The following is a 70,692-nucleotide window of genomic DNA, read 5'->3' as shown; positions in this document are numbered from 1 at the left end:
TATTACTTTTGTCAAAAAAAGAATAGTACTCCAAAAAAATATTATGTCTCACTTAGAACGAAAGGAGTATTTATGTCATCTCCAACTATACTTTTTGGTGTAGAAATCTTCTCCAATCATACACCAAACTCAAACTCATTTTTGGTGTTTTTTTAAAATAATATCAATGCAAATATTATGTGAGACAAAAACTCAATAATGGTGTAAGTTTTGAATTTTGTGCAAATAGTTAAAGTAAATTTTTTTTTGATATGGCATATACTGAAAAATGAGTTTGAGAGTTTGAGTTTGATGTAAATAATTAGAGAGCATCGTAGAGTAATAAAGTTAGCATTATGTTAAAGTAGTGTAGTGGACATTATTATACAAGAAATAGAAAAGTGTGGATCATTATTATCTTTTATGATTTCTTTTAATGCTTTTGTATATAGACCTCTATAAAAAAAAAGTCTCTTGTAGTTGAGGTTGAGGGATATTGAGATTTTTGAGTTGTGTTGAATGACATTCTGACCAAGGCCTTCATTTTGAAGGAGATTTCCATTTTTCTTTATGGAATTACACATTTTCTTTTGCTTTTCACAAAGTGTTAGAAGAATTCCGCAGTTTTTTTCATTTTCATTTCTCTAACATATTATACAAATATATATTTGAACTCATCATAAATTTTAAAAAAAAATTATAAAATAAATAAGTGAAATATATATTAGTAGAATGTATATTTCATTTTTATAGTATTAATTTTATAGTACAATATGAATGTAGTATGTTGGTAGAATATGATATGGACTTACTAAATAGATATAGTATAGAACCAGCATAGGCCAAGCCCCCGCTTGAGGGGGGTTTGCTGGAGCTATCCGACCATTTATATAGAGGAAGTGAGAACTGAACAGGTGAAAAAGGGGCAGAGAGGAGAGAGAGATAGAAGAGGGTGAAAGGGACGGAGGTGAGAGAATACTTTCCTAGGGAGTGGTTAATACTCCATCCGTTCCACTTAAGATTACACGTTTTCTTTTTTGTAAATCCCAACTAAGATAGCATATTTTCTTTTTTGAAAACTTTCTCTCTCCAATTAATACATCCAACCACTTTTTCCCACTCTCATTAAAATATTTTCTCTCTTTGTGTCTCTATTTTAATACTTACACCCACATTTTCTCTCTCCAATTAAACACATTAACCAATAACTCATAAAATCTTGTGTCAGCCAAGGAATGTGTTATCTTAGCCGGGGCTGAGGGAGTAATTTTTTATCCTTTTGTGCTATTGAGTGTCAGACACAGTGCGGGTATTTTTTATTTAATTCATTCTTAACATGTTTTTGGCATGTACTACTATTTGAGTAGGGATTTATTTGTGTAAGAGTATTCTATATTTCAATATCTTCAATTATTATGATAATACACATTTTATATAATAATAGGTTATATTAATTTATTGTATCTATAATTTATACAAAGTTTATACATGAAATACTTATATTTTATTAATATTATTTAGCAATACTGATACATTATCACATAGCTATGTACGTATCTATATTTGTATAAAAAAGATTATTTCTTTTTGGTTTTTTAAAATGTAAACTTTTGAAATGACACAAATTTTAAAGTAAATTTGGTAAAGAAAAAGCGTGTTAGTGGAAAATGAATTTCATTTCACTAGAGAGAAAGAAATTCTTAAAATAAATGGGATGTCGGCACTGCACTGCCTAACTAAATTTCAGCCCCGGCTTTTTAAAATTTCTGGTTCCATCACTCAGTACATGCATTATGCAGTGTCATTGGCGAACGGATGATGTGTGTTAATTCTTTATGATGTCTACAATGTGGAGTGTTTAATTAGTTGAGTTGCCACCACTATCGTGAGATCAATTATTTGAACATAGTTGACATAACTATTTAATTATTTGAAGTAGCCACCACTATCGTTAATTTAATGCACAGTTGACATAGTTCAGTTGCGTATCATTTAAGGATTTATAGTTACGACTCGACTCGACTCTTTGCAACAATTAAATTACAAAATAATATTTCTTCCGTTCCATAGTAATAGAGTCATTTTGGTACGTTCCATAGTAATAGAGTCATTTCCCTTTTTAGTAAAAATCAACCCATTTTTCCACACCTACTTTTCGATCTCTTACTTTTTTCTCTCTTCATTTCTCTACCTTTTTCATTTTCCATTTTATTCTCTCTTACTTAACTCACATAACACAATTTTTCTTAATCTCCGTGCCGAAAAGAAACGTCTCCATTACTATGAAACGGAGGGAGTATATCAAATCACCTAACCGGCTCATATATAATTTAGGGGCACTGACATTGCAACGTGGCTGAGACACGGCCATGTCCATATCACGAGGATGAAGCTATTGGAGCGGTAGTCATCATGACTTGAAGATGTTTCTCAAAGATTTTCATGGATTCCAGAGGTAGGCAAGCCGGAACAACGAATCCATCCTTACAGCCTAGGTACCAAGCCACTTGAATATTACCCGCCCAATAAATTCCTTTAGATACACCACCATACACCGCTGGGCCCCACCCAACGTCCATTTGCTTGAAACCCACATGCGTCAAATTCGACACCATATAAGTGTTAGCCGCCGTCAAATTAGGGCGATCTCGCTTCACCATCAGACCCGCCACCGATCTCAAGTAATCACCAGTCTCTGCTTCACGCTTTGCCTTGGTCACCAACTCCACCGCGTAGTGCAATGGATTCTTTGATAACTCACCTGCAGTCGTTAATGCTACCGGAAATGCTATAACGTTTCCATAGTACCTGATAACACGTTGCTAAGTCACGGGAAAGAATGATAAAATTATTTTATTTTCCGTTTTTAAGTAATCGTCATATTAAATCAATGCCTAGCAAATAATAAAGATAAGACTAAAAAACATATTTTGGATTAATTCATGACTAAAATTAGATGAAGTGGAATAGATATTTAATTTGTATCATTACCCGATTGGAAGAGGTGGGTTCATTTGCTTTCGGTTATCCATTACCACCGAGAATCTAATCTCTTCGTCGGGTTTGAGAGAGAGGGTGATTGTCTGGCAGCGCCACACGCAGCCTGCCACGATATCGAATTTGGAGCAGCGCTGGAGATGTGGTGGCAGGCTGCAGCGGAGGGCTGAGATTTGGGCAGAACTAAAATAGAAGGAGCGTTCCACCATCTGATCAAGCGGGGCATGTGTTCCACCACTTATACCAGTTGCGATATCATATTCACGGTGTGCGAACGATACACGTGGAGTCTCCATGGCGGTGAGAAGATGTCGGTCCCAAACTGGTCGAATTGATGGGGACAATGCTCCACGAGCAAGTTCACCCACAGCGGACATAAATTGGGAAATGCCGATACTGTCGCACATTGTGTGATTGAGACAATTTGAAAATATAAATCCCCCACATTTCAATCGTGTTACCTGTACAATGTTGTTTTGAGCAATATCAAAAGACGTCGTTTTATACATTTTGAGACAATTACAAAAAAAAAACAAAAAAAAAACTTGATTATTTTCAAATCTTATTAGATTGATCAGAATTTCACTTAGCTTCATTATTTGAATGACTATTTAATTTACCTTAAATATTACTATTAGGATAAGATACTAGACTGTCTCGCATGGTGGGAAAAAAATACTGAAATATACAGTAAAGATATAGATTTTCCTATACAACATTTACAATATTTGCTAAAAATTTGATATATATGTTATATTTAAAATTTATATAAAAAATAGTTAATAAGTTAAAATCTCTAACCTTACTTTCATATTTTAGTTCAACTACCCCCAACCCCAAACACACACACGATGCAAATCAAGTCAATTGTATAGGTTTGGTTGTAGTGTAGTTTCTTTTAATCTTTTGGACATTATTTAAATAAGTGAAATTTTATTTTAAATATTTGGCTATAATAGAATTTTTTGGGAATGAAATACAATTATTACGGTATGCCGTACCTTATTTTGGTATACCGTACTCGGTATGCCATACTTTATTTTGGTATACCGTAAAAGTACGGTATTTATTGCGATATGGTATACCGCATAGAAGGTATGGTAACTGTATTGGAAATAATCATACCGAATTTGGTAAGGTATAGGTATGACATTTTCTCATACCGCAATTTACGGTACAGTATGCGGTATGACATTCTCGGTGCGGTATACCGCACCGTGCTAACCCTAATCAAAAAGATAAAAATCATACCTGAATGAACATAAGTGGAATATCACCCAATATTCCATAATTGTTTGGCACATCAAGAGTAATGTCATCCAAGTTGGGGAAGGGTGGATAAAGGCCATCCTCTCCGAAATGTTGTAGCGTCGCATCCGCATCGGCCTCATTGAACACCACCCCTTGCCCAGTGCATTCGACCACGAGCTTCTGGCCAGTGTGTTCCCTCAACCGCCCGGCCAACGGGTAGTAAAAGACCAAGGCCTTGGCAATAGCCTCACGAATAATCTTCACCGGATCTTTCCCTTCCATGGATGGATTCTTTTTGTAGAAATTTATTGTTGTAACATATGTTCTAAGGAAGGTCTGGTCATCTATATCAGATAGATGTTTGAATTCATAGGGTGTGGATTTTGTTGGAGAAAGCAGCTCAGCCGTTTTTTTAATAACACTCAATGCTAATCTTTTGGTTGATGCCATGCCTTTTTTGGTAACAAGATCCTTAATATGCATATTTATAGGACTTTTGGTTCATACTATTGTTCTTTACTAGAGGTCATGTTTATTCTTATCTTGTATGATTATTCTTTTTCAAAAAAAATATAGCATTTGACCATATATCTTGGTCTGTCTTCAAAATGCTAAGATTATAATGTCTTACGATTATCCATCTCACCATCATCAATATGCCTAGGATGATTCAAAATAAAATTTGTTAAGAGAGAAAAAAGTAGAAAAGAAGATGAAGTAAGAGAGATAATGTGTTACCTTTTGCTATTAAAAAAAATGTTTCACTTATAATAAAACAACCTAAAAAGGATTAGACGGAGGGGGCGTATTGTATCTCACCATTGTCTTTATATAATGCATTGAAACTCATGAACCTTATGATGTTATAGCTAACACACTGTACCCTTTTGCAAATTTTGTACTTCTGTTAAACTAAAACTGATTTAATTCTTTTGATGATAATTCAAATTTGGTATTTAGTTTTTATCAAGTGGGTGAATTTGAATTTTGAGTTATTTAGTTTAGTCATTAAAAATTTATATTTGAGTTTCAAATTTGAATCTTTGGAATGATACTTGCGTTTCCTACAATTAAATTATAGTATTGATTTAGTTTCTTTTTGAAAAATTAGTTCTCAATTCCATCTTGGTTTTAATTATGTTAATTCCTAAGATATTTTCTTTTTTCTTTATTGAGTGGTTCATATTAATTGTTTATTCCTATCCACTGGATTCTCGTGGATATGATTTCAATTTTTTAGAAACTCATTCCCTCTAAACATTAGCCCTTCTTTCATTTCGGTTTGTCTAAAAAATTAGTCCACTTTTATTTTAATCTTTTTTTTTATAAGATGAATTCTCCACTAATTAAGAATACTTCGATCACTCCTTTTTTTTTTTTTTCTACTTCCATTTTACCAGTTTCAATAAAAATCCTTGTCATCCCCAACGTCAATATTTATGGGACAAAGTATATAAATACGGCTCTGACAAATTAAATAGGTACTACTAAGTACATCGTCCTTCCCTGAAATGGCACTTTCATGCTAGCTGTCAGTCTATTAATTTGGCTTCTCTTGAGTCACAATCCGGATTGTCACCTTATCACACATTAAATGTAAGAAATGTAAAACATAGTTGGTTGAAAAATTAATGAAACGTGGAACTCATTTTATATCGATTTTATAATAAAATGTGAGTGAAATGAGTTAGTGGAATTTATCATTTATGGTAAAAATAAAGTGATACTCTTAATTGGGGGTGGACAAAAATGGAAATTAGTAACTCTTATTCGGGGATGGAGGGAGTATGTTACTAGAAATTGGACATTACTAACCGGTACTCCCTCCGTCCCAAGGAAGATAACCCCTTCCTTGGCCGGTACGAAATTTTATGTAACTTTATTTTATGTGTTAAATGGAGAGAGTAAAGTATGAGAGAGGGAATCAAGTAGAGATAAAAGTGTTTTCATTTTTGATAATAGATCATTTTAGTTGGGACAAACCAAAAAGGAAAGTGGGTCATATTCAATTGGACTGATAGAATAGTTTATTTCCATTTGAATATGAAGCAAATTGTGACTGTATGTGCAAATGAAACAATGCAATAACACGAATTATGTGGTTCGATCTTATTCAACAACACACCCAAGGAATTAATTACAACTACAATGTGATGAAAATAGGATAAATTAAACAAGATCTACTCAAAAGTTAGAAAATATCAAATTCTTGGGAGTTAACTCTGATTTTCTTCTGATTACTTATTTCTTTTGATTATTTAATATCCAGATTCTATTTTATTTTAGTTATTTGTGTTCTTAACGTTTTCAGTTATCTAGCCAACAATTGAATGATTTGTTGTATTGGTGTGAGATTCAAGTGAACAACAATGCATAACTAGGAATACTAAACACCTTAATGTGACACTCTCTTCGTTCTATAAAATATATCTCACTTTTCTTTCTAGTTTGTCTCATTAAATATGTCATATTTCATTTTTAGAAAAAGTTCTCTCTCACAATAATATAAATATTATATTTTTTCTTTCCACCTAACACATAAAATAAAATTTCCTAAAATCATGTGCCGTTCCACAAGTGTGACATCTTTTGTTGAATGGAGGGAGTAAAATCGAGAGCTTTTAGACAAAGTGAGAACATTAGATCTTATGAACTAGTTAGTTCTAGTATGTGATCTACAACCCACCTAATTTGAGAGAGGGTTTAGGTCATGTATGCAATCGTCCTGGTAAAACTTGAGTCACAAATTTATTTGATACTGTATTTAAATTTATAGAAGAATTATTGAAATCAATATCTTAGATTTCCCTTCTTTATTTGATTCAATCTCATTTTCTACATTTGCTCTCTATGTTTTAAAATTTAATTCATCGTAGGTCGTCGGTATGTCAGATAGTATTGACTATGGAAAGTTTGAAACCCCGAGTTATCGTTACAAATGCAATATTATTTACATGTATGCATGTGTTTCTTTATATCGGTTTCAGCTTAAAGTAAGAGAAAAGGGGAACCGATAAATAAGATGTGTTAGTATATCGTGGGGGTTCATATTGTAAAATATATGAAGGATTATTATTTGTTGAAAACTTTTTATATTTACACTTAATCCAATTATAGAAGCGACCCAAAATAGTCAAACTATTTTTTTTTTACAAACGGAGTATATTTCTCGCATTTTGCATTTCTAGTCATATTTTCATGTTTCACATTTTAGAACATGTTGTGGATATAGACAGATGTGGTGTCACGACTTTATTTAATTGGGGTGGTAACTAGTACGATTGGGATGTTCACCAACATGTCAGAATAGTATTAGTTGTGTACAATTTAATTATAGCTTTTGATTTATTATTTATGTTTTTTATTCATTTTTTATTTACTTTGCTACTCTCTCTATCTCGGATAATTCGAGTCACTTTGATCGGGCACGGATTTTAAGAATTGTAATGAAAAGTGGGTTGAAAAAGTTAGTGGAATGTGGGTCCTACCTTTATATATTAGTTTTATACTCCCTCCATCCCACAAAAGATGTCACACTTGTGGGACGGCACGAGATTTTAGAAGGTTTTATTTTGTGTGTTAAATGGTGAGAGAAAATATAATTTTTATATTCATGTGAGAGTGAACTTCTTCTAAAAATGGAAATGTGACATCTTTTGTGGGACGGAGGGAGTAATAAAATGTGAGTAGGAATGAGTTAGTGGAATATGGGGTCCACTACCAAAAATGGTAAAAGTGAAATGAGACAAATTATGTGGAACGGACGAAATTGAAAACTGGGACGAATTATTCAGGACGGAGGGAGTATTATATTGTGATTTATTTTTCTATTATTGAAAAGTAAAAGCATATTTTTAAAAAAAAATCCCTAAAATGAATTGATATTAACTTTTTTATAAGCCGTTTAAAATTACACTTCATCGTTTTAGCTATTACTAATATCTAGATACTGGTAAGAACAATTGTAAAATTAAAAAAGTGTTGCATGTTCTAATGTTTTATTTAGACAATTTGTTGTGAGGACACCCTCTTCAAATCTCCTCCCAACTAATAGGGTTTATAGCTATAAGGGTATACTCTGGTATCACCATAGATAAAATTTAGATACTCGTACAAACAATAGCAAAATTAAAATAATGTTGCATGTTCTAATGTTTAATTTGGACAATTTGTGACTTCATTTCTCCTCCCACTAATCTCCTCACACTAAATAGAGCCATCGCCCTCAATTGCACGCTTTGTGCCCTCAATTCAATACTAATCAAAATATTGATCAGAATGATAGTTGTACTTGTATCCACACTTCATGATTTTTTACTGTTGTCAAGAAAAAAACAAAAATGTACTCCAATGGGTCCAATTAGAGTCCAATGGGTCAAATCAGAGTCCAATGGGTCCAATTGCCCCACCATATAGCTCAACAATTTTAATAACTATTGGACCGGCATTAATTTCTCGGGTTTACAACAATTGAACTGACCAGTCCGATCCGGTTTTCAAAACCTTGACCCTAACAATTACTAACACAATGTTGAGAACCCAATGCAATGTCAAAAATTTTAAATCTACATTCTTGGACTATATATATTGAGAAGAAAAAACAATTGTAAAGTTGACAATTTAATTAAGCATAACACACGATCATCTTCATTAGTGAAAACAAAGAAAATGACTAAAAAGAAAAAAGCCACAAATATTATCACGCTTAGCGTGTATAAATTCTGCCATAATTCTGGACATAAAAAAGCTCATAAAAAGGCCATTAAGGGACTAAAATTCTAGTGAAATCCTCCGGCAGTCATGGCCTTAGTCGCCACCACTTCAGGAGACGGCGACGGAAGCATCGTCAGTGCCAAGACCCCGCTGATGGCGGCGGCCACAGCCCCGACCACGAACGCTGGCAGGTTCCCGCCTCCGAAGAGGTCGTCCCACGGCCCACTTGTGACAGAAACCAACATCTGCAGGAAAGGAAAATTCCAAAAGTGTTGAGAATCAATCCACACTAACTTTCTGATAATGTGCTCAATCTTGATAAGATGGCATGTGATTTCATCAATTCTTTTTGTTTCTTTTGCAATCATACAGAAGTCAACTAGACAAACAGATTTTTGGCAGAAGTGGAGGATTTTTGTTGATGCATTATTGGGATAAAGTGGTGTTAAATTATTACCTGTGGGATGACTATTGCAAGGTTAAGAACTCCAAGTGATAAGCCTGCAAATATGATAAAAATATAGTTTAGAATATAGGAATAGTATATTTTTGTAGAGCATGACATTAATTTCTTGGATTATTTACCTTGTCCTGAACCAGAATTACTGGAAAATATAGATGCCAGAGCAAATGGGATGCTGTAAGTTACCTAAACAAGAACAGTAAGATAAGTTATTTGAGAGAAAAAAAAGAAGAAAAAGGCATCTTTAAAGATTATGATTAGTAGAAGTCAAGAGTCTCTACCAACCTAAGCATCCAGAGCAAAATCCAAACTTTTTTTTACATCTCCATTCCTAAACATCATGGAATGAAAACTTGCCAACTCACACATTCATCATCCAACATTCATCATGAGGTTTATTTCAAAATTGTGTATATGCAAGATGAAAGATCACTATCATGATCTAACTGTATTACCCAACCACCAACTTCCTAAAATTAACTGTAATCATCATTTCTAAAGGACTAAACTAAAGTAATCAAGGAAATGGCTCTCCCACTCAGTTTAATGTGTGCTTATGAGGTGTGTCTTTTTCACAATCTGCACTTTTTCCAAAAGTCAACATCCATCTCATCTCAATCCATACAATCATGCCAAGTAACACAGACATCATTACAAGAGGAATTTTTAAAATTCTTCCCAGCTAGAGATATGGCCATGGTTTGTTTCTTCATTATGATGTTGAAATAGTGCTAAAACTACAATTATTGCTATTTTGTTCCTCACACGAAAGGAGCAAATAGCATTTACTTTCAACAGATTCTGTGTGAGACTTAATCACTTTCATTAAATTAGGTTAGTATTAGCCAAATAGTAGATATAGATGCTTTGACAATATGAAAAAACACAGCCATATTTATTCCTTTTGGTATATATATGGCTATGTGCCAAATTTGATCACTATGTTGAAATTGTTTCTCTCCTATGCATAGCAATCTGTCTCTATTTTTAAAAAATAATTAGGCTGCAATAAGAAGTTAATTTTACCATAAGAAATTAAACATACAGGTAAACAGTCACTCTTCATAATAAGGCTAGTTTCTTTTTTTATCATAAAGTACAAAGATGATTCTTTCCTAAAAGATTATACCATCACGTGACCAAACAAAATACTACCTACTGCAAAATCCATTATCTAAACAACCAATATATTATACCGCCAATGGTTACTTAACCATGTGATGGGATATAGAATAAATAAAAAAAAGTTTAGTTTTTCACGTTTTTCATAATCCATGTTGAAAATCAACAAAGGGGAAAAATGATCTCATGGATGTTTAAAGATAATTTTTCACCAAATTACATTAATTAGTACTCACTTCGTTCGCCACTAGGAGTCTTATTTTTTACTAGCTGGAGTCTCAAAATTGTTTGACTTTATAAGAAAAAGGGTAAAAGAAGTTAGCGAAATGTAGATCCTACATTTATAGTAATAAAAACAAAATGGACCATTTACAGACGAACGAACGAACAAAAAAAGAAAAATGAGATATTTAATGCTGACTAGGGAGTAATAAAAACAAAATGGACCATTTATTGGTGAACGAATGAGCACAAAATGAAAAATGAGATATTTAATGTTACTAACTACTACCTTCGTCCACCAAAATTTGTCCCACTTTGACCCTGCACGGGTTTTAAGAAATATAATAGAAAGCAAGTTGAAAAAGTTAGTGGATTGTGGGTCCTATTTTTATATATTAGTTTTATAATAAAATATGAGTAGAAATGAGTTAGTGAAAGACAGGGTCCAATACTAAAAATGGTAAAAGTGAAATGGGACAAATTTTGGGGGACGGACAAAAATGATAAAATGGGAATTGACGGTAATTTCATTTTAACATGTAGCAACATCTAATAATCACTTCATGCAATAAATAAGCAAAAATTCAAATTCAAACACATGCAATCATTAAAAAAATTAAAACACCAACTAAATGAATGCTAATGAACTAATTAAAGAAAGAAGAGAAAAACTCACCGAAAGAGGTATGCCGAGGACTGCAAATAGCGTCAAAGCTCCGATCTTGACGCCGGGCTCCGGCGTCTGCAGCGCCCCATCGGCGGCATAGTGGCGCGAGTGCTGCGCCGTCTTCGTGATCACCACCGTCATCGCCAAACCAACCGCCAGCAAGAAATTGGCGCCTCCCCAAATCTTCTTCACCCCAACAAACCCCCTCGCGCAGAACTGCACCCCGAGCGACGCCACCCCCAACACCACCGAATTCAGCATCAGCCCCAGCGCCCCGGCGCGGACGCCGCGGTCGTACAGCTTGCCCTCGCCGACCTTGCCGCCGTACACCTCTTTCCCCATCCAATCGGTGTCGAAGAGCAGGAACGGGAACCACGCAATCCAATTGAAACACGTCACTAATAAAAGGATCCACATCGGCTTAGGGAGGTCCTTCAGAGCACCGAATAACTCCCCAAACACGGGGATTTTCGGCTTCTTCAGCGGCTCCGAAATCTCCGCCGCGGAGGCGGGGATTTCGGTGACGAAGGTGAGGGCGAGGACAGTGAGGATTAGGAGCAGGGCGATGGAGATGAAGAAGCAGGATTTTAAATTCGCGCAGTAGACGTCGCAGGCGTTGGTTTTGGAGAAGGGGAAGATTCGGTAGAGGTGAGTGTAGGAGCCGGCGGCGTAGCCGAGGATGTTCCCCACCGCCATGAAGAAGGAGAAGAGCGCGTTTGATGTGCTCATCCTCCGCGCTTCCCCGCCGGATAAATCCGCCAGCAAAGCCCTGCACGGCCCCTGCAAATTCCAATTCAATTTCACAATTCGATTTCAATTCGATCATTGTAAAACCCTAGAAAAGGGAGGAAATTCAAAATTCTGCAGAAAAACTCAATTAATCGATACAATTCAAAATTGAACCTGCAACATGTTGTTGGCGACATCGAGGATCCAGAATCCGACGACGAAGACCGCGATTGCCCTAGGTTTCGCGACCTTTCCGGAGGGATCGCCGGCGGCGTGGCCGATATCAGCTGCGAAGCCGATGAGGAAGACCGCGACGGCGACGAGCGCGGCTCCGGCGGCGATGAAGGGGCGGCGGCGCCCGAAGCGGGAGGTGCAGCTGTCGCTGTAGTATCCGACGATTGGCTGCACGATCAGGCCGGAAATCGGGCCGCAGAGCCAGATGTAGGCCGCCCAGGTGTGGGGGATTCCGAGCAGCTGGACGTAGGGAGTGAGGAGGGAGAGCTGTAGGGCCCACCCGAACTGGACACCGGCGGCGATTGCGGCGACGAGGACTGTGATTTTTATCGGAGCAGCCGGCTGCGACGGCTGCTGCACCTCCATTGATGAAGGAGCGGTGTTTTTAGACTCCATTGAGAAGTGTGTATCGATTTCTCAGTCTGTAAAATAGATTTTAGATGATGATTTTGTGTGTGTGTGAATCTGGTGCATGCGTATGTACAGGATTGTGGGAGAGAAGAGAAGCTCTGAACTACTGTGAAACTGAAACAGAATGGGTTCCTTTTATAACTATTTTGGCGGGTAATGAGGGGGTGGGGTGGGTGGGGGTGGTTTATCATTTTATCCATATCGGAAAATGCAAAATATTAGGTAAAATTTAATGCATGTGATAATCATTTAAATCTGAATTTCTTATTCGCTTTTGAAGTTGATCGAAATCGAAATTCATATGAAAAAATCACTTCTGAAATGATAATATAATCATACCACTTCCATCTTTGAAAAATATGAATATTCAGTTTGTCATGAGTTTTAATATATAGTACTCCCTTCGTTTCAGTTTTATAGTCACATTTTGCCATAAAAGTTCGTCTCATATTTATAGTCACATTTAGAATTTTCCATATTTGGACATAAAATTTTATCCCATTATTCACTAAAATTACACCCAACTGTCATTATCAACATAAAAATAAACCAAAACAAAAATAAAAAACCAAAAAGTCAACAAGGGACCCACCTTCAACCAACTCACTTAATTTATTACACACTCCTTCATCTCACTTCATTTATTACACACTCCACCATCTCACTCTTCCATCTCACTTCATTAATTACATACTCCACCAATTCCTTAAAACTCGTGTCCTAACTAAATGTGACTATAAATGTGGGACGGATGGAGTAATTGATAAATTAAAAGAGACATAGAAAAGAAAATAAATTAAAATATTGTTAGGGAGAATGGATCTCACCTCGTAAAAGAGAAGAGAATTTCTAAAAGTAGAAATTTCATACTTTTCAGGAACTAGCTATAAAAGAAATACTCCCTCAGTCCCCCAAATTTTGTCACAGTTTGATTAGGCACGGATTTTTAGAAATGTAAAGGAAGGTGGGTTGAAAAAGTTGATAGGATGCGTGTCCTATCTTTAAAGTATTAGTTTTATAATAAAATGCGAGTGAGATCAAGTTAGAGGAGTGTTAGGTTCAATACCAAAAATGGTAAAAAGTGAAATGTGATAAATTTTATAAGATTAATAAAAATGGAAAAATATGACAAAATTTAAATGACGGACCGAGTAGTTCATACTTTTGATAGAGTATCGTTTATATAAATGATTTTGTTGTAATTTGACATCTGAAAATAGAATGACGCATCGTATTAAATAAACTCTTTTTGTTGTCATTCATATTTGAGCTATAATTATTTTTGGCGGGTAATGGAGGGTAAGGTGGGGTGCTTTATCCTTTTATCCATGTCGGGAAAGGGAAAAATGTAGGTAAATATAATGCATGTGAGAATTGAAGGTTAATTTTTTGTTGAGATCAATTTTAAAATTTAGAATATAAAAATTATTACTCCATTTTTCAAGTTTGTGTACTAATTGATATGGAGTACCATAATCAAAATTAAACTGATATGGCAAAATCAACTTTATTTTGATTGATCTATTTAAAATATAATGAAATCCTTTAATTTATTACGAAGAATCTCTACATCACATCATTTTTTATTTATAATTATTTTGGGGCGTGTAGTGGATGGGGTTGGGGTTGGGGTATTTAGCCTATTATCCATATAGGAAAATGAAAAAGAGAGGTAAATTTGAGGCATTTGATAATTGAAGGTTGTTTATTTCATTTAATTTATCAGATTTAGTTTAGGTTGAATAAATGATGGTAAATGGAAAGTAGGCAGATAGTTAGATTTGTCCTTTATTTGTTTCATGGATTATTTTATTAATATAGTCATAATAATATTTAAAAAAAAGTTCAGCAAGAACTTAAAGTCAACACTCATGTGTATCAATTTAAAAGCCTGAATTTAAAATTTTGATTTATCTAAATTGACATTTTAATATTTTGATAAGTAAATCTCACACTCTGGTAACTTTATTCACTCTTTACACATTCTTGAAAACGTGTTTTAAGTTGAAGTGCAACTCCTTAGTTGCAGTTGCACAAAGAGAGTAATCAGTAAATATTTAATTTCAACTTGGTTTTGTGATTATTGATTTTCTTAGATTTTTTATATAATTTGTAGGTAGAACAACAACTTATGTCTTATAAGAATGGTGCTGTATTGCTCTCTATAAATACGACAATATAATACAATAATATCACAAGTAACGTAATTTATGAAAATGTAAAATATATAGAATTTGATTTTTTGGAGTAGGCACGACTTTAAAATTGCAAGTCTCATACTATTATACAGTAATAAATAATTGTGAGATTGCGTTCTCTTCATAATTGTACTTAAATGAATTTTTTAATCCACATAATGTGCGATTGTGCTCTCTTCAAAATTTTGTAGGAATATTTTTTTTAATTCATACTGATATATGATAATTATTTTCTTCATAAATTTGTATTTAATTGGATTTTTTAATTCATGGTGATATATACTGAATATTTTTTTCATTTTTTGGTACTTAATTGGATTTTTTTAATTCACGATGATATACATTTTTACTGGTTGAATTTTGCTCATATTTTTTTATAGTATCCACCCGCGCAACACGAACTTCAAAGGGTTAAAATAAATCATCAAGTTTAATCAATTGTCTAATACTTTTAGATTTGGAAGAAATTGTGTAGGTTATTTTTTATATATAGAAATAAAATGCTTAAACTATTGAGGGTATTGAGCAAAAGTTCAACAGATCGACTTATAAAGCTATGTAACAAAACAAACACACACGCATAAAAACCAAATCCAAAACACCCCACAAATTTCCATTATCTTCCGAGACCGGGGGCACCCCGACAAACCAAGAACACAAAGGGACAAGAGAAAAAAAGCGAAGCAACCAAGCAACAGTAAAGGAAAAAACAAAGCCAAAAACAAAGAAAACATCATGGGCTCGCACGTCCACGTGAAGAGGAGAGCATACCCGTGAGGACACGCTAGCCAAATTCTGTATATGATATAACAGATGGGATATACTGTGTGGATAAAATGTTCCACTATTTAAACGACGTCATTTAATACACTTGGCAGTCATATCTTTAATTTTTACATATGTACACGTCACGTTAATAAATTTAGATATGTAGCATGCCGGAATATTTTTCCACGAGACAATTAAGTAAAATATCAAAGTTACGATAATTCTTCTCCAGTCTGAGAGAACTTCATGATTTTTTTGGTAATTTTCTCTAAAACGGGTACAAATTGTATTGATACCCTAAAGACTTGAAGAATTTATGCCTTTTATAATAGTAATAACTAATTGATCAAACTCAAATTCATGATTATATATATGAACGTCGTTTTACCGACCATGTCACATGCATTTTATATCTTCTATGATTGTATCAATATTTCAAACTCATGAAACATCAAACTCAGTCTACAATAATTGAGCTCAAGTACCGTCACATATGCATAATTATTTCAATTTTTTTATTATTATTTTCAAATAAATCAAATTTTATATTTTATCCAAAGTGGGTATAAAAGCCATACATATATTCTCGAGGAATAGTACTGCCTAACCAAGTGACTATCATGTCACCAGGTTCCATCTTTAAAGCCTAAATTATATCCTAAAGTTATATCAAAACATCTCATTTGATTTATTTTACTTTTATTGGGACTATGTTCCATTTTTGTAACAATTTAATAGGTCAGAATAAATCAATTGAAGAATAATACTACAGTTATAAATCTTAAAGGACGGCCTATATTTAATTAGAATCAGCATTTTTGTGTTTGGATAAAAAGTGATAAAATTATACCTTGTTATCTAATGCACCGACATGCTATTTTTCCCCCATTAATTATTGTTTACTGATAGATTTTGGAATTATTCTATTTATGCATGGAGATTGGAGCCCTACTACCAGCCAGAATCTTTGTTTTTTTTTTTAAAATAAATTTTATGATATTATATTAATTTATTTTACATTATGCATGTGAACAAGACAAGATATTATGTAACTCAAATAACGACACTTGATGATTGAATTCTTGTATGGTAGCTACCACTATCACTATTTGATATTTGTTGTGTTTGTTTATTTTTTATTGCTTTGTATTTTTCCAAAACCATGTGCGATATAAAGTTGGAACAAGGAAACACATTCCAGTTATGTTATAGATTGTATATTATTTATTTATAGGGAATGTCTATGGAAATTATTAATAATATAAAGAAATTGTAAATATAAAACTTTAATTTCTAATGCTAAAAAGCAAAGTAAAATTCATAAAATTCTCCTTTGATTAGGAGCTACTATTATACCAATAATCTATAATGGATGCGGCTGACGAATAACACCGGGAAGTGTGTTGTCTTTTTGCTTCTGTTTTTTTGTGTTATTCATTTCAATTTCTTTGACAATGGTTTTAGATAGAGCATTTATTTTTGTCTATACTTTGATTTTATTTATTTTTATGTTGCATCTATTTGGAATTACTTTTGTACTATTACTAGGTCGTTTGCTATCTTTTTTTCTTAGGATTGTATAATAGATGCAAAAAAAATTACTTGTGCCATCAAGTAAGGTATCCACAAAATTGTACTTTTACTCTTTTATTTGTATATCTAGTTAAAACAACTTTTTTGTTTGATAATATATTTGACATTAATGTTTTATAATTTACGATCAAATGAATGTATGCTATATGTTTAGTATGTTATTGAATTATCCACAATGTATAGTGAAATCATAGTAGTTTAATTAATCTACTAAAATTTAACACAACTATCTTAGATTATGTATGATAATAAAAAGTGGTATATAGAATCATGCAAACACATATAATACATAGTTCGGTAAGAAATAATTCTTGTGTATCAAAGCAAACAAAATATAAGAATGTCATCATGCGTTCGGTTATAAAGATTCCCTTTGGTATGTATACATTGCATATGCCTTGCAAATATTGTTAAGTGGTATAATTAAAGTGACATAGTGTTTGAATTTTGATAAATCTATTATTATAATTAAGGTGCATGATATTCGAATTTGATAAAGTGAATGGGTCACGAAGTTATAATGTCTATCGATGGAATATATTTGTGGAGGCGTGGAAGCATATCATCTAATCGGAGGAGATATTATCTAATTAAGTCTCATCTAGATTTTGATTAAAGTGGATGTCTTTTAGGTAGTACATGACATAACTCAATCTGAATATATCTTAACTTCATTAGATTTAGTGGTGTTTGAATTTTAGAGAAAAATTATTTGGATTTTGAAAAGTTAATAGGAATGGTATTATTAATTCAAAGAAAATAAATACGTGTTAAGATGCAATTAGATCGTTGTAAAGATAATTACAAATGAATTCAATTAATTATCGATCGGTAAATCCCATTTTTGTAGTGAAAAACTTATAGTATTTAATTTACTTCACCTTGTACAACTTAGATCATCATTGGAGGAGGACTTGATTTTCACATACATTGAAATAATATTCTATAAGCATATTATCACAAATCAATCTTCTATTATGTTCAAAGCACCCTACTTTTTCATTTTTTAAGAAAGATAATCTAATCTTTTTGAGGAAGCTAAGACTATAGTTTGAACTTTGAACTATATATAATTAATGAAAAAATTCTTTAATATCTTTGACTTCCATTAATTGATTCCTTTAGTTGAGTGACGCAATTACGTATCCTCTTTTTCGCAATTTTTTCAAAATATACTCATATATGTGAAAATAAGTAATCTAATCGATGGATTTTAATTAAAGCATTACTTATGAAGGTTGGATTGAAATTTTAAATTAGAGATGTGATCATGAACTTGGAAGACTAACTTTTAGAGTGAGAATATCGAATAATAACAAAGAACATAGAGTATACATTTTGTTTAATGAAAAAAAACAAACATAATCCAATAAATCTCAACTAATGATCAACTTTTTAACTTCACTCATACTTTAACCATGCAAATTATAGAGATGAAGAAACCTATCACCCCAAACCATGTTGATTCCTCAAAATCATTTTCTTAATTTCTCTCTTCAAACCAACAACCATACTTTGATCATCGAGCACGAAATTAAAAAATATATCTTCACAACACACAGAAGCAGTGTTATAAACTTGAATCCTTTGAGTGGATATCAAGCAGACTACTAAAGCGCCAAAAATGCCGTCATGTCATATATCCCGTCAGAATTAATCGAAAGAGGTTCAAATACGAGAAATCTCATGTTTTTAGTTTAAGAAGATTTTTATTTGAACCCTTGTATATTATTGAAGGCTATAATAGAACAGTATATACATTGAATGAATATATATTATCGAAGGCTATTATAGCACAAAATATACATTGATTGATCTTCAAATGTTTGGATAACTGCGATATGAAACACTATTCAATGTAAGATTTGAGCACTTCAAAAACTGCTACTACAATTTATTATACGTAGTAATTGTATCAAGATTAAGCACAGGCTATGAACATGTTAAACTTTGACTTATAAATCTGACAAGCAGAGGCTACCAACACAATCTTCAAGAAATGTTCTTGATTTTTTATTTTTTTATTTATTTTACATCTTGCAAATTCGAATGTTCTTAATTTCTAATTACGAGATTAAATTGATTCTATATTTTCTAAAATTAATTTTATCATATAAGAAAAATCAAAACTCATAAATAAATAAAAAATAGCAAATGATAATTATCCCGATCAAATAAAAAGGAATATACCCAATTTAATACTAATATTTATAAACTCAACTTTATATCCTGCTATTAAAAATTATCCCAACATGCTATATTATGAAAAAACTATTTATATGTGTAGATATGACTGTTAGTATTTAATTTTCCACAGTGACATGAATGCCATTGGGATTTGGTGACACTATAATCCAATTATTTGCTTTGTTCCATCCGACAAAAACATGTATGGGTAGCACTTACACGTCACTCAGCTATTTAAAAAATATTTAAAATTGGTATATATATTATTCTTATTCTTTGCAATATTATTTATTTAATAAAGATGGAGGGTAAACATAAGATACTATTCTTTTTTTCTTTTCATGGTAATCAAGAATATCAACTTTTAACAATGCCACTTCAAAATAAAAGGAATTAAATCTTTTTATATCTAATAAACAAAGGAGGGATAGGTATTCGGATCAATCATTTTATCAAATACGGTACTAATAGTATTTTGTAGTATTATTAATTAATTAAACCCTAACGAAATTTTGAGATGAAGCCTAAATGGGACCTGGCAAAGCATCTTGTCAGTCTTCAAGGTTCTATCACCCAATATAATTTATCCTAATCTCTACTAGTTTTTATTTATTCTACATAAATATTTTGTCAATTTATAACAAATGTTAACAATTGTATCTATCAATTTCATCTCAATTTTTTTTTTAAATTATCAATGTTATTAATATTCTTTCAGTATGTATCAATTTTATCATCCATATTTCACTCCAACGATCGTGACATGATGGATAGATGGTGACTTAATAATTTTGTTCCAAATATATTTCCATACTTCACTAGATATATAGTTAAATAACTCTATTTAGATAAAGAGGTATGATCAATTGTTAACTTTTTTAAGTTGTTAACTCTGCTAACTTATCAATGCATTGTATTAAAAATATAATACGATGACACTAAAATATCGACACATAATTTTATTGGTATTTCAATATACTTTGTTGACATTTTAATGTCACTTTATATTGATATTTTTAATACACTGATAAATTAGCAACTTAAAAAGTTAGCAATATAATACACCCTATTCTTAAAAATTTTTATATATTTATAATATTCTTATTCATTGTAATTAAGGATAGCTATATTTTTGGGACCATTGATACTTTGTAAAACGATCAAACAAAAATTTCCGCTCAATGCTCTACCAGTGATAAAATTACGGTTCCACCCCTACACAATAGAGAATGCTTGCTCCATTTATCACAACACAAGATTAGTTTAGAAGGGCAGAAATGGAACTCATCAACAATAGGCTTAAACAAGTTTAACTCATTCTGTACACATACTGATGGAAACTACACTCACTTGGTACTGAACTGACACAAACTCCGGTGAAACGTCGTCGGAGCTTGCCCGTTTTCTCGATCTCGATCGCACGGGGAAAACCAGTATACCTAAGATACGACTCTCCATGTACAACACGCGCTGCAACGGTTCTTCCTCCCAACCCGCGGCTTCTGAGGGGACGAGCTCGTGTGCGGCATAAACGACGCGAAACTGCAAACTAGAGACGAGCGTGCGCGGGGAAAATGCATCACGAAAGCATGCCTTGAGGCTTCAATTCAAATTGTGTCGACTCTGTCGATCATGTCCAACGCCTTGATCCGGTCGATGTCAAAATTAATGATTGGGACCGAGGAAGGTCTTCGAATCGGGAAGGGATCCCTCTCCCTCGTGGTTTCATGTGTCGGAGAATGGCTGTTGCTCTTCGTTAGCCGGTGGTGCTTGGAAAGACTGGTTCTTGATTTGCTGAATTCTTGGCTCTTGCTTATCCCGGGAGTCAGCTTCCGCTTGCTGACGTCTCGGAGCATCTCCTGGTCCTCGATCGACAGCGTTGAGGAGGGCGAGCTCGGTATCGGGCTCGATAGATGGAGCGTCTTCTGGTTTGGGGACCGGATCGGGGATTTGACGGGCGATTTGAGCCCACCGTTTGCGGCCCTTGATCGGCTAATGAGATGATGCAGCCATAGTACCAAATCAAGAATGTAAGCTTCCGTTTTCTCCTTGTCCGCGTGATAAAGGGTTTCGATACGGAGCAAATCCGTCTGGCCGGCTAGTTTGTTGTTCATCTCGGATCTGAATAACACGAGGTGTATATAGTCAAGCACGACGAAAGCATTTGAAATCTTCGAAAGATGAGCGTCGTTAGAGATGGCCTTACCCGGTATTCGCCCATTCGCCAACCCAACCAAAGCCGTGGTGAGCCCTGTTTCCGAACATGGCACATAGTCAACATACAGATCGAAAAACAAAATCAAAAAGGCTGTAAGGGTATGCAAGATGCTCTATTAGATGACAATTAAGGCCAATATCACTTTCTAGCCCTTATGTATCTGTGTTTTTTTACAAAACATCGTGCGTGTTTTAGGAAACGTGATACACGTTTCTACACGGACATCAGAGAGCTCGTCCTAGATTTGAAAATGAAGTCAATCTATTGGATTCAAATTGTGTCATTCCTGAAAGATTGAGACATTCGGGCTAAGAAGCGATATTTATTCTACAAACTAATGGCCGGTTAAGTTTCAAGAAATGACAATAGAGAATGTGGCCAGGAGAGCTATCAGTCAGTTTAACATGTAAATTAACCATGTAATCCTATACGTTCGTCTTAAAGACTCTCAACACAGCGTCAAATCCAAGGGAAAAAATTGGGACGCAGCGAAGTTTATTAAACGAGAGGAGCATGGTAGTTTTACTTTGTTGTATTGGTGGCCATAGGCACCAGCCATTGAAGAGTTTTCTCCATTTCTTCTTTGATTTGTGGGACAGAAAACTGCAGAAAGAATGAGAAGAATCACACAAATACGTGAAGATCACATGTAGGCATTCGGAACCAAACAATCATTGTTTCGAACCAAACAAGAAAAGAAGAAAAAATACCTCTTCTTTGAGTTGAAAAGATTGCAGTCTAGAACGCAAAGCACACTTTATAGTTGGTGGCAGTCCTTGGTATAGAGCGTCTCTCGTACTTGGTGGCACCGATCCTGATCTAGTGACCTGGATCGAAAATTGCAGGCGTAGTTCAAAATTAGGCACAAATTGAGTAAGAAGACAGATAGAACGATAGAAGCACCCGTTAAGAAAGAGGAGAACTAGAACAATAGAAGAAGAATAATGAACGGACTCACGAGTGTATCAATCTGCGTTATGATATTCGCATAATGCAGTGCAAGTCCAGCAGATCCTAACTTCTGATGGCGGTCTTTTGTCGGCTTGTATCCATCTTTAACAGTAATTCAATAAAACAAGTGTTATAAACACTAAACATAGATTTAAGGAAATATGTGAAATACACAAATTGAAGCTCAGAAAATGACAATACGACAACCCAAAACACACAGCAATTTTTTGAAAAAAATGAAAAGCATTTCAACGCATATATAATTTCGAGGTTTGTGCATTACCACTGGAACCAAATGCAGAATGGATCTCCAAATGTAGATAATGAACGATGTCCACGAGCTTCTCCATCACCTTAATTAACATAAATAAAGAATAAAGAAATCAGTTTGGTATGTGAAGAATGGTTGTAATGTCCAAAAATAGGACCATATTTGTTACATATAAGGCGAGTTGCTGAAAAAAGTAAGCTTTGTTTCTCGTGTATAGAATGCATTTTGAGCTCATATAAGAGAAAAGAGCCTGGAATTGCAACCTCCTCCAATATCTTGGACCATAGAGACTTCTTTTTCAAATTCTTCACATGCTTCTTTTGACTCTTCAGCTCTGCACGTAGAATCGCGAGGCTGTCGCCTTCATGGGGAAGGAGAACAATTTCAGAAGGAAAATACAGAAATAGAAGAAAAGCTAAATAGAAGGCTGTGATTAGTAGTAGAATACAGCAACAAGAACAACACAGCAGACTCAGAAAAACAATATCTAAATATTATGGATAAGGCAAAGAAAGAGCATAAGCATATCAACTTGACGAGACCATCAATGAGAAAACTTGCCATCTGTGATGTTGGAAACACTAATACCCAAACGGTTGTCATTTAAATTTGCAAAAAGGTCAACTAAGTTTTAAAATCAGGAAAAATCCACTTAATCTCTTCATTTTATATCTAAATTCCCATGTACACAATAAAACTACATTTTTGGGTCTTTCAAAGATGTAAGACATGATTTTAAATGAATCATAAATACCTCTGTGTGCAGCGTTTGAGTTATCCTCTTCTTGAGCTTTGCGCCGACAGTCTTGTTCGAATCTATCTAATGCATGCATTTCATGGTATAGTTCCTGCACAACACATTAGATTAGGTGATCATTTAGAAGCTCACAATACCACTACAATAGTCTGAATCTCTAATAAGTAATTCAGCAATTTCTCAGGTCTAATTTATGTCTACTGGGATGATGTTCTAACGGTCTGCTGTAAGTGTGCTGTTTATGAATCTATGTAAATGTACAAATACGATCAAGTAACATTTCTGTTGGGAAAAGCAAAACGACAAAACCGGAACATTCAGTGAAACATTTAAAATTTCAAATTAGTTGCAAAGAAAGAGATTTTACCGAGTGGAAACATAGATATAAAAACACAAATTTAGGATTACATCAACCAAATAAGATCCTAATTGGTTCAACAGAGACAGATATCTCTCTTTTATATCTAAAACGCAATACAGTACTTTGGTTCTCCTTTAACTCAAGGAAACATCACCGATAGATATCATATTTATGGGGATATTAGCTTCTTTTTAAGTTCAGAAGCCTTGACACATTTCATAAGAACGACTTTCAAGCCATAGTCTATCATAAATTTATTATCAACGATTCCACCACAATTAATCATCCAAATTCCAAAAGCAGACAAAAGGAAGTTTCATAGGCCGAGCACAAGATATTGTGTTAAAAGGGAGAAGTAAAAAGTAGAGTGACTGGCTGTGATAATATAACTTACAGCAGTGTTCTGAACCAACACCATCAAATACTGAATCACACTTTCCGCTTCTTCTTTCAATTGCTTGTGAGGTGTGAGTTCTGACTCCAACCTAAACGCGTAGAAATGAACTAAATATTATATTGAAACTCAGTTGTTGTTTAAACAAAGATACGAACAACAAACTGAGAAAGGGTATCTGCAGTTACTTCTCAAAGTAACGGTCCAAGTTGTGCCACTGAGGATCCTTGCACCGATTCCCAAAGCGAATGACCTCTCCAGAGAAAACTTTCAATTCATCCCTGATTATATTGAGAGAATTAGCACATTAGTGGAAAACATATCAGATAACTGTTTTTAATATTTACACCTCTTGTCGGCTGCAGCAATTCGTAATAGTTCATCCATATCCCTCGATGTTAGACGCTGTATACCCTCAGAAGGGAGCACCACCTCCTTCAGATGTCTTATATTCTCTTCCGCAAGTGAATTCATCAGATTGGCACCTTTAACAATGGTATTCGCCACTTCAAAAGCCAATATCGATATTTTGATTCCTTTTGTAGCTATCCCAGATGCAAAACCACTGCTAAGATTCAAATTAGTCATGCTACTACCAAGAGTATCCAACACATCAACTGCTTTCCCTAGGCCGGCGTGGCCTGCTCTGCCCAGAAGCGTACTCATTTCTGAAACCTGAGAGTAATACGAAAGATTTTAGTTATTTATCAGGTATTTTAAAGAATAAGCACACCATACACCTGACATGAACGCATAATATTTTCCATACACCATTGACAAGTACAACAATACCATAGAATGTAAATTCTTGATTCAAGTTTTGGCATGATAGAGCAAATATAATCAACAGATTGAACAAGATAACAAAGAGTTACAGTAACTATTTAAGCACATACCTTTGTCAATGCAACCTGCTTTGTTCTCGTTGATCTAGATTTATCAGATAACGCCCTAGACAACCGAGGTATTCCATCATTGATATCATCCATGCTTGTTCCATGTGGAGTAGAACTCAGCTCTGGAAAGGAGAATGGTTCCCTCGGTTGCTTATCCATAACTTCCACATCCCTCGGAATGTTCTCTTCTCGGATATCCAGTCCACGGGATTGATAAACTAGTCCATGGCCGTAACCGAAGCGGCCATTAACATGAGGAAGTGCACCACCCAGAGTAGTCTCATCAGTGGCCCTTCTCGAGCAAAGCCCACCCATTGTGTCCGTAGTAATTATAACCCTATTCGGCAGTAATCATCTAAGCAATCCTCAAACACAAATCAAAGCAAAACATCCCCCATCTCCCACTAGCCAACAGCTGAGGATACGCTACTTAAAACCAATTTCACAGTGAAAGTTCAGCCCCGAATTACACTCACTCCCAACGATATAGCCGGATTAAAAGCTCTCACGACTACAACCGGAACAAGCTCAAACTGCAAGAAATGGGAATACAGAGCAAAAGGTCACAACTTCAAGATCACTCAGCTAAGGAGGTAAAAGCTAAATTATTCAGGCAATGCACGAACCAGTAAAGCTATATAATCTCAGAACAACAAAAAAAATAATGTCCCACAAAATTTTTTTTAAAAAGTATTAGATGCAAGTCAAACAAATAAAGCCAATCATTAGCATACTCAAAACTAGAGCGTCTAAAGGCAAAACAAATGAAAAATCAAACCACAATTGAGAAATAAACCATATACAAGCATAAAAATCCAATCTTGAGCTCATCAAATCAAACCCAAGAAACCCTATAAGTAAAGAATCAAAGAAGAAAACAAGTATTTCCCACTTGTACAAATACAGGGCACTTTCCCAAGAGATAAAGGCAGATAAAGATGATGACTTGGATCTAACAGAAGAACAAAAAAAAGATTCTTGGCCGCGTCTCTTTCTACTCCACGATGAATCCAACGCATAAACAAGTCAGGCAAACAAAAGGTTGCAATGATGAATAAAAAAAATTGTAGAAATGGGGAAAAACAGAAGATGAATTACAATTGATTGTAGAATGAGTTGAAAATGAGCAGCTTGAAACCCAGGTAATCAAGATTGAACACAAAGGTGAAAGAAACGATTTTTATGGTGTCCCAATCTTCAAAGAGGTTGCTCTTGGTGGTGTGAAGTAGTGATACTGATTGCTGCGGAGTTTCTGCTACGAACCAAAATGACCCAAAATTCAAGATTGAAGAACTAGGTCAGGGAGTAGAGAAACCTCTCTCTCACACTCTCTCTCTCTCTGGTCAAAACTCAAAAATCAACAAGTTAAATTTGCATAGTTGTTGTTAGAGTAAAATTTCAGTCAAGAATAACTGCAAATTTCCAATTTTTACTCCCACAATTTTCTATCAAATATGGTGTTTATTTTTCTACACGTGATACTTTACTGTTCTTCAAGTTTTTTTATTACTGGTTTTATTGTTTTTAACATACAATTGGAATGTGTATTTACGCTATTTTATTAATTTATAAATAAAAATAATAGAGTGGTCAGTGTCTAAAGCTAAAAGTTTTATATTCGAGTCTATCCCGCTGCACCTTTTAAAAAGATGTTACTATAATTTAGATAGAGGTGAATATTTGAATTACTAGGCGATCATTGTCCGAGGTCAAATATCTCGTATTCGAGCTTATCGTGCAGCACTATTTGAAAATTTGTTATAAAGATGAATACTGAATATAAATAAAATACTAGTATATCTTAAAATTGATTGGATTGGTAAAATTTACTGAATTTTTGAGTAATTATTTTGCAAATTTCATTACATTTTTACTTAGAGAATTACCTTATGTTCTTTGTGTTGCCTTTTTTCTGCAAAATAAAATGGGATTAGAGATGACAGAGCATTTTTATGAGTGAAAAAGTTCAATTCTAAGTGTACATCAAAATTACAACATGATGTATAAAATGATTATTTCCTTTTGTTTATAGTCTACTTGTAATAGTATACTGTGATGCATTAATTTCATGATTGTATTAGACTTTCCTACGACAAAATAAAAGCAACCAAATAAAAGAAAAAGAATAAACTATCACAAAGTCTCTGTCTTAACCGAGAAGATGCCCACAAAAATTAAATCAAAGATCAAAATTTTTGACCCTTTCTTTGAGTTATTGACTTATTGCACGACCACTAAAAAGTCTAAAATCAAGAAAATGATCGATTATTGAGAATTTTAAGCCTTCAAATAACATAAAACAAACTTGATTTTCATAACTTTTAAGTATTATTTAAAATGGTTGATATTAACTCTTCGTTACCCCATTTACCCTATCGACTGATCTAGGTTGGGTTCGATAGGGTTGACCGACTTCCCAGTCAATTCGGAAATTTTGAGACAATGGCTTCGATTTAACGATATTTCACATCTGCATCGATCCTTTTTTGTTTATTTAGTAGTGTAATTTCATAATTCAGATTGCTACGAAAAGAAAAAAATGTTTCATTTGCCTAAACGGCGACAAGCGAAGGCAACAAGTCATCGACGACCTTCTTCAATTCGAATGGATCTATGGTGACTCGATAAGTGCAATCTAGCGCAACCAGTTAATGTGCACTTCATAAGTCATTTTTCAACTAAGAATTACTATATGTTTGGATTTTATTTGTTTATGGTCAATAAATTTTTTTCCAAAGGGCCTATGATTTTCAAATTGGGGCAACCTCGGATAACAACATTAAATTCCTCGAAAATTAAAGTGCAGAGATCTTATCATCTCATTCTCAAGAATCTCGAAATGGTGCCTCATATTTTTTCAAGATTCTATGCTTAATATTTTTGGCACATCAATCCATCACAATGGGAAGCACTAGAGATATTCCTATTCATGCCTAAAGTCATTGAACACCAATCTTTCTTGATTTGATGAACTACAAAATCTTGAATAGTTCTTCAAAGCTTAATAAAAAATAAAATTAATGTAATGATCAAGAAGTAGCATACAATGAACTGTGATTCAAGAATTCGATTAGAGTAACAAATATTTATATGAGGGAACAACTTTGTAGAAGGTTGTTAAATTGACGTAAAAGTATTAAATTTAAATAGCAAACATGTACCTTAAATAACAAAATAGTAGTATCAATCTTTATCGAATTGGCAAGGTCTTGTTGTTGAGCTTACTGTGATGACAAAAACAAAATGAAATTAAACCATGATATATTGACAAATTAGAAGTACAAACATAAAAGAATTATGAATTAATTCTAGAAGAGAGAAAGGGAGAGAACCGTGATATGATAGTTAATTGGTTAATACAAATATTTCAAGAAATAAGGCTGAAAGTTTGAGTAAAAGTATCACCAATATAACTGTGAATTATTGAAAATACATTTCCTAAAGAAAGAGAGATGCAAAAAAACAAAATAAAGTGACCAGTAAAATGGACTTTTTAGAACCACGAGTAGTGCTTGAATCCTCTCTTTTGGTGAGAATTGATATAAGAACTGTCTTTATATACACATTCAAATAGGAAATGCCGTATAATTTACAAATTTAATTTTCATCAGATTGAATAAATCTCCAATTTCGTAAGGAAATAAAATTAGATTGGTATGCATTTTATAATATACATAATATAGTATTATGTATTACCCTCATATTTTATTTGTATATTTGATATTGTTTATGAGATTTCAATTCAAATGAGAATTAACAGGATTTGCATAGTGGTGCAGCCATGATCGCCAAAAGAGAGACAGTTGCTTAATTTGGAGGTCTTTACTTAACAAAATCAGTCTTTCAAGAATATTTTTTTCTAACGCCATCAAATTATCAAATACTCCGTATTGTTGTTATTTATATTAACCATTAATGTAAATTTTATTTTTATGTATTAATTTTATAATAAAATATGAATAAAATGAGAATTCTATTTTTATATATTAATTTTATAATAAATATGAATAAAATGAGTTAGTATAATACCATGCATGATGTATTCAAAGAAATAGAAAAATAAAATGAAACATTTAATATGAGACATTTTAAAATCTGAAAGTGTAACAAATAAGACAATTTTTTTTTTAAACAACGTTCATTTTGACTATATAAAATATAGTGGTACTTTTTGCTAAAAGTAGTGTGTCAAGTGTATAGAGAATAGAGCAGGAGAGGTGAAGACAAAACAAAATAATAAGACATGATTTTTTTACCAAAAAAAAATGACTCAATTATCTTGGAACTTTCCAAAACTGAAAAATGACTCACTAACATGAAACAAACGTGTTGAAATTAAAAATAAATTGTAATTAGTTGTTATTGTTTTTCTTTTATTGGATAATGTTTAGCATTTTATTAGTTAGTGTTAGCTTTCTCCAAAGCCTATATATTAGGCCTTTATTGTATTTTGCAGTGTAATTTTGACTAAAAATGTAGTCCATTAATGAATTTTTCGTTTCTTTCCCGCTCGACAGTTTTCCCCAATTTAACAATTTATTCATCCTCCATTGGTGGAGGTTTCTTCATCCAATTTCTTCTATATTTTCAACAGGAGGGAGTGCCGCCAAACTTCAATTTATTCAAATACTTCATCCGTCCTCAAAGAATATGCACTTTAGGTTTCAACACGGTTTTTAATGTAAAATTGGTAAAGAAAGAGAGAGATAGAGAGAAAAATAATTAAAGTATTGTGAGTGGAGAATGAGTCTCACCTCTTTAGAGAGAAATGGCATTCCAAAATTAGAAAGTGCATATTCTTGTGGGACGAACTAAAAAGGAAAGAATGCATATTCGTATGGGATGGGGGAGTATCAAATATTTTACTTATCACAATAAAGAAAAGAATACAATAGATGCCTTTTGAATTAAAATACTTTTTAAGGACCCGACCCGAGTGGACTAGGTGTGTGAGACACCCGGTCTGGGTGGTGGTGCTATCTTCTCGGGGTCTATTGACCCGACCGGGTGGGATGGACTTGGCATTCACTTGCTTGGAGTTCCTGAAACCCATTCTCCGATCCTTCTTTTATTCTTGCAGTTATGCACAGAGATTAAGTTAACTTATATTAATGATTTCACTGTCTTAAATGAGTTTTATCATAGAGTTCTCAATCTATGCACACATCTTAATTGAATTTAGAGGATAAAAATTACTAAAAAACAATACTCCGTGTTTTCTTATACTCAGTGTTTTCTCAATCCATTCCTGCTTCTTTGACAACGATAACCTCCAAAAACCCTGTTCTTGAATCTTGATTGGCGTGAAGTGCTTGGCTTTGTGAAGGTTAATTGAGTTCGCCATGGCTGACCCGGACCCCGACGATAGATGGTGCAGGTTCGATATCTTTTTCATTTTTAGATTTGAATAGATGGCCTTTGATTGAATTCTGAAGTCTCTCGTAAACTTAAAAATTGATCATAATATCATTTATGGTTGTTTATGATTTAATATGACCCACAAAATCGATAACGACATAGCTAAACCGTAAATCCTAAACTGAAATGTCAATTAAATAAATAAAAGGATATGGTCTTGATTATAAAAATTTAAAAATAATAATAAAAAAAAATACTAAGTACTTCACATCCATCTCATTTTATTAGTTATACATTCGTAACGATGTCGTATATATAATACTCCAATTTCAAATTAGCCACATTACTGAAAAATCAATACTGACAACAAAGTGTATTATATTGATGATCAAAATTTATGTTTATAGAAAACTCTAGAATTAGGAAATTTTTATGTTAATAGAAAATTCTGAAATTGGGCAAAAAGTTTGTGATATTAGTAATCAATTATTTACCGTACATAACTTTATTTTAGCCATACAGTTCTGATTTTGACAATAAATTTTAAATTTCATGAAAAAAAAAATAAAAAATCGAGCGAAAGATTTTATTATTCGAAATCAATTACCCAATCTAAAGTAATTGCGAAACACCTAAAACCCTAAACCCAAAAGACTGATGAATTTCCTCTCCGGCGCTAGCTCCTTCCATCTCCGCCGCTACCGCCGTCGCCACATCCTCCAACTCCGCACCCTATACGACGGCGTATCCGCCTTGAAATGGCCTCGAGACCGCGGCCTCGACCACGCAGTGGAGCGCGACAAGCTCCTCAAGCCCCTCCTCAATCTTAAAAACCTCATCATTTCCGAGCCCTCGAAATCGATTCCGCTCACGCTCATTACCAAATCGAAGGAAGCCCTAGGAATCCCATTTCGCCCAATTGAATTCATCCGGAAATATCCTTCAATTTTCGAGGAATTCCAGCCGGGCTCCCTCAACATCCAGCCCCACATCAAGCTAACCCCTAATGTGATTTCTCTCAGCTCCGAGGAAACATTGCTTCACCAAAGTGTTGATTACAAGCAAGACGCCGCGAGCCGCCTCTTCAAGCTGTTGATGGTGAGTAGGATTAATAAAATTCCGATCTTTGTGTTGGAGCGTTTGAAATGGGAGCTGGGTTTGCCTCTAGACTATGAGAAGGCTTTGATTCCCGAGTTTCCGGATTACTTTAGGGTGATTGGTGGGGATGGTGATGGTGATTTGGGGGAAAATGAGAAAGTGCTTGAATTGGTATGTTGGTGTGATGAGTTTGCTGTATCTGAATTAGAGAAAAAGAGGGGAAAGAGCGGAAAGATTGAGTTTTTGCTGCAGTTTTCAAAGGAGTTTGAGATGGATAAGAAGTATAAGAAGTGGTTGGATGAGTGGCAGAAGTTGCCGTATGTATCGCCCTATCAGAATTCGATGCATTTGGGGTCGAAGACCGATGAGTCGGATAAATGGGTGGTGGCAGTTTTACATGAGGTGCTTAATCTGTTTGTTGGGAAGAAGGCGGAGAAGGAGAGTCTGCTTTATTTGGGAGAGTATATGGGGTTGAGGCCGAGCTTCAAGCGTGCGTTTTTGGAGCATCCGGGGATTTTTTATGTGTCGAGTAAGATTGGGACGCACACTGTGGTTTTAAGGGAGGCTTATAAGAGGGGGATGTTGATTGAGAGACATCCTTTGATGGGTATGAGGTCGAAGTATATTCAGCTGATGAATGTAGTGAAGGATGATGATAAAGCGAAGAATGCACAGAAAAAGAGTGGTGCTGATGTTAAGAAAAGTGAAGTGGGGGATGCGGAGGGAGTGGGGGAAGATGGTGATGTAACTTATGATGAGAGTGATGATGATGACGATGTTGGAAATGCGGGTAAAAGAGGGAGGCAAGAAGTTGAGGGAAGAGTCTCGGAAAGGAGGAATACTAGAGATGCTGTTAGGACAGCAGGTAGTGACGATGAGGAAATTGTGTTGGAAAGTTCAACAAGGTCTTCTCGGAGAAGAAATGCTCGTGGTGGTGAAATGCGTGACTCCTCCTCTGACGATGAGAGTGATGAATGTGAAGAGGGTGATGTGGTTGTAACCAGAGTGAGTCATGAAAGGAAGGGTAGAGATTTCGAAAGAAGGGATGCTGGAAGTGGTGGAAGGAGGTATAACGGAAGAGGCAGTGAAGAAAATGTGTCGAGAAGGTCGACTAGGAGAACAAATGGCCGAGATGGTGATGATAATGAGAGAAATGGGACCAATAGAGGGAGGCATGAAATGAATTGTAGAGATTTCGAAAGGAGGAACACTAGAGGTGAGGGAAGGAGGACAAATGGAAGAGGCGCGGAAGAGAATATGTCAAAATTTTCAACAAGGTCTTTCAGGAGAACAGATTCTCGAGATGATGATTCTAATACTCGCAGAAGGTTTACAAGGAAATCAAATTTCTCGGAGAATAGGACTCGTTCTGAAACAGGGCGGAGATCCACATAGCGGAAACTCAAACTGAGCAACATCATGTATTTGGTTTGCTTTTGCATTACAGTTTATGATTATTCTTGTTGGCTTGAAGCAAAACAGTTGTTATTAGTTCTTGTGTTGTTTTTACGCATTTATGTGGGCTGCGGGATGACGAATAATTTGATATCAACTACTTCATTCAATCTAACAGAGGAAACCAATTGCTTATTGTTTCTGTGCTAATTGTGCATATATAGTTCTGTCTTGGTTGATTCATGTATGTGTAGAAGATTAGAAATTGAACCATAATCCATAATGTATTCCTTAGGTTTATCATTTCTTCAGTTTCTTGGATCTTTTTGACTTGCATTTCACAGCATAGGAACAGAGTTCTCTAGAGATTGGTTAAGCCTTAGCTGCAGTTTCATTGTTGAATCTTGTGTGTATTTCCTTGCACATTTGGATTTTGGCATTATAAACTGCATGTTTGATGTTGACACAGGTTACTTGGTTAGAAGCTCTTGGGATGGAATCATGGAATTGAGATCAAATACTAAACTAGTTATGATAAAAAAGATAAATTATTGGGTCACCAAAAATCTCCATGTTTAAGACTAGTTATGATTAATCTACACAAGCTGCAAGCAAACCCCTATTCAAATTGATCAGTCAGTTGAGTACAAAGTGAACGCATCTCTAGCCTGGAAACGGAGCTAAAGGCATTTCTACAGGGACTAAACATGCCAATTCAGAATCTCATACATTTCCAGGGAAGGGAATAAGATAGCGGACCATCTTGTGAAGCTCGGAAGCAGAGAGGACCATCGGATCATGTTCGATCAAGAAACTGCCCCACCTTGCATTAAGGCTTTGGCTCTCATGGATAGACTCGGATTACCAAACTTCGGATTCAATAATGAAGAGGACACCACTGAAGCTTAACAAGAAAGGGCAAGAGTACATGGGTGCCGAGCTCTCGCGCCAGACCCTGTCCCCTCTTTACTCGAATGAGCTCTCACCGGGTATTAGGACAAGGGAAGGACTCCTCGGAAATCATGTCAAAGAGATCAAAACGTAGCAGGTCATAGGCTTGGATCTAGGGCCTATTTATGTTGAATTGGAAGTGACTAATTTCTCTCAATAAATTGCATATAATGATAGTACTCTCTCCGTCTCAGTTTAAGAGTCATGTTTTGCCATTTCCGCCCATCCCAGTTTAAGAGTCCATTTAGATTTACTATATTTGGACATAAAATTTAATCTCATTGTTGATGAAATTTACACTCAAATGCCATTACTTTCATAAAAGTAAAACAAAACAAAATCTTAAACATACAAAAAGTCAAAAGAGTCATCTGCTCAATATGGAATCCATTTCACGAAATTATTATAGTGATCATGCATATAAATGTCGATGATATAGATATCGATATAGATAATAGATTACGACTTTGTTGATATCTCTTTAAAGTCAAAAGAGTCATCTACTCAATATGGAATCTCATTGCTGCATAACAAATGTGAGCGTGTGTGAGCGACTAATACCACGTAGGCTAATTTCCATGATTTTAGATGTTGTTACAAACCCACAATTATCTTTCATTTATTTCCATTTCATCAATATCGTCATTTATTTTCTTTTTTATCTCCTTTTTCCTTTATTTACTTTTCGTATCCTTTCTTATAGTATATACATCATAAATGCATAATACATGTGTTTCCCTAGGTTTTTATTATAATTTTCATATATGCTTGTTTGAGGTTATTTTTTTTAGCCTTTGTTCATATATGTTTGGAAATGCTTATACAACTTACACTTTTTTTTTCTACTTTGTTTATATCATTGTACTTGATTCACTTTTTTACATAGTAGTAGTATGTAATAATTTGATTCTTCGTATTTTAATTGTCTCTTGATTAAATCTATGTTTTTTTAGTCGTCTCTTGATTAAAATCTATCTCTATGCTTTTAATTTTACCAATTAAAAACCTTGCTTATCATAAAATTCTCATTTTTTTTATTCTTTTACACTATTTTATCATCAAAAGTAGAGAGTAATAGAAAAGAAAGCTAGTATTTTACTTTTTTCAGAAACTAACAATGAAATAGTGTAATTTAGGCGAAAAGAGAGAATATTAATAAGAAGTATTGACATTGTGGTAGAAAAGCTTATTTACAATAAGAACAAGAGGCATAAAATCGGAAAAAGAAAAGATAAAAAAGAAATTTAATGATATTGATGACTTGGAAAATAATGTACGACAATTGATTTTCTGTTAACAAGCATCTAAAATTAAGGATAATTGGCTTTCTGTTAACAAACATCTAAAATTAAGAAAATTAGCCAGTGTCGCTCACAAACGCTCATAATTGTTGTGCAGCAGATCTTTTCTCTCTCTTTAAATATATAAAGTACTAATATTTGATTTATCCTTATAGATTCTTTTGTAACCGATAAAAAAAGATTTGGTATTATCCTTTATATGCACAACACAAATAAATTAAAGGTATAGGATTGTGGAGTCAACTAACAATGGTGAAAAAGCTACGGAGGCGACTCGACACGGTAAAAATCTATCATTATTGATTGTTATTTGTACGTAACGCTTTAATGATTTTGATGAAATTATGTTCTAGATTTGATACAATAAGCATAACAAAAATACTACTACAATCTTGATCTAAATCCTTGTAATTAACTGAATCACTTTCAGGGTGATCGAATTAGTATGCTTCCCGATGATGTATTAGTGTTGATACTATCTTCGTTGAGCTTGAAAGAAGCTACAGCGACTAGCATACTTTCCTCTCGATGGAAGAACTTGTGGAACTTAACACCCAAACTAGATCTAGATCTCGATTGGACAGCAATACTAAACAAGCGGAGAAATTATGACATGAACAACATGAACAACTTGAGTTGCGAGTATGTTAGATGGGTTGATCGCCTACTCACCACGCTCCCGAAATCTTCCACCACTAATCTTGTCAGATTCAGAGTGTTGTTTGAGTTAACTTCATTTTTCACGGTATATATCGATGATTGGGTTAGTTACGCCGTGAGTAGAAAGGTTGAGCATCTTGAATTGATTTTGGACGCGTGCTTACCAAGAGAGTATTACTCTTTCCCTTACAAAAAAGGGAATTTCCCCGAAAATCTGAGGTGGCTGAAGAAGCTTAGTTTGCATTGTGTGAATGTGAGTGGTGAGACTGTGGAGTTTTTGTTGAGGAAATGTCGTCTTCTCGAGCAACTGTCCCTGTCCCAGTGTGGAAAGGGGCTTTCGTCTCTGGAGATTGTTAGGACCTCGCCAGTGTTCAAATGCCTAGAAATTAGCCAGTGTTATAGTCTGAACTCAGTTGTGGTTCGTGAATCGAAGGTTGTCTGCATCAAGTACGCTGGTGTGGGTGAACCACGTTGTCGTTTCAAGCTCGTCGATGTTCCTCTCTTTTCTCAGCTCTGGATTCAAGCGGAGGCATATACGCGGTTGTCTTATATTATTAACATCACAGACATTATAAACATGTTTGATGATGTGCTTCCACAACTACACATGCTCAAGATATACACTAAGTCCAAAATTTCCCTCTATGTAATATAAACTTCTACTAATTGGTTTGATTTTCAATAAATTAGCTGGATTAGTATTATATGTTTATTAATATGATATACATATCATGTACAGGACAATTTGCACAAGATGATGCCTAATCTTAAGGAATTGGTGGTGGTGGTTGGGAGTGATTACGGTGACAAGTATTCTCTCGTGCCAATAATACGTTGGTTCAGTGTGGCTCCTTGCTTGCAAAGATTTGTTCTAGAGGTACGTATCTATTCATTTTCCAAGTGCAAATTGACTAAAAAACCATAAAATTTAATTTGATCAAATTCTAATCAATTGCGTAGCTTTTAAAATTGACCAATTATATATCATAACTTTTACATTTTCATTAATTGTAAAATATTTGGACGAAATTATGCATGATGTTCCAAGTGGTCGTGAAATAAAGGTGGCTGGTCTTATTTTGGTCTCAAACAATCAATGAGAATTATAAGAATGTCAAAGTTATGATATTATGAGTTCTACAACATACAAAATATTGTCCAAATTTCTGCCATCAGATAATATTGTCCAAATTTCTGCCATCAGATAATTAAGAAAAATGTCTAGTTGACCATTGTTTAAAGTTATAGGGGATTAACTAGAATTTGACATGATTTTTTCGGCCATTTGCCTTTTACAATATCTTATAACTTATTCTTTGTAGTTATATAATGGTAATGGATAAAATGATTAATTTGTTAAGTAATGATTATATAGGCGCCACACCAAGAGAAGATCAAAGAAGAAAAGAAGGTGTCGAGGGCTCCTAAAGTGTTTTCTATTGATTGCTTGCTTAATGGTAGTGATTTGGAAGTTTGGGATATTAACAGAAGAAACGAAGTTCAGAGAGCTTATTCTCACATCAAGGAAGTAAAATTTGTTGGGTATCGTGGTGTGTATAATCATATTCAAATGATTTCACTGTTGGCGCACCAAGGTTCTGCACTAGAGAAGATAATTGTGGATACACGATCTTTCGAACTTCACGAGAATATGCCGTGGGATCGCATTTCTCGAAACCAAAACGAGGATGAAATAATTGCAAGGAAGCGTGCAAAGAGCGAACTTAAACATGTTACTTCAGGAATAAATGTCAGCATACTCTAGACTAGACTAAGGGCTTGTGAATTATGATTATCTCAAAACATCAAATTTATATCACGGGAAGCTTGAAAAGATCAAGCAAAAAATAACTATATGCCCCGATGTTGGTCAATAGCATCGCTTCATTTTGACATAAAATAAGAAATCTATCACTTGTTCCATTAGTGTCTATGATTTCCTAAATATATTCATTATAATTATTACTAAAGCGCCAATAAATAATCCAAAATATTCTATAAGCAATTCAATATACCTTATGTAAAATCAGCACACGTGTTATCTTTTAAGGGTGTTGTTTGTATTGAACTGATTTTCCATTTGATTGTGTTATTAAAAGATACATTTTACACTCTTATTTATAGGACAAGATCATTGAATATGCCTAGGAACTTATGAACTAGGAACTCTACCATATTAATGATATATTCCCTTGAGTCCCTAAAATACTCTTTCCCATAATCTTGAGACTATCATATTTCCTTTCCAACACTCCCCCTCAAGTTAAGTAATGGGATTCCCGATGCTTAACTTGCCAAGTACATTTGCAAAGTTCTTCGTGCCCACAGCCTTGGTTAAGATATCAGCTAGCTGATCTCCAGATCGAATGAATGGAAATGCAACTATCCCAGCCTCAATGTTTTCTTTGATGAAATGTCGATCAACCTCCACGTGTTTTGTTCTGTCATGTTGGACTGGATTCTCTGAGATACTAATTGCAGCTTTGTTGTCACAAAAGAGTTGGCAAGTTTTTGGAGACAACAGGCCTAACTCGTTCATGACCCTTCTCAACCATAAAACTTCAGTCAGTCCACTTTTAATTCCCCTGAATTCAGCTTCTGCACTAGATAATGCCACGACCTTTTGTTTCTTGCTCTTCCACGACACTAGATTTCCACCAACAAATGTAAAGTATCCCGCGGTAGATCTTCTGTCGACTGGATTTCCTGCCCAATCTGCATCTGTGTAGCCATGAATTTCCAAGTGATCATTCTTCTTGAACATAATTCCATGATCAAAGGTGCCCTTGAGATATCTCACAATTCTAACTGCTGCTTCCATGTGATCGGTCTGAGGCTGATGCATAAACTGGCTGACAACACTTACTGCATAAGCTATATCGGGTCTGGTATGTGACAGATATATTAATTTTCCTACCAGTCGTTGATATCTTCCATGATCTGCCAATGCCGATCCTTCAACTATTTGCAAGCCGTGATTCAGAGCTATGGGGGTTTCCGCAGGCTTGCAGTCCATCATCCCTGTCTCTGCCAAAAGGTCTAATATGTACTTTTTTTTATTTATGAATATGCCATGGGGTGACCTCATCACTTCAACTCCCAAAAAATACTTCAGATGCCCCAAGTCCTTCATTTCAAATTCAGAAGCCAAGTTCCTTTTCAACTTCTCTATTTCCTCCAAGTCATTCCCAGTAATGATCATGTCGTCCACATAAATTATCAAACAAGTGATTTTTTCTCCCTTCTTCTTCGTGAACAGAGTATGATCAGCATTGCTTTGGCTGTAATCGTATTTCTTCATTGCTTCTGTGAATCTTCCAAACCAGGCCTTCGGAGATTGTTTTAACCCATATAGAGTTTTCTTCAGTTTGCATACTTCTCCATTTCCAAATTCATCCGAGAATCCTGGAGGAACTTCCATATATACTTCCTTCGTCAGTTCCCCATGGAGGAAGGCGTTGGTCACGTCAAGCTGATGTAGAGGCCAGTCTTTATTTGCTGCAATTGACAACAGTACTCGAACAGTATTCATTTTGGCTACTGGCGAGAATGTCTCTGAGTAGTCTACTCCGTAGGTCTGTGTGTATCCCTTAGCCACCAAACGAGCTTTATATCGTTCGATTGTGCCATCAGGCCTTCTTTTAATGGTAAATACCCATCTACACCCCACTGGTTTCTTTCCTTCGGGAAGTTGGCACTTTTCCCATGTATTATTCCGTGCCAATGCCTTCATCTCCACCTTCATTGCCTCTCTCCAGTGTTTGCTTTGCCATGCTTGTTCAACTGTTTGAGGAATCTCCTCTTCTTCATACAAGGCTTCTTCAAATGCCCGGGCCATTTTGGAGAGATTAGCCCTGGCAATATTTCCAATTGAGTATCTTGCCCGAGAGCTATTCTTCTCAGGGGAGTATCGTTTGGGGGGAATTCCCCTGTTGATACGATTTGGCAAGATATATCTTCCAGTGTCTCCATCTATAGTATTTATCTGTGTATCATCATTGTTAGTAGAACATGAACTTTCTTGAGGATTAGTAATGATTACCTCAGGTATCGGAAGGGTAATGGGCGTGTTACTTAACTCCACGGGTTGCGTTGTTGTGTGTAAGACCTGCTCGGCAGCAGGAGCGGTTGGCTCGGGTGGATCTTCAGTGGGTTTATTATTGTGTGACATCGGAAACCAACTTAGCGGGTCACTAGATCCTATGGATTCAGATTCCTCCCCCTGACTGGTAAGTTGGCTATGGTAAAAAAAATTCAGACTCCAAAAAATCACAATTCATCGTAGTGAAAACTTGTCTATTTTTTGGATCAAAGCACCTATACCCTTTTTGATTTACTCCATAACCTATGAAGACACATTTTACAGCACAAGGGGAAAGCTTGGAACGTTCGTGCTTGGGAATGTGAACAAAGACAGAGCTTCCGAAGACACGAGGTGGAAGAGACAAGGCAGCAGGAATAGAGGTTAAGGTAGATAATTCAAATATGGGGGCTTTGAGTTTCAAAATTTTTGTGGGAAGCCTATTCAAGAGGTAAACCGATGTGGCAACAGCTTCGGGCCAAAAGTATTTGGGTACTTTAGAATCGAACATAATAGATCGAGTCATCTCTAGGATAATTCTATTTTTCCTTTCAGCGACACCGTTTTGCTCTGGGGTATAAGCACATGAAGTTTGGTGGATAAGACCTTTATCAACAAAAAACTTTTTCATTTGAGTATTGACAAATTCCCTCCCATTGTCAGATCTGAGTATCTTAATTTTTGTTTGAAACTGTGTTTGGATCATGGTGTAAAATTCTGTGAATTTTGAAAAAACATCAGATTTATTTTTAAGGAAATATACCCATGTCATCCTCGTGCAATCATCAACAAACAAGACAAAATATCTAATCCCGTTTCCCCCAACAACTGGAGAAGGACTCCACACATCAGAGTGAATTAAGGAAAAAACCGAATTGACTCTAGTATTGCTGACTTGAAAAGAATGTCTGTGACTTTTCGCAAAAACACATGATTCACAATTTAGAGAATGAAGTTTAGCAAAATGGGGAAATAAAATTTGCAAATAACCAAATGATGGATGCCCTAACCGCCTATGCCACAACCATGCCTCCCGTTCTGTAGTTCCATGAGCCAACATTACCCTGCCAGTTTGAGCTATCTCATCCACATAATACAACCCGTGACGTTCAGTGCCACGCCCAATAATCGTCCCCGACCGAATATCCTGGAGAAAACAAAACTTAGGATGCATTAGAAGAGTACAGTTTAGTTCTTGTGTAACTTGACTGATGGACATTAATTTTTGTGTCAAGGATGGGACATATAAACAATCTGAAACTTTCAAGGTTGGGGATATTTGAACAGTGCCAGCCCCTTCTACCCTCGAAATTTCTCCCCTAGCTGTTTCAACATGGGTCCGTAGCTCCACAATCAAAAATCCATCTCCTATCTTTTTCCCGACTTATTTCTCGTACTTCACATGCGATGGCAATATCAGGGTCATTTTTAAGTACGGAAAAACGATTTTGGCACATAATATTATCATGCTCCTTTTTCTTGGGTGTATTTTGCAAGGAATCAAAGCTATGGGGGGTTTTTTGTGAAAATTTTGAAAAATGGGGGTCAGGCTGCAATTTTAATAAAATAGAAGGGTTTAGGTTATTAAACCCAAACCCTTTACCTTCTGTTATCTCCGCCGCCCCTCCAAAATTTGCTCTAGCCTTCTCTTCTTGATTTCCCTTGTTCTCTGTCGGCGCAGCTTGAGAAGCCCACCATCCCGGAGCGGTCTCCGGTTGTCTGCCAACTCCTCCGGCGTAGGCGACCTCTCGGTTGCCCGCCGGAGGATTTTCGCCTTGTGCCAATTCCTGTCCTCCGATGACCATCTTTCCTTTTGCGGTGGTAGAGCGATTTCGCTTGTGGCCATCTTCCCACCACTCCGGGAAACCGACAAGGTGGAAGCATGTCTCTCGTGTGTGTTTCGACATGCCACAGTGGGAGCAGATTAGCTTGGATTTGTCAATTTTTGGGTATTGCGACGAGGCGCTCCGATTCTGTGGTGGTGCTCCCTTGTGCGGCGGCGGCGGTGGTCCCCTGCTTGGTCGATTGAATTGGGTAGGCGGTGGTGGTCCGCCGTACCGGGCTCCAAAACCCGACCCTATCTCTGAGAATCCCGGCTCTTGAGTTGCTGGATTCCAGATGCTTGTTCGATTTTCTTCTTGTTTGATGGCGGCGAACGCCATTTCGGCAGTTGGCTCCGGGGTCTCTTTGAGTAGATCCCGTCGAAGTCGATCATATTTCACATCTAATCCGGACAGAAATTGGTATAATTTCTTTGTCTCGTTTTCTCTCTGGTATATTAATGCTCCTTTATCACAGCATGTATATGGGCAAGGTTTTCTGGTTTCGATGCTTACCCATAAACTCTGTAATTCGCTCCAATATTCCTCAAGGGTTTGATTCCCCTGTAGCGACCTGCTTGTCTTTGTGTCGAGATCGTAGACCTGGAGTGGGTCAGCTCTCACTTCGAAGGTTGTTGTGAGGCTTTTCCAGACGCCTTTTGCCGTTTGGTGTTGAGCAAACTGCATTACCAGCTTTGGCTCCATGTTTTGGATGAGCCATGAGTATACTGTGTAATCGGCTGCCTGCCATTCCTTGAACTTGGGGTCGTCGAGTGATGGTGGTGTGGACTCCCCCTCGAGGTGTTCCAGTTTTTCCCGACTGCCTATTGCGGCCTTCATTAACCGGGACCAAACTGGGAAGTTCTTCCCATCGAGTTTGATTCCAACTGTTACTGTTTCAATGGTTTTGGACATTTTTAATGATGCTCACTTGATTTTTGGCTATTTTGGTTGTAGGGCTGAAGATGGATAGATCAGACGTGTGCCGGATTTTGGTTGAGGGGTTTGAGAAAGGTAGAGAACGATGATGATTTTGAATCTGAGTTCAAACGAAAATTGAAGGTTTTTGGATCGAAAAAACTGCTCTTGATACCATGTTGTTTGTATTGAACTGATTTTCCATTTGATTGTGTTATTAAAAGATACATTTTACACTCCTATTTATAGGACAAGATCATTGAATATGTCTAGGAACTTATGAACTAGGAACTCTACCATATTAATGATATATTCCCTTGAGTCCCTAAAATACTCTTTCCCATAATCTTGAGACTATCATATTTCCTTTCCAACAAAGGGGACGATGCTTCTGATTCTAATAGTGTCCACAATAGTTCGGCCAAACCCAAGCCAAGCCAAGCCACAAATTCTTGTGCACAGCAACAAAAAAATTTGTCCAGCCCAATAGTGGACAAGCCACCGTCACAAATCACATTATGTTTTCAATTGTTGATATATTTTAATTCAATTAGAATAAAAATTATCAGACTATAATAATTAGAAAAAAAGCATAATATAATACTCCCTCCGTCCCGGATAATTCGTCCCAGTTTTACATTTCGGTCCGTCCCACATAATTTGTCCCATTTCACTTTTACCAATTTTGATAGTGGGCCCCATATTCCACTAACTTATTCCTACTCACATTTTATTATAAAACTAATATATAAAGGTAGGACCCACATTCACTAACCTTTTCAACCCACTTTTCATTACAATTCTTACAACCCGTGTCCGGTCAAAGTGACCCGAATTATTCCGGACGGAGGGAGTAATAAAAAAATTTAAAACCAAATCTTCGTTGTATTATAGATAAGGGGAAAATTATACAATGAAAATTTTATAAAAACACTAAAAAAAACACTACCACCGCCTACTCAGTGGCTTCATCAGAATCCGCCGCTTCTTCTCCCACTCAAGATGACCCATTACTTATAATGAAAGCCCATTTATCTCTACTTTTTTTTAATCTCTCTTACTTTACTCTCTCCACCTAACACACAAAATAAAACCGCATAAAATCCATCATGTGCCGCCCAAGGAAGGGGTCATCTTTATTAAGACGAAGGGAGTATTATTTTTGCAAAACATCGTCGAATTCGGAGCACCTCATTTGCAGCAGGACGGAGGGAGTAATAAACTTAATTAATTCGATTAATTGCGTCCCAAAAAGAATTCATGAACTAGAACCGGCTCACGAGAACATTAATTCATTATAACCAGCCCACAACTTAAATAAATTGGCCCAACAACAATTTAGTTCACAGTGGCCCAAGTTTTAATTTGGAGGAAGACCAAAAACTAAAAGCAAATAAAAATCTCAAAGAAACAAGAAAATAAACAAAACAATTTGTAGTTGGCTGCAAATCAAATTAGGGCTCCAATGCTGCAGCATCGCCTATGAAAGAACAAGAGAGAACTTGATTCAATTATAAAATCAAAAACTTACGAAATTTCATCAAATTTTTAAACCAATAGCAACGAACTTAGATTAAAGCAATTAGCAACTTAGATTAAACCCTAAATAAGAAGGTATTAAACCAATATTAAAAACTGAATAAATAATACTAATAAAATTTCACTGTACCTAAATTTTGTCTTCGTCTTCTACGAAATCGCACGGCAATTTTCTCTTCTTGGCCAATTTATACAGTGAATAAACATCCGTGACAACTTTGGGTTTGAAATTGCTGCGCTCTCTCGAAAGGAACTCCACCTGCCACGCCTCTTTCATAGCGATCGTCTCTTTTTCAAGAGATTTTCGTACTTCTCGGCGCTTCTCGAGCAAAAACCTTTTCCGGTTCCTGTTATCCTTCATCTTCTGCTCGTTATCTTCCAAATCTGCTTCTATTTGCGCCAAACGAGCTTTAATGGCGATGTTAGAAACACTCAGATCCTTCTGATCCTTTTCTGCATCACGTATTTCGACCTCCAAATTCTTAAGCGAAACTAACTTTTTCATCGCCATGGATTTACGATCAGGAATTTGGGATTTGGGATGGGAAGAGTAACTGGAAGAAGACAATTAATTTTAAATTAACAATGCCGGCCCGCTGAAGCCCGCATTCCATGGACTGAAGGCCATTCATTATTCCATATTTCTTTCATATCTTGCACTATTATTTCGTTAGATAATTTAGGGATTGCATATCTTTTACATATCTTGTTGTCTTGCTCATTAAGTTAGTATTATTATTATAAATAGGACTATTGTTATTCTCTTCACTCCATCGATGAAATCATAAGTATTTGTGTTTTATCTTGTTTACTTTTCTGCATACAATTTTAGTCTCTCCAGATTGATCGACAAGACTCGGTTTGGGATGTCATTGGGTCAACCTAGATAAGGCTTAACCTTAATCCAAACCCGACCTATTAACCCAAACATGAAACCGACTTGCTACTTTTGAACCCAAATACAATCTACACTCTGACACGAACTTGTTAAAGACGTACTATTATAATATGGGTTTAGATGGATAAGAAGTATCAGAAGCATTGGACAAAGAAGCTTTGGAAGGAATTATGAGTGGAATCCTCTTGTCTCATTAATTTTTCTCTTTAAAGCAGCTAACCAAGTTGATTTGAATAACTTGATATTCCCATTTCCCATATATGAATCATATTCATGTGATTAATTTTGTAGTTTGAAGAAATAAGTTAACTTTTTCTCTACACGACAACTATATATGTTGAATTGAACCAAATACCTCTCGTTGAAAAGAGTTATGTGGTGTATCAACTCTCACAACAAAAGTAGTAGTAAAAGTAGTAGTAAGATCAAATACTAAGCAAGTTATGATGAAAAGAGAAAATTATTGGTTCATCAAAACCCTCAATATTTAATACTCCTTGTCTTTGCGCCTACAAAAATTAAAATATAAAAATAAACATTTTCCATTGATTACAATTTTTTTTTCCTATTCTTTGGTCAATAATAACTATTCATCTATTTCTTAAAAGTAGAAATTCTTCTTTTCCGGCCTGTTTCTTAAAAATAAAAATTTTCTGTTTGAAAAATGACTCCATAATCCACTATTTTTCCTACTTGTCTCTTTTACTTTATACTCCTTCCGTCCAACAAAAGATGTCACACTTTTCTTTTTAGTTTGTCCCATTAAAGATGTCACATTTCCTTTGTTAGAAAAAGTTCCTCTCACATTAATATAAATATTATTATTTTCTCTTTCCACCTAACACACGAAACAAAACCTCCTAAAATCCCATGCCGTCCCACAAGTGTGACATCTTTTGTGGGACGGAGGGAGTACATTTTTTTACTTCTCATCTCTTACTTTACCAATTTTTATATTAAAACTCGTGCCGTTTCTAAAGTTCCTTTTTTTAGGAAATGGAAGGAGTATTGCCAAATAAATATATGTAGACTTTGAGATAAAAAAAATAAAAAAGATGTGCCAAAACGTTATTTCAAAATCGTTTACTTTTCGTCTATTTGTTAATGTTGTTGGTTTTTTGTTTGTCGATTCTATTTTAAATTGTTGTTCGTAAATTTTCGGCTTCAAGCATCTCTTTCGTATAAAAAAAATTCTTAACCAAACACATGTTATTATCTACACAAGCGGCAAGCATCCCCCATTCAAATACAACAATCAATTTGAGTACAAAAGCCAATTTGAGTACAAAGTGAACAATCTTCAATTATACTTGATTAATCACTCAAAATGAAATGATGAAGTGGCAAATAAGCTATCTACAAAGTGAACAATCTTCAACTATAGTTTTAGACATCAATTTGAATTGAAATGAACAATCTTTAATTACAGTAATAAACATTTTGTGAAGTGACAAAACTAATCGATCAACCTTAATAAAGCAATTCTTAAAAAAATTGACTAAGGTCATAATTAACACTGACTTTGCACCCAACAAAATAAGCTCAATTATGCATCATCACCTACTTCATTCATTTCTGACAAAAAATTGCACACAGTTATTAAAATCACCACCGAGTAAACAACTTGCAATATTATAATGAAACTTGCATAATAAATTCATACTAATAATTACTAGTACTCACTATGCATGTGGTAGATAGGGTGAAAATAGAATAATGAGCCATAACTCTCAAAATAAATAAAAAAACAATTTCTTGAATATTCCAACATAAAAATCTTCAAAAACCATAGTAAAACATCCCCGATTACACACTTATTTCGCCATTTTGGTCTGTCCACTACTATTACTTTCCTCATTTAAACATATCTCCCTAGTCACTCACCATATTGTGATTAGATAGTTTCTCCCTAAAAAATCTTGAAAAAAAATCACAAATTTACAAAATTTTCCTTCCAATTGCAAATCCCTAGGCCCCAAATCAAGCAGTAATAAAACAAATCCCTTTCAACTTCAAGTTTCAACCAACCTCACCCTGCATTGCATTTGGACTAGTAGTTGAAGCACAAGCTGACAATAATCACACACACATTCACACACTGTACAGCACAGATTCTGCCACATCAACACCATGGCTTTCCCCTAAATTGACCAAAAAAGGTTTCTTTATCCCTTTCTTCCCTCCGTCATCACGCGGAAAATCCTTATTGGATCTTTTTTACTTAGGTTTATCATTTACATCAGTTTCTTGGATCTTTTTTTACTAGCATTTCACAGCATAGGAACAGAGTTCTCTAGATATTGGTTAAGCCTTAGCTGCAGTTTCATTGTTGAATCTTGTGTGTATTTCCTTGCACATTTGGATTTTGGCATTAAAAACTACATGTTTGATGTTGACACAGGTTACTTGGTTAGAAGCTGTTGAGATGGAATCATGGAATTGAGATCAAATACTAAACTAGTTATGATAAAATAGATAAATTATTGAGTCACCAAAAATCTCCATGTTTAAGACTAGTTATGATTAATCTACACAAGCTGCAAGCAAACCCCTATTCAAATTGATCAGTCAGTTGAACGCATCTCTAGCCTGGAAACGGAGCTAAAGGCATTTCTACAGGGACTAAACATGCCAATTCAGAATCTCATACATTTCCAGGGAAGGGAATAAGATAGCGGACCATCTTGTGAAGCACGGAAGCAGAGAGGACCATCGGATCATGTTCGATCAAGAAACTGCCTTACCTTGCATTAAGGCTTTGGCTCTCATGGATAGACTCAGATTACCAAACTTCGGATTCAATGATGAAGAGAAGACCACTGAAGCTTAACAAGAAAGGGCAAGGGTACATGGGTGCCGAGCTCTCGCACCAGACTTTTGAAATGAGATAACGGGAACGAGAGACCCACGAAACCCGCCACCGGTGATGGTGTTTGATTAAAAAAAAGGATTGGCAACTCTATCAAAAAAACAAAGTAGGCAACGTATTTTGAAAGTAAATACATCACTCATCGTTTGACAAAATACTTCAAAATATTTAAAAGAAAAGCCCACAATAATACATGGGATAGAAAGGCCCACCTCTCGTCCGACCTTAACTTGCGTGCGAAAGGCAACCCTTTTGAAAAAAACAATTTTGGAAACTCATATTTTAATTAAACCATTAGATTTATTAACTATTGTTCTTTCTTTGGTTTCATCAACTTTGATTATTTGTGACCGCCCGAGGCATTGCGGGGGGACGCCAGCCGGCCACTCTCATCTTCAAAATCTCGTATCTCTTCATTTCCTCATAGTAATTTTCGGATTCGAAACTGAATTATTCTATAATATTTAATTCGACGTATTCATTAATAAACTTAATTAATTCGATTAATTGCGTTCCAAAAAAAAATTCGTGAACTAGAACCGGCTCACAAGAACATTAATTCATTATAACCAGCCCAACCTTAATTCTTAAGGCAGCCCACAACTTAAATAAATTGGCCCAACAATATTTTATTTTATATTGGCCCAAGTTTTAATTTAGCTACGAAATCGCATGGCACTTAATTTTACAACAATTGTATCTTTATCAAGAGATTTTCGTACTTCTTCGAAAAAACTTTTTTGGTTCTTGTTATTGAATAAATTTGGCTCCACCGACTTTAATTATCTAGACCAATCCAGATTAGTGGAGAAACAAGAAATTCAATTCAATAGCAATTTAGTTTAGCGGACATTAGAGATATTTAGATTATTAATTTTTAGAATTGGCTAGAAACTTGCTAGCTACAATCATTAGCTTTTGTGTCGGCAATAATAACCGACTTAAGTACCTATAAATTGGCAATAGCCATGTTGTAGTAGTGTACAAGAGTGAAGCGACAAGTGTGCGTGGAGTGTATATGAGGTGTGTCTTTGGGTTTTTGTGAGGGGTGTTCTCGAAGATCCTTAATGTATTATAGCATTGTGTTGGTGTTGTGTACACCGCTATGTTGTATATTTAGAGTAAGTTTGTACAATATTGTCGATTTTAATAAAATCCAGTTCGTGGAAGTTTGTCTCTCTTTTTTCCGTCTTCTATTGGCCCATTGTCTTTTTAAAGTCACAAGCCAATTTCCTCTTTTTTGCCAGGCGAGAAATAGTCATCTGTTACAAGTCTGGCTTTGAAGTCTTTCCTTTTTCCATCTTCTATTGGCCCATCGTCTTCCTCAAAATCACAAACCAATTTCCTCTTTTTTCTAGGCTATACATTAAATAGTCGTCTGTCTGTTACAAGCCTGGCTTTGAAGTCTCTCCTTTTTCCGTCTTCTATTGGCCCATCGTCCTCTTCAAAGTCACACAAGCCGAGCTTTGAAATTGCTCCTTTCTTGGCTTTGAAATTGCTCCTTTCTTTCGAGAGAAACTCAATTTGTCATGCATCTATTACCTTGATCATCTCTTTATCGAGAGACGCTGGTGCTTTTTGAATATAAATTTCTTGCAATTCCGGTTATCTTTCAAATACTGCTCACTATTCTTGAATTCGGATTTGATTTTCGCAAAACGGGATATGATTTCCATATTAATTCCTGCCAAACGAAACTAAGCCTATTATTAAGAATAAAATGAAATTAATTTATTCAAATCACATTAGTAAACACGGCAAATACTAACATGGAGTATAACGGAGGGGGCGGAATATATAGTATTAGCTTGATTTAATACAGAAATGACTATTTTTTTCATTGTTCCGGGCGATGCCGGAGGCAAACGGAGGGGCGGATGTCACGACCGCATTTTCTAAGGATAGAAAACACGGTGAATCTCGACTAGGGGAAGGTTAAAGAAGCGGGGAAGAAATGAGAAAAAGGCACAACTCGACCATAGCTCGAAATAAATAGGAATAGCTCAAATAAAATCATAGTATCATTTCAACAATTGACAACTCAAAGAGATACAATATCTCATCAATAAATGAACTCAAAAGAAACAACATTTAGCGGAAGCATTTCGAGAGTAGAATAATGTTATGTATGAAGACACAACATATTCTGAACATTTGATAGACATTCTTCACTTTTATAATCAACACCCACAACGCTCGTCACAGCTCAACCTGCACATAGAGAACGTAAATGCAGGGCTGAGTACTTGATGTACTCAGTGAACAAATGACAAAACAATTTTATAAAAATAGTTATGTATGCCGCCATTGAGTGACCTCGGGGTTTTAATTTGAAAAGACCCGAGACACTAAAAACATCTCAAACACAAACTTTCAACTCATCCTCAAATCTTTTTCCTCATCATTTTAGAACACAACCATTCTTTATTTAAGAAAATGACATATCTGTTCTTTTCGGTGCCGTGTAAGGTGACCACATTCCACGAGCACGAAAACCGGTCAACTCGTTCGATGACTCACAGTCCTCATCATGTACACTAGTCCGAGTAGGGACGCATCCTTTCTAGAACCCAAATTCGATTTAACTCATAGTAGGGACTCATTCCCCACTAAGCAATCATCAACATCATCATCATCTCAACAATCTCAATATCAATAACGTCAACAACATGTGAAATGAGAATATTAGCCACAAACTCCATCACTGGACCGCCCGACCCAAAAGACGGCTCACAATCCCCAATGGTGTACACTAGCTTGAGTAGGGACTCACTCCCTAGTCAAATCCGAATTCGATTTCAATAGGTCTAGTAGGGACTACTCCCTTGCTAAGCAAATAGATAGACATTTCTCAAAACAAAAACATGGCATGACATACCCTTTGCAAACTCCATTTTCCTCATAAAACGTATTTGGAACATAAATAATTTTTCTCGAGCATCACATCATATCAACAAAATCGAGCAATTCACAATCATTCAAAAAGCTATACTTCGCAACAAATCACAATCAATTACTTTAAGCATACATATCACATCATCACGGAATAAAATTATAATTGCAATCACATGCATTTCGTCACATAAAATGATGCTCAAATCGATATATTTAAACTAAAGCTCTTGAAAGTATTTAGTTCGAAAGCCCACAATAAAACTTTAGTTCGAAAGTCCACCTCATTCGTTGAACACCTTACTTGTCCTCCTGCTCCATCCTCGAAAAGCATGCGTGAAAAGCCCAAGATTTAATTAAGCCCATCCTTTACATTCTTTTTATCTCATCTTGGCCAAGATATTTAAATTAATTCATTAGGCCCAAAATATTTAAATATTACAATGTCCAAAACTTCTTCAACTTTTCTTACCTTACGTGACCAGTGAACTCTCAAAATCAGAGAGCTCCAATTCCTCTTTTCTCTCCATCTAATCGACTCTCTCCAATTCCTCTTTTCTCTCTTTCGATTCTCAATCTCGTCACTTCTCTCTCTAACTTGCTGCTGTCCGTTGCCTCCAAACTCGTCTCTTTCTCTCTCTTGGTCGAACGTAAGGCTGCACTTCCCTCGGTCAGAACACAGCGCCGTTACTGTCACGGTGCAGCGCTGCCGTTCGCACTCGATGCCTGCACCATCGTCCTCCTCATCTCCTCCTTCTGTCTTCGTCGAAATTACGGTGGCTTCAGCCCCCAGATCCGCCACTGAAAATAATTCAATGTATATATGGAGTAGTAAATTAAGAAAAATATTATAAAAAAAATTAGTTTTGTCTAGGGCGTTATCTTATAAATCTAGATCAACGAGAACAAAGCAGGTTGCATATTGACAAAGGTATATGCTTACATAGATACTCTAACTCATTGTTATATTATTCAATTAGTCGATTATATTTGCTCTATCATGTCAAAACTTGAATCCGGAATTCTATGGTATTGTTGTTGCTAATCGTTTGCTTTTATCTATTTGTTGATTTTTTGGGCTATTTTTTTGTCGATTATATTCTAAACTGTTGTTCGTGAATTTTATGCTTCAAGCATCTCTTTTGTATAAGCACGTGTTAAACAATCAATTTGAGTACAAAGAGAACAATCTTCAATTATAGTTAATCAATCACTCAAAATGAAGTGACAAAACTAAGCAATCTTCAATGTTATCAATTTGAGTTGAAATGAACAATCTTTAATTACAGTAATAGACATTTTGTGAAGTAACAAAACTAAGCAATTAAATTAACCTTAGTAAAGCAATTCTTAAAAAAATAGACTAAGGTCATATAAATCTGACTCTTCACCCAACAAATAAGCTCAATAAACAACTTGCAATAATAAAATGAAATTCGCGTAAATTCATTTATAATAGTACTAATAATTACTCCTTACTATGCCTATAGTAGATGGGTGAAAATACAATAATGGGCCATAACTCCAAAAATAAATAATAAAAAAAACAATTTCTTGAATATTCCAACATAAAAATCTTCAAAAACCATAGTAAAACATCCCCGATTACACGCTTATTTCGCCATTTTGGTCCGTTGGCTACTATTACTTTCCTCATTTAAACATATCTCGCTAATCTCTCACCAGATTGTGATCAGATAGTTTTTCCCTCGAAAATCTTGAAAAAAAAATCACAAATTTAGAAAAGTTTCCCTCCAATTCCAAATCCCTAGGCCCCAAAATTAAACAGCAATAAAACAAATCCCTTTCAAGTTTCAACCAACCTCACCCCTGCATTTGGACTAGTAGTTGAAGCACAAGCCGACAATAATCACACACACATTCACACACTGTACAGCACAGATTCTGCCACATCAACACCATGGCTTTCCCCTAAATTGACCAAAAAAGATTTCTTTATCCCTTTCTTCCCTCCGTCATCACGCGGAAAATCCGAGTAAAATTGGGCGACAGATGAGAAACAAGCTCGTGGGGGCACCGATTGAGAGGCCGCATCGCCAGATTTGGACCGGGTCGGGTCATGTTTGAGACCAACTTAATCGGCTTCGGGCTCGCCGTCGGCTCCAGCGTCTTTATTGGCTCGAGCTTCATCATCAAGAAGAAGGGCTTGCAGAGGGCCGGAGCCTCCGGCGCTCGCGCTGGTAGGTTTTTTAATTGATTTTTTGAATTGGGGGAAGTTTCAATTGGGGAGAGTTTGAAGCTTGGATTGTCGTATTGAGCTTTGATTGGAAATTTCTTGGGATGAAGTTGTCAATTATTGGGGGAAAAAATTGGTCTTTGTTTGTATTTGGTTGTTGTGTTAGAGGATTGGGTGAATTATTGGCTTTCAGTTGGAGTTTCTGTTTATTGGTTTATCTATTGGAGAATTAATAATGCTGGATTTATTTTCAAATAAAGATGCTATGGGAAGAAGATTGTGATGTAATTAAGAAGAAACGTATATGCAATGTATCTCTGATATCCATTAATGATTTTTGACCTGATATATTGCATTGGAGAAATATTATGTTGTAAATAACAAGTGATTGGCAAGGGTTATTTAGAAATTATTTACATTGTATTGATGTTCTTCTTACTAGGTTGGAAAAACTATGCATATATGAATTTGAATTGAGTCAACAGCTCTTATAGTTAGCTCGTTGCAGCAGTTAAGATGCTGTGTCTCATTCTCACACTTGATATTGTCACGAGTGAAGATATTTGGGAGATAGGGAATTGAAGTTAACAATGCTTAAGATGAGATCATGACTTTTCTGTTTTAGATTGATAGCATTTCCTTAGTAGCATGAGGCAGTTTCTTTAGAACATCAGGATATCTTGAGTGCGAAGCACGTGGGTGGTCGTAGTGGATTAAGTATGGTTATTACTGTGGAAGGCAATCCTTTTGTTGCTTAGGCCTCAGATAGAATATGATTTGCAGTATAGTTCATCGTTGGGAATTGCTTTAGAAACGATGGGTTTTGTTCCAAATAATGTATTTGCACGTGTGGGTATATTAATAGTTATATTTGGAACCTCTGATGAAATTGAATGTGTTAAAATGAAGGTTCGGGAGGATATGGATACTTGCAAGAACCACTCTGGTGGATTGGCATGTTCACTAGTAAGTTGCTTTTCCCAAAGAGATTCGTTAATCATGCTACTCCTATCCACATATATCAACTCACCCTTTTCGTTTACTATTGCACAGTGGTTATTGGAGAATTTGCCAATTTTGTAGCTTACATGTATGCTCCTGCAGTCCTCGTCACCCCACTTGGAGCATTGAGTATAATAGTAAGGTAAAGACGTGTTTTACACTTTTACTATCCTTTTGTCCTTAAGTACCATTTTCCTTATATATGGATAAACTTCCTTTTTTTTAGTATAGTTCATTTTCTAAGATAGAATTAAGTGATATTGTGCTATCATGTAAGAGTAACCACAGTTTATTTTATTGGCAGTGCTATTTTAGCTCATTTCTTACTCAAAGAGAAACTAGGGAAGTTAGGAATATTGGGATGTGTTTTGTGTATGGTGGGTTCCACTATTATAGTGCTCCATGCACCGGGTGAACATGACATTAGCTCGGTAGATCAAATCTGGGAACTAGCAACACAGCCAAGTGAGTGTATGCTTTTATACATGTTGTTTGAAATGGATACGGCAATGTTTATGAAATATGTTCCTTGTTTCTCTGCCCAGCTTTTCTTCTGTACATAGCTTCAGCAGTGGCAGTGGTGTTGGTACTTGTCTTGTATTGTGAACCACGCTATGGGCAAACAAATATAATGGTGTACATTGGTGTTTGCTCTATCATTGGATCTGTAACCGTAAGTAAAATTCACTCTATGTTGTTCAGTTTAGATTTAGTTAGTCGGTTTCCCCAAAGGAGCAGGAGAGACGAAATAATTTCCCTGTGCGTACTGGATCCAAATAAACTTACTCTCCTCATCACATTGCATTTGCTTGTCAAGCAACTTAAGTATGCATTATCAAGGAAATTATATAGGTGCTACAGTTTGGTTATGCCTTGTACATATGGCACTCCTCGATCACCAAATTGTTTAAATATTTAAACTTAGCTGGATAGGAAGAGCGAAATAAGTAGAAGAATCTAGTTAGGCATGGTTAATACAAGTGAGTTATAAAGAAAATGATCAGATTAGCTTTCAATTCTAAGTAAGAGCTAATGTCTTTACTGATCATGTTTGCTGGCTTGATGGAATTGATTTACCGCTCACTGTAGGTTATGAGCATCAAAGCTGTAGGTATAGCGATAAAACTCACGCTGGAGGGCTATAGTCAGATCGCCCACTTGCAGTCATGGATATTTGCCACGGTTTCAGCTTCTTGTATAATCACTCAGTTAATCTATTTAAACAAGGTACATACTCGTAACTTTTATTGCTTTATAATAAAAATTACTCCCTCTGTCCCATTTCAATAGGTCATCTTACCGTATTTGGACATCTGAATGTAAATTTAGTACATAACAAAACAATCTAACATAACTCATTATTTAGACCATATGCCATTGTGGCCCACTTATGTTTCTCTCTTTTCTACTTTTTTAATTGAAGCAAACATTTCTCTATCGTACTTTTGGACAAGTATTCTCTCAACGAAAGTTATCTCCTCTCTCCTGCTTTATTGGTTTCTTAACATCCGTGTCCGGAGCTTGAGGCTTATTGCAATGAGACGGAGGAAGTAAAATACTTCTCGTTTGACAATCTTCCTTTAACATGCTTATTATTTAGAAGGCATTTGAAAGGTTAGATAGTTTCATGGGACTTGCTCATAGCATGCCGTTTAACTGAATCCATTGCTCTTTCTGCAGCAGATACTACTCACATGTAGAGTCCCTCATAGATGTCTGTAGATGTATGACATATTCCTTAAAACAGAAATAAAATCTTAAATACTCAGAAAAGACTAATTAAAAATGACCAAAGTGATAACAAACAATTGTTTATGATGTAGCTTCGCAAGAGTTCATCCAGTGGAATAATACGTCTGTGCTAGTCAATACTCTTCTGTTTTTTCAAATTTGCATAATGGTCAGAGTTGTGTCTTTATACAGGCTTTGGACACATTTAACACGGCCGTGGTTTCTCCAATTTATTATGCCATGTTCACGTCGCTTACAATCTTTGCTAGTGCCATCATGTTCAAGGTACACAAGCTTGTGCTGCCCTTTTTTGTATCGTTATGTCGGAGGTAATTTAGATTGCCACTAATACGTTTCTGCTGCCTCAGGACTGGGCCGGTGAGGGTGCTAGCGACATCGTCTCTGTTCTCTGTGGATTTATCACCCTGCTTTCTGGTACTATGGTTTTGCACGGTACAAGAGATCCTGAAAAGCTTCCATCTGCAGGTAAGGCCTCGACACAAGCTGACTATGATCAAGCCTAAATCTGCTCATTTTTAGGAAATCCAGACTCGTAAAACTTATCTGCTTTCTTTACAGACTATTCCGCGCTTCCTCAAATATCATGGGTCGTGCATTCAAACGGCGAGATATGGAAACAGAAAGAGAATGATGAATTGCATGGGGAGTTTGTAGCAATCATCCATCAAGACCATTTCAAGTGAGGTAAACGCTGTATTATTATTCCCTAGCTTACTGGTGGTTCGTGCAAATGGCCGTGCTATTTTTGCTGTGAGCATGTTCATGTTGATTTCCTGTAAGCTCTTTGGTTGAGTGGTGTGTTAGGACTTAGGCGTAGTTTGCAACAGTTTGTAATGTTTATAGGAGTGCGTAGTTCGTTTGCCCCGACACACATACGACGCCAGAGCCATTTTTGAGCTCTCCATAGATGTTGATATTCTTTGCTCATTAGTTACTCAGAGAAGGGCCACATTCGATTTGTAAATGATTGTTTTTCACTGGTATTGCTTTCATCATTCTGTATTCTTGTAACTGCTCTCTCTCCTTCGCATAGATGCGAGCCTAGCTCAAGCGACAAAATTGAAGCACGACAAAACTCTCTTTCTCTTAGATAGAAGTACTTGAGTTGAAATCTTGTATATGTGCAGTGTAGTTCCTTCTTAGCTTCTTAGATACAAGATGATGATCTCATGTACGTTAGGGGTTTTAAACGGGATGGTCGTATGATGGTATTATGCACGTTATGGGCTTTCGCTTGGATGTTTGTATGATAGTCTCGTACCCATCATGTGTTTTAGACGGGCGGTTGTATGATAGCCTTGACCCTTGAACATGTTATGTGGCGATCTCATACGCTAATCATATGTAGCCGGGATGGTATAATGGTAGACCGGATGATGGTACTATGGCCTCATCTGTGTTAAAAAAAACGCGCCTGAGGCTCTTGGGGATTCACCAGAATCGCCCCAAGGGGGTGGGGCGATCGACATTCGGGGGTGGCTAGGGAGATATTGGGCGCAGGGGGAGAAGTTTATGTCTTGGATTTGATTTTTTTTAAGTTGTAATCTACTCAATCTTACAATAGTAAATTACACCAAATATCTTTGGAGAATACTAATTAACAGTTGTATTAGTAAATTACACTTATTTAATGTCATTAATTGGTTTATGAAACAATACATTACACCCCATCCTATTGAGAATACTAGTATAATAAATAGCCGTTTTGAAAAATTATGTATCATTTACACCTCTAGTTAATCTACTCCAATTAATAGTCTATAATATCTAAGTCCAGAAAATTTATACTCACTTAAATCTCAATGACTTAAATCTAATGTGCACCCATTGATATGATTTTTGTAAGCAACTCAAGAAAAGAGCAAACCATCAAAAGCAGCAGCAAAGCTAACACAAAAGATTCAATCTTTGTATAAAAAAAACCTGAACATCAAATATAGTTCAGATTTTTCACCAACAAATTCACAAGAAAACTAAAACATAACAACTTTCTCACTAACAAAGCTCTTGAGACTCATCAAACTCGGCACATAATGCATAGCCTCAACGCTATTAGGCCCTCTCGATTGAACCATGTCCACTTCTTGAGTCACTTCACTTTTACTGCAGTAATTCAGCACACAGTAATCCGCCCACACCAGCAAAATGTTGCCATCTCCCAACACCTTCAGCACCCTCACAATCTCAAACGACGGCCCGATCAATTCCGGCATTTTCCGGATCACGAAGCGCTTGCTCCACGATTTCCCAACTCCATACTCCTTCATCACCCAGATATCGACCTCGAAATTCGAGGTGTTGTCGCAGAGACAGAGGCAATCGTCCAACACCCCCACGCTCCCGAGGAGTTTCCTCCCCGGGAACGGGGCGGGGAAGGGATGGAAGGACTCGTTTTCGAGGTCGAATGCGGATATGAGCTCGTGGCCGTTTAGGTCCTCGATTATCCAGTGGAGATTCCCCCTGAAAAATTGGCCAATTAGGCGGCCGTCGTAGGCAAAAGGAGCGAGCCTTTCGCCTACCTCGCGCCATTCCCCTGTTCCGAGGGTGTAGACTTGGCACTCGGAATTGGGGATTCTTAAACAGGAGCCGCTTCTCGGATCAATTTCCCTCTCCTGGTAAATTCGCACGATTTTGAACTCCTCGGTCGAATTAGTCACGCCGAATCCGTGAGTGACGATGCTAGGGTACCGCACGATCTGATTAGGGCTCGCGAGCGCGATGTACTCGCGCGTGAGGGGATTGCAGACGTAGAGCGCCTCGCGCTTGTAATTGGCGTCGCGGAGGAGCAAAAGCCCCTTGACGGAGCCGTCGACAGCGACGGAGGGGGAGGGGGTGAGCGATTCGAGGTCGATCTCGGCCGTCGGCGCGTGGAAATCGTCGAAATCGGCGACGCGGAGGAGGTTCTTCGATGGCTCCGATTGGTGGATCGCGACGCCGGGCTTGGATCGGGCGAAATGCAGCTTGGCGAGGTAGGGATCGGAGGCGAGATCGAGCCACTGCTTGCAGACGGATTTGCACTGGACGAGGGATTTCGCGGGGAGGCGGGAGAGGATCTCGATGAGGAGGTGCGACGGGAGGCGGGAGAGGAAATCGCGGCGGTGGGAGGCAGATTTGGAGGGAGAGACGATGAACGCCATTGTTGATTGGATTTGAAGGTTTGAATTTAGGGTTTGATGCGAAGTAAGGAGATGGAAAGTGGATTTATAAAGTGTAAAAAAGCGTTCTTGAATCTTCTTTTTCTTTTTTTATTTTTCTTTATTTTATCTTTATGTGGATAAGGTAGGTAGTGAATAGTGATGCATGTTTACTTGGAAGTTTATTGCCCATTTATTGATTAAAAGAAAAATGTCACCGCACCAACGGGTAGCGGCGCGAAGCTTTGGCGACCTTGAGGTCACGGGTTCAAACCTTATCAGGGAGATTTTTGGCCGTAATCTGTTTTTATCCGCAAATTCGGTCAAGCAGGATTAGTCGAATTTCGCCAAAAAGACGGGTTCGGTACTACTGTGATTAAACAAAAAAAAAAAAGTTTGTTTCATTGACATAAATTAAGTATACAATAAAAATTTTTATTTTCAATTTATTGATGAGAGATGAAACAGTTTAGCAATATTGATCTTGAAATACAATCTAATAAGATATTTTCCTTCTAAGTGAAATTTAAAAAATAGAAAAATAAAAAGAGAAATAGGCCAAGTTGGCTTTTGAGATGATGCAAGTTCTACGTGGAATATTGGCTTATTTAAGCATATTTTAATATTTGTTTTGAGAAACTTGAGGTGGTCTAGTCATTTTCAATTAAATAGACATATAGTACTACTGTACTAGGTTAATATTTTTGAATATTCATAAAACTGCGCAGTAAATGTATAAAATGGAGAATACACTAATTTGGTTTAACAGTATAGGAGTACTAATTTATTGAGCTAAAATTTCAAATAATATCACTACCATACTAAACTGGTAAAATCAGACTAGTTCAAAATGAATCTTAGTTTTTGTGTGTTGACTTGTGATTTTAAAAGAACTAATGGGAGTATGAGAGAAAAAACGATAAATATTTCAGTATTGGGGTATGAAAGAAAAAACCATATTTCTCAATGTTACATTAAAAGCCACCATTCACCTAATAGTAATAATCATGTTAGAAGAAACAAAAATAAACAGGAATCTGTTTATATATTTCAATATTGTGTGCCTTTCATAAATCTCAAGGCGGTGATTAATCAATCTCTAAGTTTCTGAAATGAAATTAAAATAACAAATAATAGTATAATGTTGTAGTCTTATTTAACAATGTACTACTACAAAACAAAACATTTATGAAATTCAACTAATACAAGCGGCAAATGGAGACTGTGGGCCAACCAATCCAATCAGTGTTCGGACACAACCTTTGCTGACTCATCTAGTGTTGTCCCACTTACAATTATTCCAAATCATGCAATGAAATAGATTTTCGTAATAGTACGACAGAAATTGGATAATAAAATTTTAAAAATATAAACTAAATAAAAGAAATAAAGAAAAAATACTACTATAGATAAATGAAATAAAGTAAAATAGAAGAAAGTAAGTAATTCAAAATAGTGTAAAAGAAATCAAGTGAATAAGAATAATGTATTACTACTATTGTTTAATTTATTATGAAAAATATACAATAAAAAGTAATTATGTTTTGAGTTATTCTTCCGGATAAGTTGTTCAATATTTTTTATCATTACTTGACTTCATTATTGAATAGTTTACGTGTAATGTGACACAAGATTCTCCTTTCATGTGAAAAAGCTTCTATCAATAACTATGATTTTTATAAATGGATATTTATTCAACATCTTGTCCATTAGTGATAAATATTTTTTAATTATTTATTTCAGTGTAAATTGTTAGAAAAATCGTAATGTATGTCATAAATTATGATATGTTCCTTAATTGTTAAAAAGATCAGTCGAAAATCATGAATTTTGTTTATGTTCTAATTGTCCTACAATATATTTTTTGGTTAAATAATATTGTGTGTTTATACATAATATAATGACATTTAATTGAAAACTTCAACAAATACATTATATGCGATCACCTTTTCACAATAAAATAATTATACATAAATTCATAAATTTTCAATTAATTCATAATACTCCATTACAAGATGAACTAGATATTAATCGATTTTTATGATTTTTCCATCCATCATTTTATATCACATAGCAATATGTTTTCTATTCCTAAATTTGTGTTTTTTTTTTATCTTAGCCAATGTAGATAAGCTACGTGGTATTGATAAGGATATAATGCTTATCCGCAATTCACACCTCATATTTAAGGTAAAGTGGTTGGCATTATTTGTTGGATATATATGGACAGGTGGCGCTCACCATTTTGCCTTCTTTTACTTTAATAGTAGTAATTGTTAAGTGTATTTAGTTTTTTTTAAAAAATTAGAATATTAATTGTTGTGCTCCTGGCCCGGGGACCACAGAACATATCCTTATCTTTATTTAATTTTAAAATTATTTATTCACCAGCATTATTAAAGTGTAATAAGTGAAACTTCAAAGCTACGATTAAACTCTTGAATGAATATTTGAATATGAGCACCGCCCTGAAATGTTGTCGGCACTTTCAGTGAACTACAAATTATTCAGATAATTAATGAAGTGTTTGAGTTTAAGATGGCCACCAATAAAATATTGATTATTCCCATTATCCCGCATTAATTGAAGCAATTTTTATGGTATTAAAATTCTTAAATTTATGTTTTATAAATTAAATTAAAAGAAATAAAGTATAGAATATGAGAGCGGAGAAAAAAAAGTATGAATAAACAAAGTAATTTTTAGTAAAAAAAGGAATGAGTTAAATGAAATGAAACTGTCTCAAAAAGAAATATGAATCTGAGACAAAGAAGTAATACAAAAATCAACAGTTCCAAGCTGAAATCGAAGGATAAATTAAAAATAACAATCACAAAAATACACAACAAAATATGAATCGGTCATACAACTAAGGCGTAAAAGTACAATAAAAGTACGTCAAATATTAAACACAATAAAAGTACATGAAATATTGAATAAATAAATTATCATATCCATAACCCTTATGTGATCGATGCATTTAAAAAGATTTCAATAGTCGCTATGGGAAAAATTTGAAGAAAAATTGTTATAATTTATATAAGATCGAGAGTTGACATCTTACACAATAAATATTGTGTTTTATTTATTGTGAGTCATGTGCGTATGTCTAATGATAGATTGGTTAATATTCGATGCGAAATGCATTTATAACATTTCAAATTTTTATTTGTTCAGCCATAAAACCTAGAGGAATTATGAATTTTACAACATAAAAGAGAATAGTAATATCATTGACATATATATTAAGAAGAGTAATATCATTAAGAGAATAGTAATGTCATTGACATATTAAGAAGAGTAATATCATTGACATATTATGATAATTCTTCAAAATATTGCTAATATAATGTTTAAACTTTAAATAAACATGGTACCCACTATCAAGAGAGTCAAACCATTATTATTATATTATACATGGTTACAGAATACCTTCTTGTAATTTGTGTACGCATAATATTTATTAAATAGTGATTTGGGTTTGCATTAAAGGTTATAGACAATTAATATTTCGAAATGCATTGTACCTTCTCAAAGGTCAACTAGTCTTAGTATTTTAGGCGCAATTACAAATCTAATATATATATATGTATTCATAGTTCTCGAACTTTCAATTTAGCAATTAATATTTCTAAATGCATAGTAACTTCTCACAAGTCAACTACTCTAAGTATTTTTGGTGCAATTACAAATCTAATTAACATATATGTATTCATAGTTTTCGAACTTTCAGTTTAGCAATTATTATTTCTAAATGCGTAGTACCTTCTCACAAGTCAACTACTCTTAGTATTTTTGGTGCGATTACAAATCTAACATATATGTATTCATAGTTCTTGAACTTTCAATTTAGCAATTAATATTTCTAAAAGCGCGCGGTTGCATTGACATAGCTCTCAATTGTTCAATAGTAATCCCAATACACTACACATATTGATCCCTTTTCGATTTTTTTTTATCCACGATTTATTATTTCATTTTGTTTTTAATTAATATACAGAATCAATGTAAAAAACAGTCAAAATTAATGTTGTTGTGAATAGGTATGACTGTATGAGTCCCCTGAAATTTTACTATATACAGAACATTATTTTTGGATCCAATTTCAACGCATTTATAAATCATCTGGTCAAGGTTAATGCTTAAATACTATGACTAAGTTTCTTATTCCATACTATGATACTAGTATTATAAATCATACGACCTATACAAAGTTGAAAATTTGCTAAAACTGAATTGTTTTAAGGGTTAGTACCAAAAAAGAGAGAAGAATTTCCTCATATTTATGAAAAAGTCAAGACTACTAGATAAGACCTTTTCATCATATATAGTCCTATACCATCAACCTAAACCAACAACCACAAAAAACTAATATGATGCTTTTTTTTTAAAAAAAAAAAGATAACTACAAGTCAACTGTAGATGCACCTTTTGATTTTATAAATTCAGAAGTCAGCTTTTGATAATTTGTTTGTAAATTTTGTTTTACTGAAGCTGATTTTAGTATGTTATGGGAAATAGATCAGATAAGGCCGAAACCTGCCTACTTATGGGCCTGGACTGGGCTGTTACCAGCAAGCTGGCCACCAAGACAACACAGAAGCTCGATTATTAATTCAAAATACCGTATTAGAGCATCCGCAATAGGGGGACTAGCCAGCGCCCTAGCAGCTGGTGAGTGGCTAGGCGCTCGGCTAGTCCGCTATTGCGGTAGGCGAGCCCAACAGAGGAAAAAAGAGCTCGAGAGGTCGGGCGTGGACTAACTTGCTAAGTCGATCACTAGCCGCCTATTGCGCGGTGAGCGATCGGCTAACCAAACTTTTTTTAGTTATATTCTATATTTACAACTCATTGCACTTTATTTTTTTATACTATTTGATAAGCTTAGTACTCCATATAATAATTGATGAGAAGCCCAAATTAAGAATTTTAAAAATGAACTATATAGGTATGTTTATATTTAAGACTTCAACTTAAAATTGTGCTTCAAATTTAAATGATAAATTATACAAATATTTATTTTAAAATAATCAACATTTTCAAATTTTACTAGACAAGTACAAATATTTATATTTTAATATAATAATCATTTTCAATTTTGACATAATATAAATCTGTAACATAGAATTCTGTAAAAAACAGTAATTTTAAAATCTACCTAATTCACAATAAAAGAAAAAATATTGAAAAAAACTGTAAAATGACACAAAACAAAAACTATGTTAAAAGTGATGAGAAATCCTAATTATTCCCAAAGCCTGTGCTCCCTTCTTCTTCATCATAAACTGTCACTATTTTAATGGAACAAGATTTCTCCGTATACCTAATTACCACACCTAATTACCATTGGAACTTTCATAAAAGCATGTCATAACATTTTGATTTTTCCCATCTCATAATTTTTCCTAATTTTCTATATCCATTATCTGATTTCCTTAATTATATTTTTGTTTTCTATGATTTTGATATGCGTAATAATATTGCGTTAATAAATCTAATAAAGGTAAGTCATATATCTCCCAAATTGAAACATAATATAGCATATAGTATTTCACTAATTATTGATTATGGAAATGTATTACTCCCTCAGTCTTCGAATAAGAGTTCTGTTTCTCTATTTTGGTCCGTCCACGATAGGAGTCCTGGTTCATTACCACTATAAATGGTAAAAAGGCCCCACAATTAACTATATCATTTCACTTATATAATATTAAAAATTAATATATACAAGTGAGATTCATATTCCACTTACTTTCTTCCCCCCACTTTTCTTAATATTTTTAAAATCTGTGCTGGAAAAAATGAGACTCCTAGTTGCGGACAAGTGGGAGTATTTTGGTATAGTGGACCATTAAGCGGGGCGGAAAATATAGTGATAAATAAACTTAACATTTTTACATTCAAGACTTAAAAATAAAAGTGTGCTTTAAAAAAATAAAATTGAATGATAAACATTTATTTTAAAATACTAATCAATATTCCAATTTGGGTTAGATAAGCGATTTAAATTTAGCTTTTGTTAAACAATCAACATTTTCAATTTCGACAATATACATAGAATACTATCCTATTTTATAAACATAATAATGAATGTATAATATTGATTTAGAAATATTATACAAATCTATAACATTGAATTAAATAAATTGACAGAGCTAAAAACTATATATATTGAAAGCGATTAGAAACCCTTATTCATAAACTCTCTTTGCCTCCTTCTTCATCAGAAACTCTAAATGGTGCAAAATTTCTTCACAAATCTACCATCAGAAATCACCTTCGACATCCTCTCACGCCTCTCCCACCGTAGCATTTCAATCAGCAAATGCGTTTGCAAACCATGGCTCAATCTGCTCGAGTCTGAAGATTTCAAAATGAAAATCCTACCCGCCCTAGTTTATGCATCGACAACTTGGTGCATGGCTTTTGATATTGAAGACAAAGCCGATCTAGAGAGCCACCACCTTCACTACAATCGTCTAACACAATTCAAACCATCTAGCGATAACTTAATGGTCGTAGGTGTCACTTCTAATGGATCGCTTCTTCTATTCCTTCTTCAAGCGATAACCCATCATACTTTTATTAGTCTTTGCATATGCAATCCAATCACTCGTGAACATGTCTACCTCTACCCCCCCCCCCCCCCCCCCGCCTGCGACGCAAGTGACACTAGTTTGAGTTTTGGATTTGGTTTGAGCAAAATAAGCGGGCAACATAAGGTGGTCTATATCAATCTGCACAAAGGAATCCATCATGTATACACCCTCGGAACAGGATCGTGGAGGCGCCTTGAAAGCGGTTGTCCTTCTGGATTAATTGTTAGAGATATGTATGCAAAATGTGCATTATATGGCAACCCCCATTGGATATTGGATGACCTGTCACGCGTGTGGATTTGTGGTTTTGATGCTGAAACAGAATGCTTTAGCATCTTTTCTCCTCCCACGATTGAAATAGTTGGTGAGCTGAGTGTTTTGAGGAACTGCTTGTGTTATTCTTACACAGATGAAAAAGATGATATGGACATCTGGTTAATGAATGCTTGTGTTATTCTTACACAGATGAAAAAGATGATATGGACATCTGGTTAATGAATGAATACCAAGTAGAGAAATCTTGGACCATACTGTACAAGTTGAGTCTTCAACAACCTGATCTTAACAATTTTTTAAGGATGTTTCCTCGTCCTATCATAATTTTCAAAGATGGCGACATTTTGGTGGAAGATGACCATCTAATCTACTATTCCGACAAGACAAGATCAATGCATAAAGGGGATATGTTCAAGGAGACATATGGATGTCAGACATTTGCCACGACTTTCACTCCTAATCTTTTATCACTCAAGAGTTTCGGGTTCAAGAATGTTCGGGTATACGACCATTTAGCATACCCGAACATCGTTGACGAGCAGTGGTGGACCTACATGTTAGGGTGGGGGGTCACTGGAACCCCCACCAATTTTCATGTCTAGAAATCTTAAGTGGTTGTCTAGTTGGACTAGAAATCTTGAGTTCCTGGTGGCCTAAGTTCGAATCCTGCAAGTGTAAAAATTTGTTTTTTTTCTTCTGTTTTTCCTTGTTTAATTTCTTTTTATTACTCATTTCCTGTTTTTCCTTGTTTAATTTCTTTTTATTACTCATTTTTCTTGGTTTTGGGTTATGTTGTTTGGAACCCCCACCGTAAAATTCCTGCGTCCACCACTGTTGACGACCATATGCCGATGTTCGGTGGAAGCGGCCTCCCTTGGCTCGGGACGAGACTCGACCATTTCCCATACCCGAACAGCGTTGACGACGATATGCCGATGTTCGGCGGAAGCGGCCTCCCTTCGCTCGGCACGAGACTCCTGGATCTATAGGGTCTACATTCAATTCAGACGCTGAGTTCGATCCGTATTTCAGCACAAACTCCTACACTGTTAATGACATGGAGCGAGTTGAGGGCAACCTCCTGCTCTTGAGCCTCGGCCGACGACGAGGAAGAAGAGGACGATATGGAAGGATAAGGCACTAGCCGTCCCACTCCCAAGCGAAGAGGTCAACAACGAGTTCACCATGAAGTGTACGGATTACTCCATCGAGGAGTACACGAAGTTGGTTGAGTGTTGGATCGATATATCCTCGATGGAGTACACGAAGTTGGTTGAGTGTTGGATCGATATATCGGAGGATCCGATACACACCAACAACCAGACGATGACCATGATGTGGGATTGCATTGAGGCCACGCCACATACAACTCGATCTAGCTGAAGTGGACGTACAAGTGTAACAAGGAGCAGCTCCGCACGTGCTTGGATCGGCTCAGAGTCCATGTCAACAACTTCATGGATATATACACGAAGATGAGGGACGACTAGGCCAGCGGCAAGAGCATGGAGGATGTCTTATAGAAATCAATGCTTGCATACAGTGGCGGACCTACATGTTAGGGTGGGGGGCCACTGGAACCCCCACCAATTTTCATATGATCTATATATATTATATGTAAAATTTGTAGTTGTAGCTTAAGTGGTTGTCTAGTTGGACTAGAAATCTTGAGTTCCTGCGTCCGCCACTGCTTGCATACTAGGGCGGTACGGGCTATTAAAGTTCTACAACATTTGGCTCCTGTTGAAAGGCAAGCCCGAGTTACAAAGGGATAACGCCCGTGACGTCTGCGCCGAAGCGGACAAAGAAACACCGCAACGTAGAGCTGGGAACGAGTTCCAGCACACCAACGTCTACATTTAGGCTCCCCATTGGCAACAAAACTGCCAAAGCCCAGACCAAAGGGAAGGCGAAAGCATTTGCATCATTTGCGCCGCCTTCGCCGCAAGGTCTGCTCGTGGCCGAAGCGCTCCAGGAGTTCGGTGGCTTTCGCCAGAGTTACGGTATGAGGTTGCTACTTGACACAACCACTGCCGTGACAATGCCTCCGACCTAGCCACACGTATGAAAATATGATTGAGAGGATCAAGAAGAATTTAGGTTTTATTAGAGTAAATAGTGTAGGTATTTTTAAGATTTAGTAATGTACTAGTGTTTTGTTTAAATTTGTTTTGTTTAATATATTATATTTGGTAGGAGTATTTATTATTTGAAAATAAAAAAATAATAAACTTCAAATATAAAATTGGACTAAGAAATGCTAATGTAGCGGACAATAGTCTGCACCATTGTGGATATGCTTTATAAGGTTTTTTGTATGACACATGCTCTTAGAGTCATTTTATTTTCTGCACTTGTTTTGAGAAAATGATACTCCCTTCGTCCCAACTAAATTGAGTCGGTATTCTTTCTCCACTTTAATATTCATAATTATTTTTAAAAAATAAGTATAGAAAATGAATCGTGTACCATTGTGAAGCGATCGGAGTATGAGAAAATATATCAAAATTTATTCAGAGTAATTAACTCCTATTAAAAAGTACTTGTACCTGATTCACCTTACATTAGTTTTCTATTCCTGTTGTCGACAGTCAGACAAATATAATCTTCCTCCATCATTCTCTGGACATTTTCAAGTTTGTCGGCGAATTGAAGAAATAATCGCATAATTGAGGCGTAATCGAGGTAGTTATTTTTTTTTATTGAAGCATATATATAGATTGCTAATTTGTTGAGCTGAAATGATGGAATTTTCTGTTTTCGTAGCTTGTGATTAGAAAATGAGTTATCTCTTGGATTGTCGATAAATACGCAACGTTAGGATGACGGCGGACATGGTTATATTGATAAATTCAAAGAAATAGAATCATATATATAGGGCTTGTGATTTATTTCTTATACTTTATTGCTTGAATTATTGATTGAAATGTACTATTATGCCTTAGGTTATGACAGCGAATGAATCTGAATTTATCATAAAAAAGTTGAATATGGTTGATTTCTGTATTAAATTGAGTGGAATTATGCATTTCATAAATGTAGATGTAATAGGATAACAAGTTGAATTAGTAATGCTCTAGTTTAAAAATGGCAAAGGTGCAGAGAGGTTTATGCTTTACTCTTGATGTTCTAAGCTTACTAGTCTAGTTAACTTGGGTTGGTATTTTTGATGATAGATTATGGTTTGTGCAAAGAATGATAATAGAATCTAAACTATGGAGGTTTTAATGTTTAGCAATTCACTCAAGGAAGAAACTGGGCATTTTTTGTTGCAAAATAAATATGAGCTACATTAAATTATTAATTGAATTAGAAGGTATAAGGAAATAGATGGTGCTCAAAGATTATTTGAATTTGGATAAAGCAGTGAGATCAAAACTTAATATTAATAGGGTAGTTCAAATTTTAAAAGAACATAGATCTAGATATTCCCTATTTTGTCACCAAGTTTCAGCTTAAACCGAATTCAAACGTTTTTTTTATGTTTTTTCTAAAATGACGGTCCTGTTCTGGCAGGTTTTGACCAAAACGGTCACAAGTCCTAAATGGCTAGGAATTCATTCTTAAAATTTAATCCCTGTAAACTAGTCTTCTGTGGCTTTTAGTTGCCACTGATTTCATTGAACTTCTAGGTTGCCAAGGACAACAATGTCTTCTTTGAGTTTCACTCTTCTTTTTGTTTTGTGAGAGATCAGGTTTCCAATGAAATAATTCTCACGGGCACAATTGATGATGACCTCTACCACTTCTTCTTGCAGAAATCTCCCTCAACACCCAAGATTTCAAGATCCTTGATATCTGACAATAAGAGCAGAAAAGGTGTTCCTGCTTCTAGCTCGTCACCTGTTGTTTTTTCATGCTGTCTTCAATTCCTCTAGTTCTAGCTTAGATCTATGGCACAGACGTTTTGGTCACTGTCCCTTTGATGTTGTCAAGAAAGCTCTAGATCATTGTAATATCTCATTCAATTTAATAAAAGAGTCTGGTCTTTGTCTTCCTTGTTCATTTTCCAAGAAGCGCAGATTACCATATGAGCATTCCATTACGCAACACTCTAAACTAGTTGAACTTGTCCATAGTGATGCATGGGTCCTTCACCCATTACTTCTAGAAATGGCTTCAAGTATTATGTTACTTTCATTGGTCATGCAAACAGATTTACTTGGATCTATCTATTGAAAAACAAAGGCGAAGTTCAGCAGGCAATGGCTGAAACTCAATTTGTCGATAAATACGAGAATTATAGGGCTTGTAATTTATGTTCCTATACTTTATTGCTTGAATTGTTAATAGAGTATTATCCATCAGGCTATGACAATGAATGAATCCGAAGGTTTATGCTTTCCTCTTGAAATAGTGATGCTCTAGTTTAAAAATGGCAAAGGGGCAGAAGGTTTATGCTTTACTCTTGAAGTTCTAAGCTTACTAGTTAAGTTAACTTGGATTGGTATTTTGATGATGGATTATGGTCTTACATAGAGTATTCTGTCCATATACATCATCCAAACAGAATGGTCTAGCTGAAAAGAAACATAGTCACATTGTTGAAATGGGATTAGGTTTATTGGCC

General features: G+C 35.4%; 7 protein-coding genes and 3 long non-coding RNA genes across 11 annotated transcripts; 5 read left to right on the top strand and 5 right to left on the bottom strand.

Moving 5' to 3' along the window:
- Positions 1 to 2,014: 2,014 nt before the first annotated feature.
- Positions 2,015 to 4,677, bottom strand: LOC125204839 (benzyl alcohol O-benzoyltransferase-like). The gene is made up of 3 exons (XM_048103584.2): positions 4,228 to 4,677; positions 2,971 to 3,437; positions 2,015 to 2,787 (listed from the first exon to the last, which is right to left on the bottom strand). Exons 1-3 carry the CDS (start codon positions 4,675 to 4,677, stop codon positions 2,358 to 2,360), a joined length of 1,347 nt encoding a protein of 448 aa, XP_047959541.1. The 3' UTR covers positions 2,015 to 2,357.
- A 4,105-nt stretch (positions 4,678 to 8,782) lies between these two features.
- LOC125206050 (sucrose transport protein-like) lies at positions 8,783 to 12,902 on the bottom strand. The gene is made up of 5 exons (XM_048105334.2): positions 12,318 to 12,902; positions 11,424 to 12,194; positions 9,526 to 9,589; positions 9,398 to 9,441; positions 8,783 to 9,185 (listed from the first exon to the last, which is right to left on the bottom strand). Exons 1-5 carry the CDS (start codon positions 12,771 to 12,773, stop codon positions 9,006 to 9,008), a joined length of 1,515 nt encoding a protein of 504 aa, XP_047961291.1. The 5' UTR covers positions 12,774 to 12,902; the 3' UTR covers positions 8,783 to 9,005.
- A 7,890-nt stretch (positions 12,903 to 20,792) lies between these two features.
- On the bottom strand, positions 20,793 to 26,735 carry LOC125207648 (protein PSK SIMULATOR 1-like). The gene is made up of 13 exons (XM_048107080.2): positions 26,481 to 26,735; positions 25,383 to 25,915; positions 24,836 to 25,161; positions 24,675 to 24,767; positions 24,487 to 24,577; positions 23,729 to 23,822; positions 23,238 to 23,335; positions 22,987 to 23,056; positions 22,711 to 22,805; positions 22,463 to 22,579; positions 22,279 to 22,355; positions 21,741 to 21,785; positions 20,793 to 21,655 (listed from the first exon to the last, which is right to left on the bottom strand). Exons 2-13 carry the CDS (start codon positions 25,695 to 25,697, stop codon positions 21,142 to 21,144), a joined length of 1,935 nt encoding a protein of 644 aa, XP_047963037.1. The 5' UTR covers positions 25,698 to 25,915; positions 26,481 to 26,735; the 3' UTR covers positions 20,793 to 21,141.
- Positions 26,736 to 31,352: 4,617 nt separating this feature from the next.
- On the top strand, positions 31,353 to 34,340 carry LOC125208441 (protein WHAT'S THIS FACTOR 9, mitochondrial). Of its 2 annotated transcripts, none has more exons than XM_048108054.2 (2): positions 31,353 to 33,259; positions 33,932 to 34,340. In XM_048108054.2, exon 1 carries the CDS (start codon positions 31,398 to 31,400, stop codon positions 33,231 to 33,233), a length of 1,836 nt encoding a protein of 611 aa, XP_047964011.1. In that variant the 5' UTR covers positions 31,353 to 31,397; the 3' UTR covers positions 33,234 to 33,259; positions 33,932 to 34,340. The 2 variants fall into 2 exon arrangements, with proteins under 2 accessions (XP_047964011.1, XP_047964014.1); XM_048108057.2 differs by lacking the exon at positions 33,932 to 34,340 and adding an exon at positions 33,703 to 33,859.
- A 1,575-nt stretch (positions 34,341 to 35,915) lies between these two features.
- LOC125206702 (F-box/LRR-repeat protein At3g03360-like) lies at positions 35,916 to 37,926 on the top strand. Its single transcript, XM_048105942.2, has 3 exons — positions 35,916 to 36,791; positions 36,885 to 37,022; positions 37,521 to 37,926. The coding sequence occupies exons 1-3, from the start codon at positions 35,931 to 35,933 to the stop codon at positions 37,908 to 37,910; spliced, it is 1,389 nt and encodes a 462-aa protein (XP_047961899.2). The 5' UTR covers positions 35,916 to 35,930; the 3' UTR covers positions 37,911 to 37,926.
- A 3,953-nt stretch (positions 37,927 to 41,879) lies between these two features.
- On the top strand, positions 41,880 to 43,204 carry LOC148923699 (uncharacterized). The gene is made up of 2 exons (XR_016132295.1): positions 41,880 to 42,847; positions 43,004 to 43,204. It is a non-coding gene; the product is annotated as an uncharacterized LOC148923699 (long non-coding RNA).
- A 1,000-nt stretch (positions 43,205 to 44,204) lies between these two features.
- Positions 44,205 to 45,054, bottom strand: LOC125203879 (uncharacterized). The gene is made up of 2 exons (XR_007173450.2): positions 44,634 to 45,054; positions 44,205 to 44,444 (listed from the first exon to the last, which is right to left on the bottom strand). It is a non-coding gene; the product is annotated as an uncharacterized LOC125203879 (long non-coding RNA).
- A 7,947-nt stretch (positions 45,055 to 53,001) lies between these two features.
- On the top strand, positions 53,002 to 57,124 carry LOC125203738 (putative magnesium transporter NIPA6). The gene is made up of 9 exons (XM_048102162.2): positions 53,002 to 53,363; positions 54,269 to 54,325; positions 54,413 to 54,503; positions 54,666 to 54,826; positions 54,907 to 55,034; positions 55,451 to 55,588; positions 56,285 to 56,377; positions 56,461 to 56,578; positions 56,672 to 57,124. Exons 1-9 carry the CDS (start codon positions 53,243 to 53,245, stop codon positions 56,794 to 56,796), a joined length of 1,032 nt encoding a protein of 343 aa, XP_047958119.1. The 5' UTR covers positions 53,002 to 53,242; the 3' UTR covers positions 56,797 to 57,124.
- An 877-nt stretch (positions 57,125 to 58,001) lies between these two features.
- Positions 58,002 to 59,310, bottom strand: LOC125203737 (F-box protein At3g07870-like). Its single transcript, XM_048102161.2, has one exon. It carries the CDS (start codon positions 59,248 to 59,250, stop codon positions 58,087 to 58,089), a length of 1,164 nt encoding a protein of 387 aa, XP_047958118.1. The 5' UTR covers positions 59,251 to 59,310; the 3' UTR covers positions 58,002 to 58,086.
- Positions 59,311 to 68,592: 9,282 nt separating this feature from the next.
- On the top strand, positions 68,593 to 70,127 carry LOC125205007 (uncharacterized). Its single transcript, XR_007173689.2, has 2 exons — positions 68,593 to 68,807; positions 69,881 to 70,127. It is a non-coding gene; the product is annotated as an uncharacterized LOC125205007 (long non-coding RNA).
- The last annotated feature ends 565 nt before the right edge of the window (positions 70,128 to 70,692 follow it).

Source organism: Salvia hispanica, chromosome 6 (genome assembly GCF_029641045.1).
Source record: "Salvia hispanica isolate PSC_SH4W2 chromosome 6, Shi_PSC_v1, whole genome shotgun sequence".
Taxonomy (NCBI): domain Eukaryota; kingdom Viridiplantae; phylum Streptophyta; class Magnoliopsida; order Lamiales; family Lamiaceae; genus Salvia; species Salvia hispanica.
The sequence above is the reverse complement of the archived record's forward strand: the minus strand, read 5'-3'. Positions and strand labels throughout refer to the sequence as shown.

Excerpts from the sequence above, each read along its gene's own strand:
- LOC125208441 (XM_048108054.2), top strand. The coding sequence starts at position 31,398 with ATGAATTTCCTCTCCGGCGCTAGCTCCTTCCATCTCCGCCGCTACCGC.
- LOC125204839 (XM_048103584.2), bottom strand. The coding sequence starts at position 4,677 with ATGGCATCAACCAAAAGATTAGCATTGAGTGTTATTAAAAAAACGGCT. Across the intron at positions 3,438-4,227 it reads TTCCACTTATGTTCATTCAG|GTAACACGATTGAAATGTGG; the intron begins GTATGATTTTTA and ends AACATTGTACAG. Across the intron at positions 2,788-2,970 it reads AACCCACCTCTTCCAATCGG|GTACTATGGAAACGTTATAG; the intron begins GTAATGATACAA and ends ACGTGTTATCAG.
- LOC125203738 (XM_048102162.2), top strand. The coding sequence starts at position 53,243 with ATGTTTGAGACCAACTTAATCGGCTTCGGGCTCGCCGTCGGCTCCAGC. Across the intron at positions 55,035-55,450 it reads CTATCATTGGATCTGTAACC|GTTATGAGCATCAAAGCTGT; the intron begins GTAAGTAAAATT and ends CGCTCACTGTAG. Across the intron at positions 55,589-56,284 it reads AGTTAATCTATTTAAACAAG|GCTTTGGACACATTTAACAC; the intron begins GTACATACTCGT and ends GTCTTTATACAG.
- LOC125206702 (XM_048105942.2), top strand. The coding sequence starts at position 35,931 with ATGCTTCCCGATGATGTATTAGTGTTGATACTATCTTCGTTGAGCTTG. Across the intron at positions 36,792-36,884 it reads AGTCCAAAATTTCCCTCTAT|GACAATTTGCACAAGATGAT; the intron begins GTAATATAAACT and ends TATCATGTACAG. Across the intron at positions 37,023-37,520 it reads TGCAAAGATTTGTTCTAGAG|GCGCCACACCAAGAGAAGAT; the intron begins GTACGTATCTAT and ends ATGATTATATAG.
- LOC125206050 (XM_048105334.2), bottom strand. The coding sequence starts at position 12,773 with ATGGAGTCTAAAAACACCGCTCCTTCATCAATGGAGGTGCAGCAGCCG. Across the intron at positions 9,442-9,525 it reads TAATTCTGGTTCAGGACAAG|GCTTATCACTTGGAGTTCTT; the intron begins GTAAATAATCCA and ends TCATATTTGCAG. Across the intron at positions 9,186-9,397 it reads TTGCAATAGTCATCCCACAG|ATGTTGGTTTCTGTCACAAG; the intron begins GTAATAATTTAA and ends CCTTTCCTGCAG.
- LOC125203737 (XM_048102161.2), bottom strand. The coding sequence starts at position 59,250 with ATGGCGTTCATCGTCTCTCCCTCCAAATCTGCCTCCCACCGCCGCGAT.
- LOC125207648 (XM_048107080.2), bottom strand. The coding sequence starts at position 25,697 with ATGGGTGGGCTTTGCTCGAGAAGGGCCACTGATGAGACTACTCTGGGT. Across the intron at positions 24,578-24,674 it reads TTGGACCGTTACTTTGAGAA|GTTGGAGTCAGAACTCACAC; the intron begins GTAACTGCAGAT and ends CTACGCGTTTAG. Across the intron at positions 23,336-23,728 it reads CTCAAACGCTGCACACAGAG|GCGACAGCCTCGCGATTCTA; the intron begins GTATTTATGATT and ends TTCCCCATGAAG.